Raw genomic sequence first — 72,089 nt, 5'->3', positions numbered from 1 at the left:
TGCGTATGTTTTGAACCATTCCTGTGACACTAGTTATAGAATCCGATGCTTCACTTCAGGTTCACTATATCCCTCTGACCTTCTGATTGACGATGAAACACTGAAATTGCATCGGAATTAAATACAAAAGGCACAATGCCGACTTAAGTACAAGAAAACTGATCTTCTTACTGTGTATGTTTTGTACCATTCCTGTGAAACTAGTTATAGAATGCGATGCTTCACTTCAGGTTCACTATATCCCTCTGACCTTCTTATTGACGATGAGTCACTGAAATTGCATCGGAATTAAATACAAAAGGCACAATGCCGACTTAAGTACAAGAAAACTGACTTTTCTTTCTGTCTATGTTTTGAACCATACCTGTGACACTAGTTATAGATTCCGATGCTTCACTGTAGGTTTACTGTATCCCTCTGACCTTCTAATAGACGATGAAACACAGAAATTGAATCGGAATTAAATACAAAAACCACAATGCCGACTTAAGTACAAGAAAACTGACTCTTCTTACTACCTATGTTTTGAACAATGCTGTGACACTAGTTATAGATTCCGATGCTTCACTTCAGGTTTACCGTATCCCTCCGACCTTCTTATTGACGATGAAACACAGAAATTGCATCGGTTTAAATACAAAGGCACAATGCCGACTAAAGAACAAGAAAACTGATCTTCTTACTGTCTATGATTTGAACCATTCCTGTGACACTAGTTATAGATTTCGATGCTTCACTTCAGGTTTACTGTATGCCTCTGACTTTCTTATTGACGATGAAACACAGAAATTGCATCGGAATAAAATACAAAAGGCACAATGCCTTCTTAAGTACAAGAAAACTGACTCTTCATGTTGTCTATGTTTTGAACCACTCCTGTGGCAATAGTTATAGACTCCGATGCTTCACTTCAGGTTTACTGTATCCCTCTGACATTCTTATTGACGATGAAACACAAAAATTGCGTCGGAATTAAATACAAAAGGCACAATGCCGACTTAAGTACAAGAAAACTGACTCTTCTTACTGTGTATGTTTTGAACCATTCCTGTGACACTAGTTATAGATTCCGATGCTTCACTTCAGGTTTACTGTATGCCTCTGACTTTCTTATTGACGATGAAACACAGAAATTGCATCGGAATAAAATACAAAAGGCACAATGCCTTCTTAAGTACAAGAAAACTGACTCTTCATGCTGTCTATGTTTTGAACCATTCCTGTGACAATAGTTATAGATTCCGTGGCTTCACTTCAGGTTTACTGTATCCCTCTGACTTTCTTATTGACGATGAAACACAAAAATTGCGTCGGAATTAAATACAAAAGGCACAATGCCGACTTAAGTACAAGAAAACTGACTCTTCTTACTGTGTATGTTTTGAACCATTCTTGTGACACTAGTTATAGAATCCGATGCTTCACTTCAGGTTCACTATATCCCTCTGACCTTCTTATTGACGATTAATCACTGAAACTGCATCGGAATTAAATACAAAAGGCACAATGCCGACTTAAGTACAAGAAAACTGATCTTCTTACTGTCTATGTTTTGAACCATCCCTGTGACACTATGTATAGATTCCGATGCTTCACTTCAGGTTTACTGTATGCTTCTGACCACCTTATTGACGACAAAACACAGAAATTGCATCGGAATTAAATACAAAAGGCACAATGCCGACTTAAGTACAAGAAAACAGACTCTTCATACTGTGTATGTTTTGAACCATTCCTGTGACACTAGTTATATATTCCGATGCTTTACTTCAGGTTTACTGTATCCCACTGACCTTCTTATTGACGATGAAACACAGAAATTGCATCGGTTTAAATACAAAAGGCACAATGCCGACTTAAGTACAAGAAAACTGATCTTCTTACTGTCTATGTTTTGAACCACTCCTGTGAAACTAGTTATATAGACCGATGCTTCACTTCAGGTTCACTATATCCCTCTGACCTTCTTATTGACGATGAAACACTGAAATTGCATCGGAATTAAATACAAAAGGCACAATGCCGACTTAAGTACAAGAAACTGACTCTTCTTACTGTCTATGTTTTGAACCATACCTGCGACACTAGTTATAGATTCCGATGCTTCACTGTAGGTTAACTGTATCCCTCTGACCTTCTTATTGACGATGAAACACAGAAATTGAATCGGAATTAAATACAAAAGGCACAATGCCGACTTAAGTACAAGAAAACTGACTCCTCTTACTATCTATGTTTTGAACAATGCTGTGACACTAGTTATAGATTCCGATGCTTCACTTCAGGTTTACCGTATCCCTCCGACCTTCTTATTGACGATGAAACACAGAAATTGCATCGGTTTAAATACAAAGGCACAATGCCGACTAAAGAACAAGAAAACTGATCTTCTTACTGTCTATGATTTGAACCATTCCTGTGACACTAGTTATAGATTTCGATGCTTCACTTCAGGTTTACTGTATGCCTCTGACTTTCTTATTGACGATGAAACACAGAAATTGCATCGGAATAAAATACAAAAGGCACAATGCTTTCTTAAGTACAAGAAAACTGACTCTTCATGTTGTCTATGTTTTGAACCACACCTGTGGCAATAGTTATAGACTCCGATGCTTCACTTCAGGTTTACTGTATCCCTCTGACCTTCTTATTGACGATGAAACACAAAAATTGCGTCGGAATTAAATACAAAAGGCACAATGCCGACTTAAGTACAAGAAAACTGACTCTTCTTACTGTGTATGTTTTGAACCATTCCTGTAACACTAGTTATAGAATCCGATGCTTCACTTCTGGTTCACTATATCCCTCTGACCTTCTTATTGACGATTAATCACTGAAATTGCATCGGAATTAAATACAAAAGGCACAATGCCGACTTAAGTACAAGAAAACTGATTCTTCTTACTGTCTGTGGTTTGAACCATTCCTGTGACACTAGTTATAGATTTTGATGCTTCACTTCAGGTTTACTGTATGCCTCTCACCTTCTTATTGACGATGAAACACAGACATTGCATCGGAATTAAATACAAAAGGCACAATGCCGACTTAAGTACAAGAAAACTGACTCTTCATACTGTGTATGTTTTGAACCATTCCTGTGACACTAGTTATATATTCCGATGCTTAACTTCAGGTTTACTGTATCCCACTGACCTTCTTATTGACGATGAAACACAGATATTGCATCGGATTAAATACAAAAGGCACAATGCCGACTTAAGTACAAGAAAACTGATCTTCTTACTGTCTATGTTTTGAACCATTCCTGTGACACTAGTTATAGAATCCGATGCTTCACTTCAGGTTCACTATATCCCTCTGACCTTCTTATTGACGATGAAACACTGAAATTGCATCGGAATTAAATACAAAAGGCACAATGCCGACTTAAGTACAAGAAAACTGATCTTCTTACTGTCTATGTTTGGAGCCATTCCTGTGACACTAGTTATAGAATCCGATGCTTCACTTCAGGTTCACTATACCCCTCTGACCATCTTATTGACGATGAGTCACTGAAATTGCATCGGAATTAAATAGAAAAGGCACAATGCCGACTTAAGTACAAGAAAACTGACTCTTCTTACTACCTATGTTTTGAACAATGCTGTGGCACTAGTTATAGATTCCGATGCTTCACTTCAGGTTTACCGTATCCCTCCGACCTTCTTATTGACGATGAAACACAGAAATTGCATCGGATTAAATACAAAGGCACAATGCCGACTTAAGTACAAGAAAACTGATCTTCTTACTGTCTATGCTTTGAACCATTCCTGTGACACTAGTTATGGATTCCGATGCTTCACTTCAGGTTTACTGTATGCCTCTGACTTTCTTATTGACGATGAAACACAGAAATTGCATCGGAATAAAATACAAAAGGCACAATGCCTTCTTAAGTACAAGAAAACTGACTCTTCATGTTGGCTATGTTTTGAACCACTCCTTTGGCAATAGTTATAGATTCCGATGCTTCACTTCAGGTTTACTGTATCCCTCTGACCTTCTTATTGACGATGTAACACAAAAATTGCGTCGGAATTAAATACAAAAGGCACAATGCCGACTTAAGTACAAGAAAACTGACCCTTCTTACTGTGTAAGTTTTGAACCATTCCTGTGACACTAGTTATAGAATCCGATGCTTCACTTCAGGTTCACTATATCCCTCTGACCTTCTTATTGACGATTAATCACTGAAATTGCATCGGAATTAAATACAAAAGGCACAATGCCGACTTAAGTACAAGAAAACTGATTCTTCTTACTGTCTGTGGTTTGAACCATTCCTGTGACACTAGTTATAGATTTTGATGCTTCACTTCAGGTTTACTGTATGCCTCTCACCTTCTTATTGACGATGAAACACAGACATTGCATCGGAATTAAATACAAAAGGCACAATGCCGACTTAAGTACAAGAAAACTGACTCTTCATACTGTGTATGTTTTGAACCATTCCTGTGACACTAGTTATATATTCCGATGCTTAACTTCAGGTTTACTGTATCCCACTGACCTTCTTATTGACGATGAAACACAGATATTGCATCGGATTAAATACAAAAGGCACAATGCCGACTTAAGTACAAGAAAACTGATCTTCTTACTGTCTATGTTTTTAACCATTCCTGTGACACTAGTTATAGAATCCGATGCTTCACTTCAGGTTCACTATATCCCTCTGACCTTCTTATTGACGATGAAACACTGAAATTGCATCGGAATTAACTAGAAAAGGCACAATGCCGACTTAAGTACAAGAAAACTGACTCTTCTTACTACCTATGTTTTGAACAATGCTGTGACACTAGTTATAGATTCCGATGCTTCACTTCAGGTTTACCGTATCCCTCCGACCTTCTTATTGACGATGAAACACAGAAATTGCATCGGATTAAATACAAAGGCACAATGCCGACTTAAGTACAAGAAAACTGATCTTCTTACTGTCTATGCTTTGAACCATTCCTGTGACACTAGTTATGGATTCCGATGCTTCACTTCAGGTTTACTGTATGCCTCTGACTTTCTTATTGACGATGAAACACAGAAATTGCATCGGAATAAAATACAAAAGGCACAATGCCTTCTTAAGTACAAGAAAACTGCCTCTTCATGCTGTCTATGTTTTGAACCATTCCTGTGACAATAGTTATAGATTCCGATGCTTCAATTCAGGTTTACTGTATCCCTCTGACCTTCTTATTGCGATGAAACACAAAAATTGCGTCGGAATTAAATACAAAAGGCACAATGCCGACTTAAGTACAAGAAAACTGACTCTTCTTACTGTGTATGTTTTGAACCATTCCTGTGACACTAGTTATAGAATCCGATGCTTCAATCCAGGTTCACTAAATCCCTCTGACCTTCTTATTGACGATTAATCACTGAAATTGCATCGGAATTAAATACAAAAGGCACAATGCCGACTTAAGTACAAGAAAACTGATTATTATTACTGTCTATGGTTTGAACCATTCCTGTGACACTAGTTATAGATTTTGATGCTTCACTTCAGGTTTACTGTATGCCTCTGAACTTCTTATTGACGATGAAACACAGACATTGCATCGGAATTAAAGACAAAAGGCACAATGCCGACTTAAGTACAAGAAAACTGACTCTTCAAATTGTCTATGTTTTGAACCAATCCTGTGACACAAGTTATAGATTCCGATGCATCACTTCAGGTTTACTGTATCCCTCTGACCATCTTATTGACGATGAAACACAGAAATTGCTTCGGAATTAAATACAAAAGGCACAATGCCGACTTAAGTACAAGAAAACTGACTCTTCTTACTGTGTATGTTTTGAACCATTCCTGTGACACTAGTTATAGAATCCGATGCTTCACTTCAGGTTCACTATATCCCTCTGACCTTCTTATTGACGATTAATCACTGAAATTGCATCGGAATTAAATACAAAAGGCACAATGCCGACTTAAGTACAAGAAAACTGATTCTTCTTACTGTCTATGGTTTGAACCATTCCTGTGACACTAGATATAGATTACGATGCTTTACTTCAGGTTTACTGTATCCCTCTGACCCTCTTCTTGACAATGAAACTCATAAATTGCTTCTGAATTAAATACAAAAGGCACCTTGCCGACGTAAGTAAAGATAACTGACTTTACTTACTGTCTGTGTTTTGAACCATTCCTGTGACACTAGTTATAGATTCCGATGCTTCACTTCAGGTTTACTGTATCCCTCTGAACATCTTATTGACGATGAAACACAAAAATTGCATCGGAATTAAATACAAAAGGCACAATGCCGACTTAAGTACAAGAAAACTGACTCTTCTTACTGTCTATGTTTTGAACCATTCATGTGACACTCGTTATAGATTCCGATGCTTTACATCAGGTTTACTGTATCCCTCTGACCTTCTTATTGACGATGAAACACAGAAATTGCATCGGAATTAATTACAAAAGGCACAATGCCGACTTAAGTACAAGAAAACTGACTCTTCTTGCTGTCTATGCTTTGAACCATACCTGTGACACTAGTTACAGATTGCGATGCTTCACTGTAGGTTTACTGCATCCCTCTGACCTTCTTATTGGCGATGAAACACAGAAATTGAATCGGAATTAATTACCAAAGGCACAATGCTGACTTAAGTACAAAGAAAACTGACTCTCCTTACTGTCTATGTTTTGAACCATTCCTGTGACACTAGTTATAGATTACGATGCTTTACTTCAGGTTTACTGTATCCCTCTGACCCTCTTCTTGACGATGAAACTCATAAATTGCTTCGGAATTAAATACAAAAGGCACAATGCCGACTTAAGTACAAGAAAACTGATCTTCTTACTGTCTATGCTTTGAACCCTTCCTGTGACACTAGTTATAGAATCCGATGCTTCACTTCAGGTTCACTATATCCCTCTGACCTTCTTATTGACGATGAGTCACTGCAATTGCATCGGAATTAAATACAAAAGGCACAATGCTGACTTAAGTACAAGAAAACTGACTCTTCTTACTGTCTATGTTTTGAACCATACCTGTGACACTAGTTATAGATTCCCATGATTCTCTGTAGGTTTACTGTATCCCTCTGACCTTCTTATTGACGATGAAACACAGAAATTGAATCGGAAATAAATACAAAAGGCACAATGCTGACTTAAGTACAAGAAAACTGACTCTTCATACTGTGTATGTTTTGAACCATTCCTGTGACACTAGTTATATATTCCGATGCTTTACTTCAGGTTTACTGTATCCCACTGACCTTCTTATTGACGATGAAACACAGAAATTACATCGGATTAAATACAAAAGGCACAATGCCGACTTAAGTACAAGAAAACTGATCTTCTTACTGTCTATGATATGAACCATTCCTGTGACACTAGTTATAGAATACGATGCTTCACTTCAGGTTCACTATATCCCTCTGACCTTCTTATCGACGATGAAACACTGAAATTGCATCGGAATTAAATACAAAAGGCACAATGCCGACTTAAGTACAAGAAAAGTGACTCTTCTTACTGTCTATGTTTTGAACCATTCCTGTGACACTAGATATAGATTACGATGCTTTACTTCAGGTTTACTGTATCCCTCTGACCCTCTTCTTGACGATGAAACTCATAAATTGCTTCGGAATTAAATACAAAAGGCACAATGCCGACGTAAGTACAAGATAACTGACTTTACTTACTGTCTGTGTTTTGAACCATTCCTGTGACACTAGTTATAGATTCCGATGCTTCACTTCAGGTTTACTGTATCCCTCTGAACATCTTATTGACGATGAAACACAAAAATTGCATCGGAATTAAATACAAAAGGCACAATGCCGACTTAAGTACAAGATAACTGACTCATCTTACTGTCAATGTTTTGAACCATTCATGTGACACTCGTTATAGATTCCGATGCTTTATATCAGGTTTACTGTATCCCTTTGACCTTCTTATTGACGATGAAACACAGAAATTGCATCAGAATTAAATACAAAAGGCAAAATGCCGACTTAAGTACAAGATAACTGACTCTTCTTACTGTCTATGTTTTGAACCATTCCTTTGACACTAGTTATAGATTCCGATGCTTCACTTCAGGTTTACTGTATCCCTCTGACCTTCTTATTGACGATGAAACATAGAAATTGCATCCGAATTAATTACAAAAGGCACAATGCTGACTTAAGTACAAGAAAACTGACTGTCCTTACTGTCTATGTTTTGAACAATGCCTATGACACTAGTTATAGATTCCGATGCTTCACTTCAGGTTTACCGTATCCCTCCGACCTTCTTATTGACGATGAAACACAGAAATTGCATCGGATTAAATACAAAAGGCACAATGCCGACTTAAGTACAAGAAAACTGATCTTCTTACTGTCTGTGTTTTGAACCATTCCTGTGACACTAGTTATGGAATCCGATGCTTGACTTCAGGTTCACTATATCCCTCTGACCTTCTTATTGACGATGAGTCACTGAAATTGCATCGGAATTAAATACAAAAGGCACGATGCCGACATAAGTACAAGAAAACTTACTGTTCTTACTGTCTATGTTTTGAACCATCCCTGTGACAGTATGTATAGATTCCGATACTTCACTTCAGGTTTACTGTATGCTTCTGACCATCTTATTGACGATAAAACACAGAAATTGCATCGGAATTAAATACAAAAGGCACAATGCCTACTTAAGTACAAGAAAACTGACTCTTCATACTGTGTATGTTTTGAACCATTCCTGTGACACTAGTTATATATTCCGATGCTTTACTTCAGGTTTACTGTATCCCAGTGACCTTCTTATTGACGATGAAACACAGAAATTGCATCGGATTAAATACAAAAGGCACAATGCCGACTTAAGTACAAGAAAACTGATCTTCTTACTGCCTATGTTTTGAACCATTCCTGTGACACTAGTTATAGAATCCGATGCTTCACTTCAGGTTCACTATATCCCTCTGACCTTCTTATTGACGATGAAACACTGAAATTGCATCGGAATTAAATACAAAAGGCACAATGCCGACATAAGTACAAGAAAACTTATCTTCTTACTGTCTATGTTTTGAACCATTCCTGTGTCACTAGTTATAGAATCCGATGCTTCACTTCAGGTTCACTATATCCCTCTGACCTTCTTATTGACGATGAGTCACTGAAATTGCATCGGAATTAAATACAAAAGGCACAATGCCGACTTAAGTACAAGAAAACTGACTCTTCTTACTGTCTATGTTTTGAACCATACCTGTGACACTAGTTATAGATTCCGATGCTTCACTGTAGGTTTCCTGTATCCCTCTGACATTCTTATTGACGATGAAACACAGAAATTGAATCGGAATTAAATACCAAAGGCCCAATGCCGACTTAAGTACAAGAAAACTGACTCTCCTTACTGTCTATGTTTTGAACAATGCCTGTGACACTAGTTATAGATTCCGATGCTTCACTTCAGGTTTACCGTACCCCTCCGACCTTCTTATTGACGATGAAACACAGAAATTGCATCGGATTAAATACAAAAGGCACAATGCCGACTTAAGTACAAGAAAACTGATCTTCTTACTGTCTATGTTTTGAACCATTCCTGTGACACTAGTTATAGAATCCGATGCTTGACTTCAGGTTCACTATATCCCTCTGACCTTCTTATTGACGATGAGTCACTGAAATTGCATCGGAATTAAATACAAAAGGCACAATGCCGACTTAAGTACAAGAAAACTGATCTTCTTACTGTCTATGTTTTGAACCATACCTGTGACACTAGTTACAGATTGCGATGCTTCACTGTAGGGTTACTGTATCCCTCTGACCTTCTTATTGACGATGAAACACAGAAATTGAATCGGAATTAAATACAAAAGGCACAATGCTGACTTAAGTACAAGAAAACTGACTCTCCTTACTGTCTATGTTTTGAACAAAGCCTGTGACACTAGTAATAGAATCCGATGCTTCACTTCAGGTTCACTATATCCCTCTGACCTTCTTATTGACGATGAAACACTGAAATTGCATCGGAATTAAATACAAAAGGCACAATGCCGACTTAAGTACAAGAAAACTGATCTTCTTACTGTCTATGTTTTGAACCATTCCTGTGACACTAGTTATAGAATCCGATGCTTCACTTCAGGTTCACTATATCCCTCTGACCTTCTTATTGACGATGAGTCACTGCAATTGCATCGGAATTAAATACAAAAGGCACAATGCCGACTTAAGTACAAGAAAACTGACTCTTCTTACTGTCTATGTTTTGAACCATACCTGTGACACTAGTTATAGATTCCGATGCTTCTCTGTAGGTTTACTGTATCCCTCTGACCTTCTTATTGACGATGAAACACAGAAATTGAATCGGAATTAAATACAAAAGGCACAATGCCGACTTAAGTACAAGAAAACTGGCTCTTCTTACTATCTATGTTTTGAACAATGCTGTGACACTAGTTATAGATTCCGATGCCTCACTTCAGGTTTACCGTATCACTCCGACCTTCTTATTGACGATGAAACAAAGAAATTGCATCGGATTAAATACAAAGGCACAATGCCGACTTAAGTACAAGAAAACTGACTCTTCTTACTATCTACGTTTTGAACTATGCTGTGACACTAGTTATAGATTCCGATGCTTCAGTTCAGGTTTACCGTATCCCTCTGACCATCTTATTGACGATGAAACACAGAAATTGCTTCGGAATTAAATACAAAAGGCACAATGCCGATTTAAGTACAAGAAAAGTGACTCTTCTTACTGTCTATGTTTAGAACCATTCCTGTGACACTAGATATAGATTACGATGCCTTACTTCAGGTTTACTGTATCCCTCTGACCCTCTTCTTGACGATGAAACTCAGCAATTGCTTCGGAATTAAATACAAAAGGCACAATGCCGACGTAAGTACAAGATAACTGACTTTACTCACTGTCTGTGTTTTGAACCATTCCTGTGACACTAGTTATAGATTCCGATGCTTCACTTCAGGTTTACTGTATCCCTCTGAATATCTTATTGACGATGAAACACAAAAATTGCATCGGAATTAAATACAAAAGGCACAATGCCGACTTAAGTACAAGAAAACTGACTCTTCTTACTGTCTATGTTTTGAACCATTCATGTGACACTCGTTATAGATTCCGATGCTTTACATCAGGTTTACTGTATCCCTTTGACCTTCTTATTGACGATGAAACACAGAAATTGCATCGGAATTAAATACAACAGGCAAAATGCCGACTTAAGTACAAGATAACTGACTCTTCTTACTGTCTATGTTTTGAACCATTCCTGTGACACTAGTTATAGATTCCGATGCTTCACTTCAGGTTTACTGTATCCCTCTGACCTTCTTATTGACGATGAAACACAGTAATTGCATCGGAATTAATTACAAAAGGCACAATGCCGACTTAAGTACAAGAAAACTGACTCTTCTTACTGTCTATGTTTTGAACCATACCTGTGACACTAGTTACAGATTCCGATGCTTCACTGTAGGTTTACTGTATCCCTCTGACCTTTTTATTGACGATGAAACACAGAAATTGAATCGGAATTAAATACCAAGGGCACAATGCCGACTTAAGTACAAGAAAACTGACTCTGCTTACTGTCTATGTTTTGAACAATGCCTGTGACACTAGTTATAGATTCCGATGCTTCACTTCATGTTTACCGTATCCCTCCGACCTTCTTATTGACGATGAAACACAGAAATTGCATCGGATTAAATACAAAAGGCACATTGCCGACTTAAGTACAAGAAAACTGATCTTCTTACTGTCTATGTTATGAACCATTCCTGTGGCACTAGTTATAGAATCCGATGCTGCACTTCAGGTTCACTATATCCCTCTGACCTTCTTAACGACGATGAAACACTGAAATTGCATCGGAATTAAATACAAAAGGCACAATGCCGACTTAAGTACAAGAAAACTGATCTTCTTACTGTCTATGTTTTGAACCATTCCTGTGACACTAGTTATAGAATCCGATGCTGGCCTTCAGGTTCACTATATCACTCTGACCTTCTTATTAACGATGAGTCACTGAAATTGCATCGGAATTAAATACAAAAGGCACAATGCCGACTTAAGTACAAGAAAACTGACTCTTCATACTGTGTATGTTTTGAACCATTCCTGTGACACTAGTTATATATTCCGATGCTTTACTTCAGGTTTACTGTATCCCACTGACCTTCTTATTGACGATGAAACACAGAAATTGCATCGGATTAAATACAAAAGGCACAATGCCGACTTAAGTACAAGAAAACTGATCTTCTTACTGTCTATGATATGAACCATTCCTGTGACACTAGTTATAGAATACGATGCTTCACTTCAGGTTCAATATATCCCTCTGACCTTCTTATCGACGATGAAACACTGAAATTGCATCGGAATTAAATACAAAAGGCACAATGCCGACTTATGTACAAGAAAAGTGACTCTTCTTACTGTCTATGTTTTGAACCATTCCTGTGACACTTGATATAGATTACGATGCTTTACTTCAGGTTTACTGTATCCCTCTGACCCTCTTCTTGACGATGAAACTCATAAATTGCTTCGGAATTAAATACAAAAGGCACAATGCCGACGTAAGTACAATATAACTGACTTTACTTACTGTCTGTGTTTTGAACCATTCCTGTGACACTAGTTATAGATTCCGATGCTTCACTTCAGGTTTACTGTATCCCTCTGAACATCTTATTGACGATGAAACACAAAAATTGCATCGGAATTAAATACAAAAGGCACAATGCCGACTTAAGTACAAGAAAACTGACTCTTCATACTGTGTACGTTTTGAACCATTCCTGTGACACTAGTTATATATTCCGATGCTTTACTTCAGGTTTACTGTATCCCACTGACCTTGATGACGATGAAACACAGAAATTGCATCGGATTAAATACAAAAGGCACAATGCCGACTTAAGTACAAGAAAACTGATCTTCTTACTGCCTATGTTTGAACCATTCCTGTGACACTAGTTATAGAATCCGATGCTTCACTTCAGGTTCGCTATATCCCTCTGACCTTCATATTGACGATGAAACACTGAAATTGCATCCGAATTAAATACAAAAGGCACAATGCCGACTTAAGTACAAGAAAAGTGATCTTCTTACTGTCTATGTTTTGAACCATTCCTGTGACACTAGTTATAGAATCCGATGCTTCACTTCAGGTTCACTATATCCCTCTGACCTTCTTATTGACGATGAGTCACTGAAATTGCATCGGAATTAAATACAAAAGGCACAATGCCGACATAAGTACAAGAAAACTGACTCATCTTACTGTCTATGTTTTGAACCATACCCGTGACACTAGTTATAGATTCCGATGCTTCACTTCAGGTTTACCGTATACCTCTGACCTTCTTATTGACGATGAAACACAGAAATTGCTCGGAAATAAATACAAAAGGCACAATGCCGACTTAAGTACAAGGAAACTGACTCTTCTTACTGTCTATGATTTGAACCATTCATGTGACACTAGTTATAGATTCCGATTCTTCACTTCAGGTTTACCGTATCCCTCCGACCTTTTTATTTACGATGAAACACAGAAATTGCATCGGATTAAATACAAAAGGCACAATGCCGATTTAAGTACAAGAAAAGTGACTCTTCCTACTGTCTATGTTTTGAACCAATCCTGTGACACTAGATATAGATTACGATGCCTTACTTCAGGTTTACTGTATCCCTCTGACCCTCTTCTTGACGATGAAACTCAGAAATTGCTTCGGAATTAAATACAAAAGGCACAATGCCGACGTAAGTACAAGATAACTGACTTTACTTACTGTCTGTGTTTTGAACCATTCCTGTGACACTAGTTATAGATTCCGATGCTTCACTTCAGGTTCACTGTATCCCTCTGAACATCTTATTGACGATGAAACACAAAAATTGCATCGGAATTAAATACAAAAGTCACAATGCCGACTTAAGTACAAGAAAACTGACTCTTCTTACTGTCTATGTCTTGAACCATTCATGTAACACTCGTTATAGATTACGATGCTTTACATCAGATTTACTGTATCCCTTTGACCTTCTTATTGACGATGAAACACAGAAATTGCATCGGAATTAAATACAAAAGGCCAAATACCGACTTAAGTACAAGATAACTGACTCTTCTTACTGTCTATGTTTTGAACCATTCCTGTGACACTAGTTATAGATTCCGATGCTTCACTTCTGGTTAACTGTATCCCTCTGACCTTCTTATTGACGACGAAACACAGAAATTGCATCGGAATTAATTACAAAAGGCACAATGCCGACTTAAAAACATGAAAACCGACTCTTCTTACTGTCTATGCTTTGAACCATACCTGTGACACTAGTTACAGATTCCGATGCTTCACTGTAGGTTTACTGTATCCCTCTGACCTTTTTATTGACGATGAAACACAGAAATTTTATCGGAATTAAATACCAAAGGCACAATGCCGACTTAAGTACAAGAAAACTGACTCCCCTTACTGTCTATGTTTTGAACAATGCCTGTGACACTAGTTATAGATTCCGATGCTTCACTTCAGGTTTACCGTATCCCGCCGACCTTCTTATTGACAATGAAACAAAGAAATTGCATCGGATTAAATACAAAAGGCACAATGCCGACTTAAGTACAAGAAAACTGACTCTTCTTACTGTCTATGTTTTGAACCATACCTGTGACACTAGTTATAGATTCCGATGCTTCTCTGTAGGTTTACTGTATCCCTCTGACCTTCTTATTGACGATGAAACACAGAAATTGCATCGGAATTAAATACAAAAGGCACAATGCCGACTTAAGTACAAGAAAACTGATTCTTCTTACTGTCTATGGTTTGAACCATTCCTGTGACACTAGTTATAGATTTTGATGCTTCACTTCAGGTTTACTGTATGACTCTGACCTTCTTATTGACGATGAAACACAGAAATTGCATCGGAATTAAATACAAAAGGCACAATGCCGACTTAAGTACAAGAAAACTGACTCTTCATACTGTGTATGTTTTGAACCATTCCTGTGACACTAGTTATATATTCCGATGCTTTACTTCAGGTTTACTGTATCCCACTGACCTTCTTATTGACGATGAAACACAGAAATTGCATCGGATTAAATACAAAAGGCACAATGCCGACTTAAGTACAAGAAAACTGATCTTCTTACTGTCTATGTTTTGAACCATTCCTGTGACACTAGTTATAGAATCCGATGCTTCACTTCAGGTTCACTATATCCCTCTGACCTTCTTATTCACGATGAAACACTGAAATTGCATCGGAATTAAATACAAAATGCACAATGCCGACTTAAGTACAAGAAAACTGATCTTCTTACTGTCTATGTTTTGTACCATTCCTGTGACACTAGTTATAGAATCCGATGCTTCACTTCAGGTTCACTATATCCCTCTGACCTTCTTATTGACGATGAGTCACTGAAATTGCATCGGAATTAAATACAAAAGGCACAATGCCGACTTAAGTACAAGAAAACTGACTCTTCTTACTGTCTATATTTTGAACCATTCCTGTGACACTAGTTATAGATTACGATGCTTCACTTCAGGTTTACTGTATCCCTCTGACCTTCTTATTGATGATGAAACACAGAAATTGCATCGGAATTAAATACAAAAGGCACAATGCCGACTTCAAGAAAACTGAGTCTTCTTACTGTCTATGTTTTGAACCATTCCTATGACACTAAATAGAGATTCCGATGCTTCACTTCATGTTTACTGTATCACTCTGACCTTCTAATTGACGATGAAACACAGAAATTGCATCGAAATTAAATAGAAAAGGCACAATGCCGACTTAAGAAGAAGAAAACTGACTATTCTTACCGTCTATGTTTTGAACCATTCCTGTGACACTAGTTATAGATTCCGATGCTTCACTTCAGGTTTACTGTATCCCTCTGACCTACTTATTGACGATGAAACACAGAAATTGCATCGGAATTAAATACAAAAGGCACAATGCCGACTTAAGTACAAGAAAACTGACTCTTCTTACTGTCTATGTTTTGAACCATATCTGTGACACTAATTATAGATTCCGCTACTTCACTTCAGGTTTACTGTATACCTCTGACCTTCTTATTGACGATGAAACTCAGAAATTGCATCAGAATTAAATACAAAAGGAACAATGCCGACGTAAGTACAAGAAAACTGACTCTTCTTACTGTCTATGTTTTGAACCATTCATGTGACACTAGTTATAGATTCCGATGCTTCACTGAAGGTTTACTGCATCCCTCTCACCTTCTTATTGACGATGAAACACAGAAATTGAATCGGAAATAAATACAAAAGGCACAATGCCGACTTAAGTACAAGAAAACTGACTCTTCTTACTGTCTATGTTTTGAACAATTCCTGTGGCACTAGTTACAGATTCCGATGCTTCACTTCAGGTTTACCGTATCCCTCCGACCTTCTTATTGACGATGAAACACAGAAATTAAATTGGATTAAATACAAAAGGCACAATGATGACTTAAGTACAAGAAAACTGATCTTCTTACTGTCTATGTTTTGAATCCATTCCTGTGACACTAGTTATAGAATCCGATGCTTCACTTCAGGTTCACTATATCCCTCTGACCTACTTATTGACGATGAAACACAGAAATTGCATCGGTTTAAATACAAAAGGCACAATGCCGACTTAAGTACAAGAAAACTGATCTTCTTACTGTCTATGTTTTGAACCATTCCTGTGAAACTTGTTATAGAATCCGATGCTTCACTTCAGGTTCACTATATCCCTCTGACCTTCTTATTGACGATGAAACACTGAAATTGCATCGGAATTAAATACAAAAGGCACAATGCCGACTTAAGTACAAGAAAACTAACTCTTCTTACTGTCTATGTTTTGAACCATACCTGTGACACTAGTTATAGATTCCGATGCTTCACTGTAGGTTTACTGTATCCCTCCGACCTTCTTATTGACGATGAAACACAGAAATTGAATCGGAATTAAGTACAAAAGGCACAATGCCGACTTAAGTACAAGAAAACTGACTCTTCTTACTATCTATGTTTTGAACAATGCTGTGACACTAGTTATAGATTCCGATGCTTCATTTCAGGTTTACTGTATCCCTCTGACCTTCTTATTGACGATGAAACACAATAATTGCGTCGGAATTAAATACAAAAGGCACAATGCCGTCTTAATTACAAGAAAACTGACTCTTCTTACTGTGTATGATTTGAACCATTCCTGTGACACTAGTTATAGAATCCGATGCTTCACTTCAGGTTCACTATATCCCTCTGACCTTCTTATTGACGATTAATCACTGAAATTGCATCGGAATTAAATACAAAAGGCACAATGCCGACTTAAGTACAAGAAAACTGATTCTTCTTACTGTCTATGGTTTGAACCATTCCTGTGACACTAGTTATAGATTTTGATGCTTCACTTAAGGTTTACTGTATGCCTCTGACCTTCTTATTGACGATGAGACACAGACATTGCATCGGAATTAAATACAAAAGGCACAATGCCGACTTAAGTACAAGAAAACTGACTCTTAATACTGTGTATAATTTGAACCATTCCTGTGACACTAGTTATATATTCCGATGCTTTACTTCAGGTTTACTGTATCCCACTGACCTTCTAATTGACGATGAAACACAGAAATAGCATCGGATTAAATACAAAAGGCACAATGCCGACTTAAGTACAAGAAAACTGATCTTCTTACTGTCTATGTTTTGAACCATTCCTGTGACACTAGTTATAGAATCCGATGCTTCACCTCAGGTTCACTATATCCCTCTGACCTTCTTATTGACGATGAAACACTGAAATTGCATCGGAATTAAATACAAAAGGCACAATGCCGACTTAAGTACAAGAAAACTGATATTCTTACTGTCTATGTTTTGTACCATTCCTGTGACACTAGTTATAGAATCCGATGCTTCACTTCAGGTTCACTATATCCCTCTGACCTTCTTATTGACGATGAGTCACTGAAATTGCATCGGAATTAAATACAAAAGGCACAATGCCGACTTAAGTACAAGAAAACTGACTCTTCTTACTGTCTATGTTTTGAACCATACCTGTGACACTAGTTATAGATTCCGATGCTTCACTGTAGGTTTACTGTATCCCTCTGACCTTCTAATTGACGATGAAACACAGAAATTGAATTGGAATTAAATACAAAAAGCACAATGCCGACTTAAGTACAAGAAAACTGGCTCTTCTTACTACCTATGTTTTGAACAATGCTGTGACACTAGTTATAGATTCCGATGCTTCACTTCAGGTTTACCGTATCCCTCCGACCTTCTTATTGACGATGAAACACAGAAATTGCTTCGGATTAAATACAAAGGCACAATGCCGACTTAAGTACAAGAAAACTGATCTTCTTACTGTCTATGCTTTGAACCATTCCTGTGACACTAGTTATAGATTCCGATGCTTCACTTCAGGTTTACTGTATGCCTCTGACTTTCTTATTGACGATGAAACACAGAAATTGCATCGGAATAAAGTACAAAAGGCACAATGCCTTCTTAAGTACAAGAAAACTGACTCTTCATGCTGTCTATGTTTTGAACCATTCCTGTGACAATAGTTATAGATTCCGATGCTTCACTTCAGGTTTACTGTATCCCTCAGACCTTCTTATTGACGATGAAACATAAAAATTGCGTCGGAATTAAATACAATAGGCACAACGCCGACTTAAGTACAAGAAAACTGACTCTTCTTACTGTGTATGTTTTGAACCATTCCTGTGACACTAGTTATAGAATCCGATGCTTCACTTCAGGTTCACTATATCCCTCTGACCTTCTTATTGACGATTAATCACTGAAATTGCATCGGAATTAAATACAAAAGGCACAATGGCGACTTAAGTACAAGAAAACTGACTCTTCTTACTGTCTATGTTTTGAACCATCCCTGTGACTCTATGTATAGATTCCGATGCTTCACTTCAGGTTTACTGTATGCTTCTGACCACCTTATTGACGATAAAACACAGAAATTGCATCGGAATTAAATACAAAAGGCACAATGCCGACTTAAGTACAAGATAACTGACTCTTCTTACTGTCTATGTTTTGAACCATACCTGTGACACTAGTTATAGATTCCGATGCTTCACTGTAGTTTTACTGTATCCCTCTGACCTTCTTATTGACGATGAAACACAGAAATTGAATCGGAATTAAATACAAAAGGCACAATGCCGACTTAAGTACAAGAAAACTGACTCTTCTTACTATCTATGTTTTGAACAACGCTGTGACACTAGTTATAGATTCCGATGCTTCACTTCAGGTTTACCGTATCCCTCCGTCCTTCTTATTGACGATGAAACACAGAAATTGCATCGGATTAAATACAAAGGCACAATGCCGACTTAAGTACAAGAAAACTGATCTTCTTACTGTCTATGCTTTGAACCATTCCTGTGACACTAGTTATAGATTCCGATGCTTCACTTCAGGTTTACTGTATGCCTCTGACTTTCTTATTGACGATGAAACACAGAAATTGCATCGGAATAAAATACAAAAGGCACAATGCCTTCTTAAGTACAAGAAAACTGACTCTTCATGCTGTCTATGTTTTGAACCATTCCTGTGACAATAGTTATAGATTCCGATGCTTCACTTCAGGTTTACTGTATCCCTCTGACCTTCTTATTGACGATGAAACACAAAAATTGCGTCGGAATTAAATACAAAAGGCACAATGCCGACTTAATGACAAGAAAACTGACTCTTCTTACCGTGTATGTTTTGAACCATTCCTGTGACACTAGTTATAGAATCCGATGCTTCACTTCAGGTTCACTATATCCCTCTGACCTTCTTAATGACGATTAATCACTGAAATTGCATCGGAATTAAATACAAAGGGCAGAATGCCGACTTAAGTACAAGAAAACTGATTCTTCTTACTGTCTATGGTTTGAACAATTCCTGTGACACTAGTTATAGATTTTGATGCTTCACTTCAGGTTTACTGTATGCCTCTGACCTTCTTATTGACGATGAAACACAGACATTGCATCGGAATTAAATACAAAAGGCACAATGCCGACTTAAGTACAAGAAAACTGACTCTTCATACTGTGTATGTCTTGAACCATTCCTGTGACACTAGTTATATATTCCGATGCTTAACTTCAGGTTTACTGTATCCCACTGACCTTCTTATTGACGATGAAACACAGATATTGCATCGGATTAAATACAAAAGGCACAATGCCGACTTAAGTACAAGAAAACTGATCTTCTTACTGTCTATGTTTTGAACCATTCCTGTGACACTAGTTATAGAATTCGATGCTTCACTTCAGGTTCACTATATCCCTCTGACCTTCTTATTGACGATGAAACACTGAAATTGCATCGGAATTAAATACAAAAGGCACAATGCCGACTTAAGTACAAGAAAACTGATCTTCTTACTGTCTATGTTTGGAACCATTCCTGTGACACTAGTTATAGAATCCGATGCTTCACTTCAGGTTCACTATACCCCTCTGACCTTCTTATTGACGATGAGTCACTGAAATTGCATCGGAATTAAATAGAAAAGGCACAATGCCGACTTAAGTACAAGAAAACTGTCTCTTCTTACTGTCTATGTTTTGAACCATACCTGTGACACTAGTTATAGATTCCGATGCTTCACTGTAGGTTTACTGTATCCCTCTGACCTTTTTATTGACGATGAAACACAGAAATTGAATCGGAATTAAATACAAAAAGCACAATTCCGACTTAAGTACAAGAAAACTGACTCTTCTTACTACCAATGTTTTGAACAATGCTGTGACACTAGTTATAGATTCCGATGCTTCACTTCAGGTTTACCGTATCCCTCCGACCTTCTTATTGACGATGAAACACAGAAATTGCGTCGGATTAAATACAAAGGCACAATGCCGACTTAAGTACAAGAAAACTGATCTTCTTACTGTCTATGCTTTGAACCATTCCTGTGACACTAGTTATAGATTCCGATGCTTCACTTCAGGTTTACTGTATGCCTCTGACGTTCTTATTGACGATGAAACACAGAAATTGCATCGGAATAAAATACAAAAGGCACAATGCCTTCTTAAGTACAAGAAAACTGACTCTTCATGCTGTCTATGTATTGAACCATTCCTGTGACAATAGTTATAGATTCCGATGCTTCACTTCAGGTTTACTGTATCCCTCTGACCTTCTTATTGCGATGAGACACAAAAATTGCGTCGGAATTAAATACAAAAGGCACAATGCAGACTTAAGTACAAGAAAACTGACTCTTCTTACTGTGTATGTTTTGAACCATTCCTGTGACACTAGTTATAGAATCCGATGCTTCAATCCAGGTTCACTATATCCCTCTGACCTTCTTATTGACGATTAATCACTGAAATTGCATCGGAATTAAATACAAAAGGCACAATGCCGACTTAAGTACAAGAAAACTGATTCTTCTTACTGTCTATGGTTTGAACCATTCCTGTGACACTAGTTATAGATTTTGATGCTTCACTTCAGGTTTACTGTATGCCTCTGAACTTCTTATTGACGATGAAACACAGACATTGCATCGGAATTAAAGACAAAAGGCACAATGCCGACTTAAGTACAAGAAAACTGACTCTTCAAACTATCTATGTTTTGAACCAATCCTGTGACACTAGTTATAGATTCCGATGCATCACTTCAGGTTTACTGTATCCCTCTGACCATCTTATTGACGATGAAACACAGAAATTGCTTCGGAATTAAATACAAAAGGCACAATGCCGACTTAAGTACAAGAAAACTGACTCTTCTTACTGTGTATGTTTTGAACCATTCCTGTGACACTAGTTACAGAATCCGATGCTTCACTTCAGGTTCACTATATCCCTCTGACCTTCTTATTGACGATTAATCACTGAAATTGCATCGGAATTAAATACAAAAGGCACAATGCCGACTTAAGTACAAGAAAACTGATTCTTCTTACTGTCTATGGTTTGAACTATTCCTGTGACACTAGATATAGATTACGATGCTTTACTTCAGGTTTACTGTATCCCTCTGACCCTCTTCTTGACGATGAAACTCATAAATTGCTTCGGAATTAAATACAAAAGGCACAATGCCGACGTAAGTACAAGATAACTGACTTTACTTACTGTCTGTGTTTTGAACCATTCCTGTGACACTAGTTATAGATTCCGATGCTTCACTTCAGGTTTACTGTATCCCTCTGAACATCTTATTGACGATGAAACACAAAAATTGCATCGGAATTAAATACAAAAGGCACAATGCCGACTTAAGTACAAGAAAACTGACTCTTCTTACTGTCTATGTTTTGAACCATTCATGTGACACTCGTTATAGATTCCGATGCTTTACATCAGGTTTACTGTATCCCTTTGACCTTCTTATTGACGATGAAACACAGAAATTGCATTAGAATTAAATACAAAAGGCAAAATGCCGACTTAAGTCCAAGATAACTGACTCTTCTTACTGTTTATGTTTTGAACCATTCCTGTGACACTAGTTATAGATTCCGATGCTTCACTTCAGGTTTACTGTATCCCTCTGACCTTCTTATTGACGATGAAACACAGAAATTGCATCGGAATTAATTACAAAAGGCACAATGCCGACTTAAGGACAAGAAAACTGACTCTTCTTGCTGTCTATGTTTTGAACCATACCTGTGACACTAGTTACAGATTGCGAAGCTTCACTGTTGGTTTACTGCATCACTCTGACCTTCTTATTGACGATGAAACACAGAAATTGAATCGGAATTAATTACCAAAGGCACAATGCTGACTTAAGTACAAAGAAAACTGACTCTCCTTAATGTCTATGTTTTGAACAATGCCTGTGACACTAGTTATAGAATCCGATGCTTCACTTTAGGTTCACTATATCCCTCTGACCTTCTTATTGACGATGAAACACTGTAATTGCATCGGAATTAAATACAAAAGGCACAATGCCGACTTAAGTACAAGAAAACTGATCTTCTTACTGTCTATGTTTTGAACCATTCCTGTGACACTAGTTATAGAATCCGATGCTTCACTTCAGGTTCACTATATCCCTCTGACCTTCTTATTGACGATGAGTCACTGCATTGCATCGGAATTAAATACAAAAGGCACAATGCCGACTTAAGTACAAGAAAACTGACTCTTCATACTGTGTATGTTTTGAACCATTCCTGTGACACTAGTTATATATTCCGATGCTTTACTTCAGGTTTACTGTATCCCACTGACCTTCTTATTGACGATGAAACACAGAAATTACATCGGATTAAATACAAAAGGCACAATGCCGACTTAAGTACAAGAAAACTGATCTTCTTACTGTCTATGATATGAACCATTCCTGTGACACTAGTTATAGAATACGATGCTTCACTTCAGGTTCACTATATCCCTCTGACCTTCTTATCGACGATGAAACACTGAAATTGCATCGGAATTAAATACAAAAGGCACAATGCCGACTTAAGTACAAGAAAAGTGACTCTTCTTACCGTCTATGTTTTGATCCATTCCTGTGACACTAGATATAGATTACGATGCTTTACTTCAGGTTTACTGTATCCCTCTGACCCTCTTCTTGACGATGAAACTCATAAATTGCTTCGGAATTAAATACAAAAGGCACAATGCCGACGTAAGTACAAGATAACTGACTTTACTTACTGTCTGTGTTTTGAACCATTCCTGTGACACTAGTTATAGATTCCGATGCTTCACTTCAGGTTTACTGTATCCCTCTGAACATCTTATTGACGATGAAACACAAAAATTGCATCCAAATTAAATACAAAAGGCACAATGCCGACTTAAGTACAAGAAAACTGACTCATCTTACTGTCTATGTTTTGAACCATTCATGTGACACTCGTTATAGATTCCGATGCTTTATATCAGGTTTACTGTATCCCTTTGACCTTCTTATTGACGATGAAACACAGAAATTGCATCAGAATTAAATACAAAAGGCACAATGCCGACATAAGTACAAGAAAACTTACTCTACTTACTGTCTATGTTTTGAACCATCCCTGTGACAGTATGTATAGATTCCGATACTTCACTTCAGGTTTACTGTATGCTTCTGACCATCTTATTGACGATAAAACACAGAAATTGCATCGGAATTAAATACAAAAGGCACAATGCCTACTTAAGTACAAGAAAACTGACTCTTCATACTGTGTATGTTTTGAACCATTCCTGTGAGACTAGTTACATATTCCGATGCTTTACTTCAGGTTTACTGTATCCCAGTGACCTTCTTATTGACGATGAAACACAGAAATTGCATCGGATTAAATACAAAAGGCACAATGCCGACTTAAGTACAAGAAAACTGATCTTCTTACTGCCTATGTTTTGAACCATTCCTGTGACACTAGTTATAGAATCCGATGCTTCACTTCAGGTTCACTATATCCCTCTGACCTTCTTATTGACGATGAAACACTGAAATTGCATCGAAATTAAATACAAAAGGCACAATGCCGACTTAAGTACAAGAAAACTGATCTTCTTACTGTCTATGTTTTGAACCATTCCTGTGACACTAGTTATAGAATCCGATGCTTCACTTCAGGTTCACTATATCCCTCTGACCTTCTTATTGACGATGAGTCACTGAAATTGCATCGGAATTAAATACAAAAGGCACAATGCCGACTTAAGTACAAGAAAACTGACTCTTCTTACTGTCTATGTTTTGAACCATACCTGTGACACTAGTTATAGATTCCGATGCTTCACTGTAGGTTTACTGTATCCCTCTGACCTTCTTATTGACGATGAAACACAGAAATTGAATCGGAATTAAATACCAAAGGCCCAATGCCGACTTAAGTACAAGAAAACTGACTCTCCTTACTGTCTATGTTTTGAACAATGCCTGTGACACTAGTTATAGATTCCGATGCTTCACTTCAGGTTTACCGTATCCCTCCGACCTTCTTATTGACGATGAAACACAGAAATTGCATCGGATTAAATACAAAAGGCACAATGCCGACTTAAGTACAAGAAAACTGATCTTCTTACTGTCTATGTTTTGAACCATTCCTGTGACACTAGTTATAGAATCCGATGCTTGACTTCAGGTTCACTATATCCCTCTGACCTTCTTATTGACGATGAGTCACTGAAATTGCATCGGAATTAAATACAAAAGGCACAATGCCGACTTAAGTACAAGAAAACTGATCTTCTTACTGTCTATGTTTTGAACCATACCTGTGACACTAGTTACAGATTGCGATGCTTCACTGTAGGGTTACTGTATCCCTCTGACCTTCTTATTGACGATGAAACACAGAAATTGAATCGGAATTAAATACCAAAGGCACAATGCTGACTTAAGTACAAGAAAACTGACTCTCCTTACTGTCTATGTTTTGAACAATGCCTGTGACACTAGTTATAGAATCCGATGCTTCACTTCAGGTTCACTATATCCCTCTGACCTTCTTATTGACGATGAAACACTGAAATTGCATCGGAATTAAATACAAAAGGCACAATGCCGACTTAAGTACAAGAAAACTGATCTTCTTACTGTCTATGTTTTGAACCATTCCTGTGACACTAGTTATAGAATCCGATGCTTCACTTCAGGTTCACTATATCCCTCTGACCTTCTTATTGACGATGAGTCACAGCAATTGCATCGGAATTAAATACAAAAGGCACAATGCCGACTTAAGTACAAGAAAACTGACTCGTCTTACTGTCTATGTTTTGAACCATACCTGTGACACTAGTTATAGATTCCGATGCTTCTCTGTAGGTTTACTGTATCCCTCTGACCTTCTTATTGACGATGAAACACAGAAATTGAATCGGAATTAAATACAAAAGGCACAATGCCGACTTAAGTACAAGAAAACTGGCTCTTCTTACTATCTATGTTTTGAACAATGCTGTGACACTAGTTATAGATTCCGATGCTTCACTTCAGGTATACTGTATCCCTCCGACCTTCTTATTGACGATGAAACAAAGAAATTGCATCGGATTAAATACAAAGGCACAATGCCGACTTAAGTACAAGAAAACTGACTCTTCTTACTATCTATGTTTTGAACTATGCTGTGACACTAGTTATAGATTCCGATGCTTCAGTTCAGGTTTACCGTATCCCTCTGACCATCTTATTGACGATGAAACACAGAAATTGCTTCGGAATTAAATACAAAAGGCACAATGCCGATTTAAGTACAAGAAAAGTGACTCTTCTTACTGTCTATGTTTTGAACCATTCCTGTGACACTAGATATACATTACGATGCCTTACTTCAGGTTTACTGTATCCCTCTGACCCTCTTCTTGACGATGAAACTCAGCAATTGCTTCGGAATTAAATACAAAAGGCACAATGCCGACGTAAGTACAAGATAACTGACTTTACTCACTGTCTGTGTTTTGAACCATTCCTGTGACACTAGTTATAGATTCCGATGCTTCACTTCAGGTTTACTGTATCCCTCTGAATATCTTATTGACGATGAAACACAAAAATTGCATCGGAATTAAATACAAAAGGCACAATGCCGACTTAAGTACAAGAAAACTGACTCTTCTTACTGTCTATGTTTTGAACCATTCATGTGACACTCGTTATAGATTCCGATGCTTTACATCAGGTTTACTGTATCCCTTTGACCTTCTTATTGACGATGAAACACAGAAATTGCATCGGAATTAAATACAACAGGCAAAATGCCGACTTAAGTACAAGATAACTGACTCTTCTTACTGTCTATGTTTTGAACCATTCCTGTGACACTAGTTATAGATTCCGATGCTTCACTTCAGGTTTACTGTATCCCTTTGACCTTCTTATTGACGATGAAACACAGAAATTGCATCGGAATTAATTACAAAAGGCACAATGCCGACTTAAGTACAAGAAAACTGACTCTCCTTACTGTCTATGTTTTGAACAATGCCTGTGACACTAGTTATAGATTCCGATGCTTCACTTCATGTTTACCGTATCCCTCCGACCTTCTTATTGACGATGAAACACAGAAATTGCATCGGATTAAATACAAAAGGCACAATGCCGACTTAAGTACAAGAAAACTGATCTTCTTACTGTCTATGTTATGAACCATACCAGTGACACTAGTTATAGAATCCGATGCTTCACTTCAGGTTCACTATATCCCTCTGACCTTCTTATCGACGATGAAACACTGAAATTGCATCGGAATTAAATACAAAAGGCACAATGCCGACTTAAGTACAAGAAAACTGATCTTCTTACTGTCTATGTTTTGAACCATTCCTGTGACACTAGTTATAGAATCCGATGCTGGACTTCAGGTTCACTATATCCCTCTGACCTTCTTATTGACGATGAGTCACTGAAATTGCATCGGAATTAAATACAAAAGGCACAATGCCGACTTAAGTACAAGAAAACTGACTCTTCATACTGTGTATAATTTGAACCATTCCTGTGACACTAGTTATATATTCCGATGCTTTACTTCAGGTTTACTGTATCCCACTGACCTTCTTATTGACGATGAAACACAGAAATTGCATCGGATTAAATACAAAAGGCACAATGCCGACTTAAGTACAAGAAAACTGATCTTCTTACTGTCTATGATATGAACCATTCCTGTGACACTAGTTATAGAATACGATGCTTCACTTCAGGTTCACTATATCCCTCTGACCTTCTTATCGACGATGAAACACTGAAATTGCATCGGAATTAAATACAAAAGGCACAATGCCGACTTAAGTACAAGAAAAGTGACTCTTCTTACTGTTTATGTTTTGAACCATTCCTGTGACACTAGATATAGATTACGATGCTTTACTTCAGGTTTACTGTATCCCTCTGACCCTCTTCTTGACGATGAAACTCATAAATTGCTTCGGAATTAAATACAAAAGGCACAATGCCGACGTAAGTACAAGATAACTGACTTTACTTACTGTCTGTGTTTTGAACCATTCCTGTGACACTAGTTATAGATTCCGATGCTTCACTTCAGGTTTACTGTATCCCTCTGAACATCTTATTGACGATGAAACACAAAAATTGCATCGGAATTAAATACAAAAGGCACAGTGCCGACTTAAGTACAAGAAAACTGACTCTTCTTACTGTCTATGTTTTGAACCATTCATGTGACACTCGTTATAGATTCCGATGCTTTATATCAGGTTTACTGTATCCCTTTGACCTTCTTATTGACGATGAAACACAGAAATTGCATCAGAATTAAATACAAAAGGCAAAATGCCGACTTAAGTACAAGATAACTGACTCTTCTTACTGTCTATGTTTTGAACCATTCCTTTGACACTAGTTATAGATTCCGATGCTTCACTTCAGGTTTACTGTATCCCTCTGACCTTCTTATTGACGATGAAACACAGAAATTGCATCCGAATTAATTACAAAAGGCACAATGCCGACTTAAGTACAAGAAAACTGACTCTTCTTGCTGTCTATGTTTTGAACCATACCTGTGACACTAGTTACAGATTCCGATGCTTCACTGTAGGTTTACTGTATCCCTCTGACCTTCTTATTGACGATGAAACACAGAAATTGAATCGGAATTAAATACCAAAGGCACAATGCTGACTTAAGTACAAGAAAACTGACTCTCCTTACTGTCTATGTTTTGAACAATGCCTATGACACTAGTTATAGATTCCGATGCTTCACTTCACGTTTACCGTATCCCTCCGACCATCTTATTGACGATGAAACACAGAAATTGCATCGGATTAAATACAAAAGGCACAATGCCGACTTAAGTACAAGATAACTGATCTTCTTACTGTCTATGTTTTGAACCATTCCTGTGACACTAGTTATAGAATCCGATGCTTGACTTCAGGTTCACTATATCCCTCTGACCTTCTTATTGACGATGAGTCACTGAAATTGCATCGGAATTAAATACAAAAGGCACAATGCCGACTTAAGTACAAGAAAACTGACTCTTCTTACTGTCTATGTTTTGAACCATCCCTGTGACAGTATGTATAGATTCCGATACTTCACTTCAGGTTTACTGTATGCTTCTGACCATCTTATTGACGATAAAACACAGAAATTGCATCGGAATTAAATACAAAAGGCACAATGCCGACTTAAGTACAAGAAAACTGCCTCTTCTTACTGTCTATGTTTTGAACCATCCCTGTGACAGTATGTATAGATTCCGATATATCACTTCAGGTTTACTGTATGCTTCTGACCATCTTATTGACGATAAAACACAGAAATTGCATCGGAATTAAATACAAAAGGCACAATGCCGACTTAAGTACAAGAAAACTGACTCTTCATACTGTGTATGTTTTGAACCATTCCTGTGACACTAGTTATATATTCCGATGCTTTACTTCAGGTTTACTGTATCCCACTGACCTTATTGACGATGAAACACAGAAATTGCATCGGATTAAATACAAAAGGCACAATGCCGACTTAAGTACAAGAAAACTGATCTTCTTACTGCCTATGTTTGAACCATTCCTGTGATACTAGTTATAGAATCCGATGCTTCACTTCAGGTTCGCTATATCCCTCTGACCTTCTTATTGACGATGAAACACTGAAATTGCATCGGAATTAAATACAAAAAGCACAATGCCGACTTAAGTACAAGAAAAGTGATCTTCTTACTGTCTATGTTTTGAACCATTCCTGTGACACTAGTTATAGAATCCGATGCTTCACTTCAGGTTCACTATATCCCTCTGACCTTCTTATTGACGATGAGTCACTGAAATTGCATCAGAATTAAATACAAAAGGCACAATGCCGACTTAAGTACAAGAAAACTGACTCATCTTACTGTCTATGTTTTGAACCATACCCGTGACACTAGTTATAGATTCCGATGCTTCACTTCAGGTTTACTGTATACCTCTGACCTTCTTATTGACGATGAAACACAGAAATTGCTCGGAAATAAATACAAAAGGCACAATGCCGACTTAAGTACAAGGAAACCGACTCTTCTTACTGTCTATGATTTGAACCATTCATGTGACACTAGTTATAGATTCCGATTCTTCAATGCAGGTTTACTGTATCCCTCTGACCTTCTTATTGACGATGAAACAAAGAATTCGCATCGGAATTAAATGCAAAAGGCACAATGCCGACTTAAGTACAAAAAAACTGACTCTTCTTACTGTCTATGTATTGAACAATTCCTGTGACACTAGTTATAGATTCCGATGCTTCACTTCAGGTTTACCGTATCCCTCCGACCTTCTTATTTACGATGAAACACAGAAATTGCATCGGATTAAATACAAAAGGCACAATGCCGATTTAAGTACAAGAAAACTGACTCTTCTTACTATCTATGTTTTGAACAATGCTGTGACACTAGTTATAGATTCCGATGCTTCACTTCAGGTTTACCGTATCTCTCCGAGCTTCTTATTGACGATGAAACACAGAAATTGCATCGGATTAAATACAAAGGCACAATGCCGACTTAAGTACAAGAAAACTGATCTTCTTACTGTCTATGCTTTGAACCATTCCTGTGACACTAGTTATGGATTCCGATGCTTCACTTCAGGTTTACTGTATGCCTCTGACTTTCTTATTGACGATGAAACACAGAAATTGCATCGGAATAAAATACAAAAGCCACAATGCCTTCTTAAGTACAAGAAAACTGACTCTTCATGCTGTCTATGTTTTGAACCATTCCTGTGACAATAGTTATAGATTCCGATGCTTCACTTCAGGTTTACTGTATCCCTCTGACCTTCTTATTGACGATGAAACACAGAAATTGCATCGGAATTATATATAAAAGGCACAATGCCGACATAAGTACAAGAAAACTGACTCTTCTTACTGTCTATGTTTTGAACCATTCCTGTGACACTAGTTATAGATTCCGATGCTTCACTTCAGGTTTACTGTATCCCTCTGACCTTCTTATTGTCGATGAAACGCAGAAATTGCATCGGAACTAAATACTAAAAAGCACAATGCCGACTTAAGTACAAGAAAACTGACTCATCTTACTGTCTATGTTTTGAACCATACCTGTGACACTAGTCACAGATTCCGATGCTTCACTTCAGGTTTACTGTATGCTTCTGACCTTCTTATTGACGATGAAACACAGAAATTGCATCGGAATTAAATACAAAAGGCACAATGCCGACTTAAGTACAAGAAAACTGACTCTTCATACTGTCTATGTTTTGAACCATTCCTGTGACACTAGTTACAGATTCCGATGCTACAATTCAGTTTTACTGTATGCTTCTGACCTTCTTATTGACGACGAAACACAGAAATTGCATTGGAATTAAATACAAAAGGCAAAATGCCGACTTAAGTACAAGAAAACTGACTCTTCATGCTGTCTATGCTTTGAACCATTACTGTGACACTAGTTATAGATTCTGATGCTTTACTTCAGGTTTACTGTATCCCTCTGACCTTCTTATTGACGATGAAACACAGAAATTGCATCGGATTAAATACTAAAGGCACAATGCCGACTTAAGTACAAGAAAACTGATCTTCTTACTGTCTATGTTTTGAACCATTCCTGTGACACTAGTTATAGAATCCGATGCTTCACTTCAGGTTCACTACATCCCTCTGACCTTCTTATTGACGATGAAACACTGAAATTGCATCGGAATAAAATAGAAAAGGCAAAATGCCGACTTAAGTACAAGAAAACTGACTCTTCTTACTGTCTATGTTTTGAACCATTCCTGTGACACTTGTTATAGATTCCGATGCTTCACTTCAGGTTTACTGTATGCCTCTGACTTTCTTATTGACGATGAAACACAGAAATTGCATCGGAATTAAATACAAAAGGCACAATGCCGACTTAAGTACAAGAAAACTGACTCTTCATGCTGTCTATGTTTTGAACAATTCTTGTGACACTAGTTATAGATTCCGATGCTTCACTTCAGGTTTACTGTATCCCTCTGACCTTATTATTGACGATGAAACACAGAAATTGCATCAGAATTATATATAAAAAGCACAATGTGCGACTTAAGTACAAGAAAACTGACTCTTCTTACTGTCTATGTTTTGAACCATTCCTGTGACACTAGTTTTAGTTTCCGATGCTTCACTTCAGGTTTTCTGTATCCCTCTGACCTACTTATTGACGATGAAACACAGAAATTGCTTCGGAATTAAATTCAAAAGGCACAATGCCGACTTAAGTACAAAAACTGACTCTTCTTACTGTCTATGTTTTGAACCATTCCTGTGACACTAGTTATAGATTCCGATGCTTCACTTCAGGTTTACTGTATCCCTCTGACCTTCTTATTGACGATGAAACACAGAAATTGCATCGGAATTAAATACAAAAAAGCACAATGCCGACTTAAGTACAAGAAAACTGACTCATCTTACTGTCTATGTTTTGAACCATACCCGTGACACTAGTTATAGATTCCGAAGCTTCACTTCAGGTTTACTGTATACCTCTGACCTTCTTATTGACGATGAAACACAGAAATTGCTCGGAAATAAATACAAAAGGCACAATGCCGACTTAAGTACAAGGATACTGACTCTTCTTACTGTCTATGATTTGAACCATTCATGTGACACTAGTTATAGATTCCGATTCTTCACTGCAGGTTTACTGTATCCCTCTGACCTTCTTATTGACGATGAAACACAGAAATCGCATCGGAATTAAATACAAAAGGCACAACGCCGACTTAAGTACAAGAAAACTGACTCTTCTTACTGTCTATGTATTGAACAATTCCTGTGACACTAGTTATAGATTCCGATGCTTCACTTCAGGTTTACCGTATCCCTCCGACCTTCTTATTTTCGATGAAACACAGAAATTGCATCGGATTAAATACAAAAGGCACAATGCCGATTTAAGTACAAGAAAAGTGACTCTTCTTACTGTCTATGTTTTGAACCATTCCTGTGACACTAGATGTAGATTACGATGCCTTACTTCAGGTTTACTGTATCCCTCTGACCCTCTTCTTGACGATGAAACTCAGAAATTGCTTCGGAATTAAATACAAAAGGCACAATGCCGACGTAAGTACAAGAAAGCTGACTTTACTTACTGTCTGTGCTTTGAACCATTCCTGTGACACTAATTATAGATTCCGATGCTTTACTTCAGGTTTACTGTATCCCACGGACCTTCTTATTGACGATGAAACACAGAAATTGCATCGGATTAAATACAAAAGGCACAATGCCGACTTAAGTACAAGAAAACTGATCTTCTTACTGTCTATGTTATGAACCATTCCTGTGACACTAGTTAGAGAATCCGATGCTTCACTTCAGGTTCACTATATCCCTCTGACCTTCTTATCGACGATGAAACACTGAAATTGCATCGGAATTAAATACAAAAGGCACAATGCCGACTTCAGTACAAGAAAACTGATCTTCTTACTGTCTATGTTTGAACCATTCCTGTGACACTAGTTATAGAATCCGATGCTTCACTTCAGGTTCACTATATCCCTCTGACCTTCTTATTGACGATGAGTCACTGAAATTGATTCGGAAATAAATACAAAAGGCACAATGCCGACTTAAGTACAAGAAAACTGACTCTTCTTACTGTCTATGTTTTGAACCATACCTGTGACACTAGTTATAGATTCCGATGCTTCACTGTAGGTTTACTGTATCCCTCTGACCTTCTTATTGACGATGAAACACAGAAATTGAATCGGAATTAAATACAAAAGGCACAATGCAAACTTAAGTACAAGAAAACTGACTCTTCTTACTATCTATGTTTTGAACAATGCTGTGACACTAGTTATAGATTCCGATGCTTCACTTCAGGTTTACCGTATCCCTCCGAGCTTCTTATTGACGATGAAACACAGAAATTGCTCGGAAATAAATACAAAAGGCACAATGCCGACTTAAGTACAAGGATACTGACTCTTCTTACTGTCTATGATTTGAACCATTCATGTGACACTAGTTATAGATTCCGATTCTTCACTGCAGGTTTACTGTATCCCTCTGACCTTCTTATTGACGATGAAACACAGAAATCGCATCGGAATTAAATACAAAAGGCACAACGCCGACTTAAGTACAAGAAAACTGACTCTTCTTACTGTCTATGTATTGAACAATTCCTGTGACACTAGTTATAGATTCCGATGCTTCACTTCAGGTTTACCGTATCCCTCCGACCTTCTTATTTTCGATGAAACACAGAAATTGCATCGGATTAAATACAAAAGGCACAATGCCGATTTAAGTACAAGAAAAGTGACTCTTCTTACTGTCTATGTTTTGAACCATTCCTGTGACACTAGATGTAGATTACGATGCCTTACTTCAGGTTTACTGTATCCCTCTGACCCTCTTCTTGACGATGAAACTCAGAAATTGCTTCGGAATTAAATACAAAAGGCACAATGCCGACGTAAGTACAAGAAAGCTGACTTTACTTACTGTCTGTGCTTTGAACCATTCCTGTGACACTAATTATAGATTCCGATGCTTTACTTCAGGTTTACTGTATCCCACGGACCTTCTTATTGACGATGAAACACAGAAATTGCATCGGATTAAATACAAAAGGCACAATGCCGACTTAAGTACAAGAAAACTGATCTTCTTACTGTCTATGTTATGAACCATTCCTGTGACACTAGTTAGAGAATCCGATGCTTCACTTCAGGTTCACTATATCCCTCTGACCTTCTTATCGACGATGAAACACTGAAATTGCATCGGAATTAAATACAAAAGGCACAATGCCGACTTCAGTACAAGAAAACTGATCTTCTTACTGTCTATGTTTGAACCATTCCTGTGACACTAGTTATAGAATCCGATGCTTCACTTCAGGTTCACTATATCCCTCTGACCTTCTTATTGACGATGAGTCACTGAAATTGATTCGGAAATAAATACAAAAGGCACAATGCCGACTTAAGTACAAGAAAACTGATCTTCTTACTGTCTATGCTTTAAACCATTCCTGTGACACTAGGTATGGATTCCGATGCTTCACTTCAGGTTTACTGTATGCCTCTGACTTTCTTATTGACGATGATACACAGAAATTGCATCGGAATAAAATACAAAAGCCACAATGCCTTCTTAGGTACAAGAAAACTGACTCTTCATGCTGTCTATGTTTTGAACCATTCCTGTGACAATAGTTATAGATTCCGATGCTTCACTTCAGGTTTACTGTATCCCTCTGACCTTCTTATTGACGATGAAACACAGAAATTGCATCGGAATTAAATACAAAAGGCACAATGCCGACTTAAGTACAAGAAAACTGACTCTTCTTACTGTCTATGTTTTGAACCATTCCTGTGACACTAGTTATAGATTCCGATGCTTCACTTCCGGTTTACTGTATCCCTCTGACCTTTTTATTGACGATGAAACACAGAAATTGCATCGGAATTAAATACAAAAGGCACAATGCCGACTTAAGTACAAGAAAACTGACTCTTCATACTGTCTATGTTTTGAACCATTCCTGTGACACTAGTTACAGATTCCGATGCTTCACTTCAGTTTTACTGTATGCTTCTGACCTTCTTATTGACGACGAAACACAGAAATTGCATTGGAATTAAATACAAAAGGCAAAATGCCGACTTAAGTACAAGAAAACTGACTCTTCATGCTGTCTATGTTTTGAACCATTACTGTGACACTAGTTATAGATTCTGATGCTTTACTTCAAGTTTACTGTATACCTCTGACCTTCTTATTGACGATGAAACACAGAAATTGCATCGGATTAAATACAAAAGGCACAATGCCGACTTAAGTACAAGAAAACTGATCTACTTACTGTCTATGTTTTGAACCATTCCTGTGACACTAGTTATAGAATCCGATGCTTCACTTCAGGTTCACTACATCCCTATGACCTTCTTATTGACGATGAAACACTGAAATTGCATCGGAATTAAATTGAAAAGGCAAATTGCCGACTTAAGTACAAGAAAACTGACTCTTCTTACTGTCTATGTTTTGAACCATTCCTGTGACACTTGTTATAGATTCCGATGCTTCACTTCAGGTTTACTGTATGCCTCTGACTTTCTTATTGACGATGAAACACAGAAATTGCATCGGAATTAAATACAAAAGGCACAATGCCGACTTAAGTACAAGAAAACTGACTCTTCATGCTGTCTATGTTTTGAACAATTCCTGTGACACTAGTTATAGATTCCGATGCTTTACATCAGGTTTACTGTATCCCTCTGACCTTATTATTGACGATGAAACACAGAAATTGCATCAGAATTATATATAAAAAGCACAATGCCGACTTAAGTACAAGAAAACTGACTCTTCTTACTGTCTATGTTTTGAATCATTCCTGTGACACTAGTTTTAGTTTCCGATGCTTCACTTCAGGTTTACTGTATCCCTCTGACCTACTTATTGACGATGAAACATAGAAATTGCTTCGGAATTAAATACAAAAGGCACAATGCCGACTTAAGTACAAGAAAACTGACTCTTCTTACTGTCTATGTTTTGAACCATTCCTGTGACACTAGTTATAGATTCCGTAGCTTCACTTCAGGTTTACTGTATCCCTCTGACCTTCTTATTGACGATGAAACACAGAAATTGCATCGGAATTAAATACAAAAAAGCACAATGCCGACTTAAGTACAAGAAAACTGACTCATCTTACTGTCTATGTTTTGAACCATACCCGTGACACTAGTTATAGATTCCGATGCTTCACTTCAGGTTTACTGTATACCTCTGACCTTCTTATTGACGATGAAACACAGAAATTGCTCGGAAGTAAATACAAAAGGCACAATGCCGACTTAAGTACAAGGATACTGACTCTTCTTACTGTCTATGATTTGAACCATTCATGTGACACTAGTTATAGATTCCGATTCTTCACTGCAGGTTTACTGTATCCCTCTGACCTTCTTATTGACGATGAAACACAGAAATCGCATCGGAATTAAATACAAAAAGCACAACGGTGACTTAAGTACAAGAAAACTGTCTCTTCTTACTGTCTATGTATTGAACAATTCCTGTGACACTAGTTATAGATTCCGATGCTTCACTTCAGGTTTACCGTATCCCTCCGACCTTCCTATTTACGATGAAACACAGAAATTGCATCGGATTAAATACAAAAGGCACAATGCCGATTTAAGTACAAGAAAAGTGACTCTTCTTACTGTCTATGTTTTGAACCATTCCTGTGACACTAGATATAGATTACGATGCCTTACTTCAGGTTTACTGTGTCCCTCTGACCCTCTTCTTGAAGATGAAACTCAGAAATTGCTTCGGAATTAAATAGAAAAGGCACAATGCCGACGTAAGTACAAGATAACTGACTTTACTTACTGTCTGTGTTTTGAACCATTCCTTTGACACTAGTTATAGATTCCGATGCTTTACATCAGGTTTTCTGTATCCCTTTGACCTTCTTATTGGCGATGAAACACAGAAATTGCATCGGAATTAAATACAAAAGGCAAAATGCCGACTTAAGTACAAGATAACTGACTCTTCTTACTGTCTATGGTTTGAACCATTCCTGTGACACTAGTTATAGATTCCGATTTTTCACTTCAGGTTTACTGTATCCCTCTGACCTTCTTATTGACGATGAAACACAGAAATTGCATCGGAATTAATTACAAAAGGCACAATGACGACTTAAGTACAAGAAAACTGACTCTTCTTACCGTCTATGTTTTGAACCATTCATGTGACACTCGTTATGGATTCCGATGCTTTACATCAGGTTTACTGTATCCCTTTGACCTTCTTATTGACGATGAAACACCGAAATTGCATCGGAATTAAATACAAAAGGCAAAATGCCGACTTAAGTACAAGATAACTGACTCTTCTTACTGTCTATGGTTTGAACCATTCCTGTGACACTAGTTATAGATTCCGATTTTTCACTTCAGGTTTACTGTATCCCTCTGACCTTCTTATTGACGATGAAACACAGAAATTGCATCGGAATTAATTACAAAAGGCACAATGCCGACTTAAGTACAAGAAAACTGACACTTCTTACTGTCTATGTTTTGAACCATACCTGTGACACTAGTTACAGCTTCTGATGCTTCACTGTAGGTTTACTGTATCCCTCTGACCTTTTTATTGACGATGAAACACAGAAATTGAATCGGAATTAAATACCAAAGGCACAATACCGACTTAAGTACAAGAAAACTGACTCTCCTTACTGTCTATGTTTTGAACAATGCCTGTGACACTAGTTATAGATTCCGATTTTTCACTTCAGGTTTACCGTATCCCTCCGACCTTCTTATTGACGATGAAACAGAGAAATTGCATCGGATTAAATACAAAAGGCACAATGCCGACTTAAGTACAAGAAAACTGATCTTCTTACTGTCTATGTTATGAACCATTCCTGTGACACTAATTATAGAATCCGATGCTTCACTTCAGGTTCACTATATCCCTCTGACCTTCTTATCGACGATGAAACACTGAAATTGCATCGGAATTAAATACAAAAGGCACAATGCCGACTTAAGTACAAGAAAACTGATCTTCTTACTGTCTATGTTTTGAACCATTCCTGTGACACTAGTTATAGAATCCGATGCTTCACTTCAGGTTCACTAAATCCCTCTGACCTTCTTATTGACGATGAGTCACTGAAATTGCTTCGGAATTAAATACAAAAGGCACAATGCCGACTTAAGTACAAGAAAACTGACTCTTCCTATTGTCTATGTTTTGAACCATTCCTGTGACACTAGTTATAGATTCCGATGCTTCACTTTAGGTTTACTGTATCCCTCAGACCTTCTTATTGACAATGAAGCACAGAAATTGCATCGGAATGAAATACAAAGGGCACAATGCCGACTTAAGTACAAGAAAACTGACTCTTCTTACTGTCTATGTTATGAACCATTCCTGTGACACTAGTTATGGATTCCGATGCTTCACTTCAGGTTTACTGTATCCCTCTGAGGTACTTATTGACGATGAAACACAGAAATTGCATCGGAATTATATACAAAAGGCACAATGCCGACTTAAGTACAAGAAGACTGACTCTTCCTATTGTCTATGTTTTGAACCATTCCTGTGACACTAGTTATAGATTCTGATGCTTCACTTCTGGTTTACTGTATCCCTCTGACCTTATTGTTGACGTTGAAACACAGAAATGGCATCTTAATTAAATACAAAAGGCACAATGCCGACTTCAGTACAAGAACACTGAATCTTCTTACTGTCTATGGTTTGAGCCATTCCTGTGACACTACTTATAGATTCCGATGCTTCACTTCAGGTTTACTGTATCCCTCTGACCTTCTTATTGACGATCAAGCACAGAAAATTCATCGCTATTAAATACAAAAGGCACAATGCCGACTTAAGTACAAGAAGACTGGCTCTTCTTACTGTCTATGTTTTGAACCATTCCTGTGACACTAGTTATAGATCCGATGCTTCACTTCAGGTTTACTGTATCCAGCTGACCGTCTTATTGACGATGAAACACAGAAATTGCATCGGAATTAAATACATAAGGCACAATGCCGACTTAAGTACAAGAAAACTAACTCTTCTTACTGTCTATGTTTTGAACCATTCCTGTGACACTAGTAATAGATTCCGATGCTTCACTTTAGGTTTACTGTATCCCTCTGACCTTTTTATTGATGATCAAACACAGAAAATTCATGGCAATTAAATACAAAAGGCACAATGCCGACTCAAGTACAAGAAGACTGGCTCTTCTTACTGTCTATGTTTTGAACCATTCCTGTGACACTAGTTATAGATTCCGATGCTTCACTTCAGGTTTACTGTAACCAGCTGACCTTCTTATTGACTATGAAGCACAGAAATTGCATCGGAATTAAATACAAAAGGCACATTGTCGACTTAAGTACAAGAAGACTGACTCTTCTTACTATGTTTTGAACCATTCCTGTGACACTAGTTATAGATTCCGATGCTTCACTTCAGGTTTACTGTATCCCTATGAGCTACTTATTGACGATGAAACACAGAAATATCATCGGAATTATATACAAAATGCACAATGCCGACTTAAGTACAAGAAGAGTGACTCTTCTTACTGTCTATGTTTTGAACAATTTCTGTGACACTAGTTATAGATTCCGATGCTTCACTTCACGTTTACTGTATCCATCTGACCTTCTCATTGACGATGAAGCACATAAATTGCATCGGAATTAAATACAAAAGGCACAATGCCGACTAAAGTACAAGAAGACTGACTCTACTTACTGTTAATGTTTTGAACCATTCCTGTGACACTAGTTATATATTCCGATGCTTCACTTCAGGTATACTGTATCCAGCTGACCGTCTTATTGACGATGAAACACAGAAATTGCATCGGAATTAAATAGAAAAGGCACAATGCCGACTTAAGTACAAGAAAACGGGCTATTCTTACTGTCTATGTTTTGAACCATTCTTGTGACACTAGTTATAGATTCCGATGCTTCACTTCAGGTTTACTGTATCCCTCTGTCCTTCCTATTGTCGATGAAACACAGAAATTGCATCGGAATTAAATACTGAAAAGCACAATGTCGACTTAAGTACAAGAAAACTGACTCATCTTACTGTCTATGTTTTGAACCATACCTGTGACACTAGTTATAGATTCCGATGCTTCACTTCAGGTTTACTGTATGCTTCTAGCCTTCTTATTGACGATGAAACACAGAAATTGCATCGGAATTAAATACAAAAGGCACAATGCCGACTTAAGTACAAGAAAACTGACTCTTCATACTGTCTATGTTTTGAACCATTCCTGTGACACTAGTTACAGATTCCGATGCTTCACTTCAGTTTTACTGTATGCTTCTGACCTTCTTATTGACGACGAAACACAGAAATTGCATTGGAATTAAATACAAAAGGCAAAATGCCGACTTAAGTACAAGAAAACTGACTCTTCATGCTGTCTATGTTTTGAACCATTACTGTGACACTAGTTATAGATTCTGATGCTTTACTTCAAGTTTACTGTATACCTCTGACCTTCTTATTGACGATGAAACACAGAAATTGCATCGGATTAAATACAAAAGGCACAATGCCGACTTAAGTACAAGATAACTGATCTACTTACTGTCTATGTTTTGAACCATTCCTGTGACACAAGTTATAGAATCCGATGCTTCACTTCAGGTTCACTACATCCCTATGACCTTCTTATTGACGATGAAACACTGAAATTGCATCGGAATTAAATTGAAAAGGCAAATTGCCGACTTAAGTACAAGAAAACTGACTCTTCTTACTGTCTATGTTTTGAACCAATCCTGTGACACTTGTTATAGATTCCGATGCTTCACTTCAGGTTTACTGTATGCCTCTGACTTTCTTATTGACGATGAAACACAGAAATTGCATCGGAATTAAATACAAAAGGCACAATGCCGACTTAAGTACAAGAAAACTGACTCTTCATGCTGTCTATGTTTTGAACAATTCCTGTGACACTAGTTATAGATTCCGATGCTTTACATCAGGTTTACTGTATCCCTCTGACCTTATTATTGACGATGAAACACAGAAATTGCATCAGAATTATATATAAAAAGCACAATGCCGACTTAAGTACAAGAAAACTGACTCTTCTTACTGTCTATGTTTTGAATCATTCCTGTGACACTAGTTTTAGTTTCCGATGCTTCACTTCAGGTTTACTGTATCCCTCTGACCTACTTATTGACGATGAAACATAGAAATTGCTTCGGAATTAAATACAAAAGGCACAATGCCGACTTAAGTACAAGAAAACTGACTCTTCTTACTGTCTATGTTTTGAACCATTCCTGTGACACTAGTTATAGATTCCGTAGCTTCACTTCAGGTTTACTGTATCCCTCTGACCTTCTTATTGACGATGAAACACAGAAATTGCATCGGAATTAAATACAAAAAAGCACAATGCCGACTTAAGTACAAGAAAACTGACTCATCTTACTGTCTATGTTTTGAACCATACCCGTGACACTAGTTATAGATTCCGATGCTTCACTTCAGGTTTACTGTATACCTCTGACCTTCTTATTGACGATGAAACACAGAAATTGCTCGGAAGTAAATACAAAAGGCACAATGCCGACTTAAGTACAAGGATACTGACTCTTCTTACTGTCTATGATTTGAACCATTCATGTGACACTAGTTATAGATTCCGATTCTTCACTGCAGGTTTACTGTATCCCTCTGTCCTTCTTATTGACGATGAAACACAGAAATCGCATCGGAATTAAATACAAAAAGCACAACGGTGACTTAAGTACAAGAAAACTGTCTCTTCTTACTGTCTATGTATTGAACAATTCCTGTGACACTAGTTATAGATTCCGATGCTTCACTTCAGGTTTACCGTATCCCTCCGACCTTCCTATTTACGATGAAACACAGAAATTGCATCGGATTAAATACAAAAGGCACAATGCCGATTTAAGTACAAGAAAAGTGACTCTTCTTACTGTCTATGTTTTGAACCATTCCTGTGACACTAGATATAGATTACGATGCCTTACTTCAGGTTTACTGTGTCCCTCTGACCCTCTTCTTGAAGATGAAACTCAGAAATTGCTTCGGAATTAAATAGAAAAGGCACAATGCCGACGTAAGTACAAGATAACTGACTTTACTTACTGTCTGTGTTTTGAACCATTCCTTTGACACTAGTTATAGATTCCGATGCTTTACATCAGGTTTTCTGTATCCCTTTGACCTTCTTATTGGCGATGAAACACAGAAATTGCATCGGAATTAAATACAAAAGGCAAAATGCCGACTTAAGTACAAGATAACTGACTCTTCTTACTGTCTATGGTTTGAACCATTCCTGTGACACTAGTTATAGATTCCGATTTTTCACTTCAGGTTTACTGTATCCCTCTGACCTTCTTATTGACGATGAAACACAGAAATTGCATCGGAATTAATTACAAAAGGCACAATGCCGACTTAAGTACAAGAAAACTGACTCTTCTTACCGTCTATGTTTTGAACCATTCATGTGACACTCGTTATAGATTCCGATGCTTTACATCAGGTTTACTGTATCCCTTTGACCTTCTTATTGACGATGAAACACCGAAATTGCATCGGAATTAAATACAAAAGGCAAAATGCCGACTTAAGTACAAGATAACTGACTCTTCTTACTGTCTATGGTTTGAACCATTCCTGTGACACTAGTTATAGATTCCGATTTTTCACTTCAGGTTTACTGTATCCCTCTGACCTTCTTATTGACGATGAAACACAGAAATTGCATCGGAATTAATTACAAAAGGCACAATGCCGACTTAAGTACAAGAAAACTGACACTTCTTACTGTCTATGTTTTGAACCATACCTGTGACACTAGTTACAGCTTCTGATGCTTCACTGTAGGTTTACTGTATCCCTCTGACCTTTTTATTGACGATGAAACACAGAAATTGAATCGGAATTAAATACCAAAGGCACAATACCGACTTAAGTACAAGAAAACTGACTCTCCTTACTGTCTATGTTTTGAACAATGCCTGTGACACTAGTTATAGATTCCGATTTTTCACTTCAGGTTTACCGTATCCCTCCGACCTTCTTATTGACGATGAAACAGAGAAATTGCATCGGATTAAATACAAAAGGCACAATGCCGACTTAAGTACAAGAAAACTGATCTTCTTACTGTCTATGTTATGAACCATTCCTGTGACACTAGTTATAGAATCCGATGCTTCACTTCAGGTTCACTATATCCCTCTGACCTTCTTATCGACGATGAAACACTGAAATTGCATCGGAATTAAATACAAAAGGCACAATGCCGACTTAAGTACAAGAAAACTGATCTTCTTACTGTCTATGTTTTGAACCATTCCTGTGACACTAGTTATAGAATCCGATGCTTCACTTCAGGTTCACTAAATCCCTCTGACCTTCTTATTGACGATGAGTCACTGAAATTGCTTCGGAATTAAATACAAAAGGCACAATGCCGACTTAAGTACAAGAAAACTGACTCTTCCTATTGTCTATGTTTTGAACCATTCCTGTGACACTAGTTATAGATTCCGATGCTTCACTTTAGGTTTACTGTATCCCTCAGACCTTCTTATTGACAATGAAGCACAGAAATTGCATCGGAATGAAATACAAAGGGCACAATGCCGACTTAAGTACAAGAAAACTTACTCTTCTTACTGTCTATGTTATGAACCATTCCTGTGACACTAGTTATGGATTCCGATGCTTCACTTCAGGTTTACTGTATCCCTCTGAGGTACTTATTGACGATGAAACACAGAAATTGCATCGGAATTATATACAAAAGGCACAATGCCGACTTAAGTACAAGAAGACTGACTCTTCCTATTGTCTATGTTTTGAACCATTCCTGTGACACTAGTTATAGATTCTGATGCTTCACTTCTGGTTTACTGTATCCCTCTGACCTTATTGTTGACGTTGAAACACAGAAATGGCATCTTAATTAAATACAAAAGGCACAATGCCGACTTCAGTACAAGAACACTGAATCTTCTTACTGTCTATGGTTTGAGCCATTCCTGTGACACTACTTATAGATTCCGATGCTTCACTTCAGGTTTACTGTATCCCTCTGACCTTCTTATTGACGATCAAGCACAGAAAATTCATCGCTATTAAATACAAAAGGCACAATGCCGACTTAAGTACAAGAAGACTGGCTCTTCTTACTGTCTATGTTTTGAACCATTCCTGTGACACTAGTTATAGATTCCGATGCTTCACTTCAGGTTTACTGTAACCAGCTGACCTTCTTATTGACTATGAAGCACAGAAATTGCATCGGAATTAAATACAAAAGGCACATTGTCGACTTAAGTACAAGAAGACTGACTCTTCTTACTATGTTTTGAACCATTCCTGTGACACTAGTTATAGATTCCGATGCTTCACTTCAGGTTTACTGTATCCCTATGAGCTACTTATTGACGATGAAACACAGAAATATCATCGGAATTATATACAAAATGCACAATGCCGACTTAAGTACAAGAAGAGTGACTCTTCTTACTGTCTATGTTTTGAACAATTTCTGTGACACTAGTTATAGATTCCGATGCTTCACTTCACGTTTACTGTATCCATCTGACCTTCTCATTGACGATGAAGCACATAAATTGCATCGGAATTAAATACAAAAGGCACAATGCCGACTAAAGTACAAGAAGACTGACTCTACTTACTGTTAATGTTTTGAACCATTCCTGTGACACTAGTTATATATTCCGATGCTTCACTTCAGGTATACTGTATCCAGCTGACCGTCTTATTGACGATGAAACACAGAAATTGCATCGGAATTAAATAGAAAAGGCACAATGCCGACTTAAGTACAAGAAAACGGGCTATTCTTACTGTCTATGTTTTGAACCATTCTTGTGACACTAGTTATAGATTCCGATGCTTCACTTCAGGTTTACTGTATCCCTCTGTCCTTCCTATTGTCGATGAAACACAGAAATTGCATCGGAATTAAATACTGAAAAGCACAATGTCGACTTAAGTACAAGAAAACTGACTCATCTTACTGTCTATGTTTTGAACCATACCTGTGACACTAGTTATAGATTCCGATGCTTCACTTCAGGTTTACTGTATGCTTCTAGCCTTCTTATTGACGATGAAACACAGAAATTGCATCGGAATTAAATACAAAAGGCACAATGCCGACTTAAGTACAAGAAAACTGACTCTTCATACTGTCTATGTTTTGAACCATTCCTGTGACACTAGTTACAGATTCCGATGCTTCACTTCAGTTTTACTGTATGCTTCTGACCTTCTTATTGACGACGAAACACAGAAATTGCATTGGAATTAAATACAAAAGGCAAAATGCCGACTTAAGTACAAGAAAACTGACTCTTCATGCTGTCTATGTTTTGAACCATTACTGTGACACTAGTTATAGATTCTGATGCTTTACTTCAAGTTTACTGTATACCTCTGACCTTCTTATTGACGATGAAACACAGAAATTGCATCGGATTAAATACAAAAGGCACAATGCCGACTTAAGTACAAGATAACTGATCTACTTACTGTCTATGTTTTGAACCATTCCTGTGACACAAGTTATAGAATCCGATGCTTCACTTCAGGTTCACTACATCCCTATGACCTTCTTATTGACGATGAAACACTGAAATTGCATCGGAATTAAATTGAAAAGGCAAATTGCCGACTTAAGTACAAGAAAACTGACTCTTCTTACTGTCTATGTTTTGAACCAATCCTGTGACACTTGTTATAGATTCCGATGCTTCACTTCAGGTTTACTGTATGCCTCTGACTTTCTTATTGACGATGAAACACAGAAATTGCATCGGAATTAAATACAAAAGGCACAATGCCGACTTAAGTACAAGAAAACTGACTCTTCATGCTGTCTATGTTTTGAACAATTCCTGTGACACTAGTTATAGATTCCGATGCTTTACATCAGGTTTACTGTATCCCTCTGACCTTATTATTGACGATGAAACACAGAAATTGCATCAGAATTATATATAAAAAGCACAATGCCGACTTAAGTACAAGAAAACTGACTCTTCTTACTGTCTATGTTTTGAATCATTCCTGTGACACTAGTTTTAGTTTCCGATGCTTCACTTCAGGTTTACTGTATCCCTCTGACCTACTTATTGACGATGAAACATAGAAATTGCTTCGGAATTAAATACAAAAGGCACAATGCCGACTTAAGTACAAGAAAACTGACTCTTCTTACTGTCTATGTTTTGAACCATTCCTGTGACACTAGTTATAGATTCCGTAGCTTCACTTCAGGTTTACTGTATCCCTCTGACCTTCTTATTGACGATGAAACACAGAAATTGCATCGGAATTAAATACAAAAAAGCACAATGCCGACTTAAGTACAAGAAAACTGACTCATCTTACTGTCTATGTTTTGAACCATACCCGTGACACTAGTTATAGATTCCGATGCTTCACTTCAGGTTTACTGTATACCTCTGACCTTCTTATTGACGATGAAACACAGAAATTGCTCGGAAGTAAATACAAAAGGCACAATGCCGACTTAAGTACAAGGATACTGACTCTTCTTACTGTCTATGATTTGAACCATTCATGTGACACTAGTTATAGATTCCGATTCTTCACTGCAGGTTTACTGTATCCCTCTGTCCTTCTTATTGACGATGAAACACAGAAATCGCATCGGAATTAAATACAAAAAGCACAACGGTGACTTAAGTACAAGAAAACTGTCTCTTCTTACTGTCTATGTATTGAACAATTCCTGTGACACTAGTTATAGATTCCGATGCTTCACTTCAGGTTTACCGTATCCCTCCGACCTTCCTATTTACGATGAAACACAGAAATTGCATCGGATTAAATACAAAAGGCACAATGCCGATTTAAGTACAAGAAAAGTGACTCTTCTTACTGTCTATGTTTTGAACCATTCCTGTGACACTAGATATAGATTACGATGCCTTACTTCAGGTTTACTGTGTCCCTCTGACCCTCTTCTTGAAGATGAAACTCAGAAATTGCTTCGGAATTAAATAGAAAAGGCACAATGCCGACGTAAGTACAAGATAACTGACTTTACTTACTGTCTGTGTTTTGAACCATTCCTTTGACACTAGTTATAGATTCCGATGCTTTACATCAGGTTTTCTGTATCCCTTTGACCTTCTTATTGGCGATGAAACACAGAAATTGCATCGGAATTAAATACAAAAGGCAAAATGCCGACTTAAGTACAAGATAACTGACTCTTCTTACTGTCTATGGTTTGAACCATTCCTGTGACACTAGTTATAGATTCCGATTTTTCACTTCAGGTTTACTGTATCCCTCTGACCTTCTTATTGACGATGAAACACAGAAATTGCATCGGAATTAATTACAAAAGGCACAATGCCGACTTAAGTACAAGAAAACTGACTCTTCTTACCGTCTATGTTTTGAACCATTCATGTGACACTCGTTATAGATTCCGATGCTTTACATCAGGTTTACTGTATCCCTTTGACCTTCTTATTGACGATGAAACACCGAAATTGCATCGGAATTAAATACAAAAGGCAAAATGCCGACTTAAGTACAAGATAACTGACTCTTCTTACTGTCTATGGTTTGAACCATTCCTGTGACACTAGTTATAGATTCCGATTTTTCACTTCAGGTTTACTGTATCCCTCTGACCTTCTTATTGACGATGAAACACAGAAATTGCATCGGAATTAATTACAAAAGGCACAATGCCGACTTAAGTACAAGAAAACTGACACTTCTTACTGTCTATGTTTTGAACCATACCTGTGACACTAGTTACAGCTTCTGATGCTTCACTGTAGGTTTACTGTATCCCTCTGACCTTTTTATTGACGATGAAACACAGAAATTGAATCGGAATTAAATACCAAAGGCACAATACCGACTTAAGTACAAGAAAACTGACTCTCCTTACTGTCTATGTTTTGAACAATGCCTGTGACACTAGTTATAGATTCCGATTTTTCACTTCAGGTTTACCGTATCCCTCCGACCTTCTTATTGACGATGAAACAGAGAAATTGCATCGGATTAAATACAAAAGGCACAATGCCGACTTAAGTACAAGAAAACTGATCTTCTTACTGTCTATGTTATGAACCATTCCTGTGACACTAGTTATAGAATCCGATGCTTCACTTCAGGTTCACTATATCCCTCTGACCTTCTTATCGACGATGAAACACTGAAATTGCATCGGAATTAAATACAAAAGGCACAATGCCGACTTAAGTACAAGAAAACTGATCTTCTTACTGTCTATGTTTTGAACCATTCCTGTGACACTAGTTATAGAATCCGATGCTTCACTTCAGGTTCACTAAATCCCTCTGACCTTCTTATTGACGATGAGTCACTGAAATTGCTTCGGAATTAAATACAAAAGGCACAATGCCGACTTAAGTACAAGAAAACTGACTCTTCCTATTGTCTATGTTTTGAACCATTCCTGTGACACTAGTTATAGATTCCGATGCTTCACTTTAGGTTTACTGTATCCCTCAGACCTTCTTATTGACAATGAAGCACAGAAATTGCATCGGAATGAAATACAAAGGGCACAATGCCGACTTAAGTACAAGAAAACTGACTCTTCTTACTGTCTATGTTATGAACCATTCCTGTGACACTAGTTATGGATTCCGATGCTTCACTTCAGGTTTACTGTATCCCTCTGAGGTACTTATTGACGATGAAACACAGAAATTGCATCGGAATTATATACAAAAGGCACAATGCCGACTTAAGTACAAGAAGACTGACTCTTCCTATTGTCTATGTTTTGAACCATTCCTGTGACACTAGTTATAGATTCTGATGCTTCACTTCTGGTTTACTGTATCCCTCTGACCTTATTGTTGACGTTGAAACACAGAAATGGCATCTTAATTAAATACAAAAGGCACAATGCCGACTTCAGTACAAGAACACTGAATCTTCTTACTGTCTATGGTTTGAGCCATTCCTGTGACACTACTTATAGATTCCGATGCTTCACTTCAGGTTTACTGTATCCCTCTGACCTTCTTATTGACGATCAAGCACAGAAAATTCATCGCTATTAAATACAAAAGGCACAATGCCGACTTAAGTACAAGAAGACTGGCTCTTCTTACTGTCTATGTTTTGAACCATTCCTGTGACACTAGTTATAGATCCGATGCTTCACTTCAGGTTTACTGTATCCAGCTGACCGTCTTATTGACGATGAAACACAGAAATTGCATCGGAATTAAATACATAAGGCACAATGCCGACTTAAGTACAAGAAAACTGACTCTTCTTACTGTCTATGTTTTGAACCATTCCTGTGACACTAGTAATAGATTCCGATGCTTCACTTTAGGTTTACTGTATCCCTCTGACCTTTTTATTGATGATCAAACACAGAAAATTCATGGCAATTAAATACAAAAGGCACAATGCCGACTCAAGTACAAGAAGACTGGCTCTTCTTACTGTCTATGTTTTGAACCATTCCTGTGACACTAGTTATAGATTCCGATGCTTCACTTCAGGTTTACTGTAACCAGCTGACCTTCTTATTGACTATGAAGCACAGAAATTGCATCGGAATTAAATACAAAAGGCACATTGTCGACTTAAGTACAAGAAGACTGACTCTTCTTACTATGTTTTGAACCATTCCTGTGACACTAGTTATAGATTCCGATGCTTCACTTCAGGTTTACTGTATCCCTATGAGCTACTTATTGACGATGAAACACAGAAATATCATCGGAATTATATACAAAATGCACAATGCCGACTTAAGTACAAGAAGAGTGACTCTTCTTACTGTCTATGTTTTGAACAATTTCTGTGACACTAGTTATAGATTCCGATGCTTCACTTCACGTTTACTGTATCCATCTGACCTTCTCATTGACGATGAAGCACATAAATTGCATCGGAATTAAATACAAAAGGCACAATGCCGACTTAAGTACAAGAAAACTGACTCTTCTTACTGTCTATGTTTTGAACCATTCCTGTTACACTAGTAATAGATTCCGATGCTTCACTTCAGGTTTACTGTATCCCTCTGACCTTCTTATTGATGATCAAACACAGAAAATTCATCGCAATTAAATACAAAAGGCACAATGCCGACTCAAGTACAAGAAGACTGGCTCTTCTTACTGTCTATGTTTTGAACCATTCCTGTGACACTAGTTATAGATTCCAATGCTTCACTTCTGGTTTACTGTAACCAGCTGACCTTCTTATTGACGATGAAACACAGACAGTGCATCGGAATTAAATAGAAAAGGCACAATGCCGACTCAAGTACAAGAAGACTGGCTCTTCTTACTGTCTATGTTTTGAACCATTCCTGTGACACTAGTTATAGATTCCGATGCTTCACTTCAGGTTTACTGCATCCCTCTGATCGTCTTATTGACGATAAAACACAGAAATTGCATCGGAATTAAATATAAAAGGCGCAATGCATTCTTAAGTACAAAAAGACTGACTCTTCTTACTCTCTATGTTCTGAACCATTCCTGTGACACTAGTTGTAGATTCAGATGCTTCACTTTAGGTTTACTGTATCCCTTTGACATTCTTATTGACGATGAAACACAGAAATTGCATCGGAATGAAATACAAAGGGCACAATACCGACTTAAGTACAAGAAAACTGACTCTTCTTATTGTCTATGTTTTGAACCACTCCTGTGACACTAGTTATAGATTCCGATGCTTCACTTTAGGTTTACTGTATCCCTCTGACCTTCATATTGACGATGAAACACAGAAATTGCATCGGTATGAAATACAAAGGGCACAATACCGACTTAAGTACAAGAAAACTGACTCTTCTTACTGTCTATGATTTGACCCATTCCTGTGACACTAGTTATAGATTCCGATGCTTCACTTCAGGTTTACTGTAACCAGCTGACCTTCTTATTGACTATGAAGCACGGAAATTGCAACGGAATTAAATACAAAAGGCACAATGCCGACTTAAGTACATGAAGACTGACTCTTTTTACTGTCTATGTATTGAACCATTCCTGTGACTCTAGTTATAGAATCCGATGCTTCAATTCAGGTTTACTGTATCCCTCTGATCATCCTATTGACGATGAAACACAGAAATTGCATTGGACTTAAATATAAAAGGCACAATGCCGACTTAAGTACAAGAAAACTGACTCTTCTTACTGTCTATGCTTTGAACCATTCCTGTGACACTAGTAATAGATTCGATGCTTCACTTCAGGTTTACTGTATCCCTCTGACCTTCTTATTGATGATCAAACACAGCAAATTCATGGCAATTAAATACAAAAGGCACAATGACGACTCAAGTACAAGAAGACTGGCTCTTCTTACTGTCTATGTTTTGAACCATTCCTGTGACACTAGTTATAGATTCCGATGCTTCACTTCAGATTTACTGTAACCAGCTGATCTTCTTATTGACTATGAAGCACAGAAATTGCATCGGAATTAAATACAAAAGGCACATTGTCGACTTAAGTACAAGAAGACTGACTCTTCTTACTATGTTTTGAACCATTCCTGTGACACTAGTTAACGATTCCGATGCTTCACTTCAGGTTTACTGTATCCCTATAAGCTACTTATTGACGATGAAGTACAGGAATTGCATCGGAATTATATACAAAATGCACAATGCCGACTTAAGTACAAGAAGAGTGACTCTTCTTACTGTCTATGTTTTGAACCATTTCTGTGACACTAGTTATAGATTCCGATGCTTCACTTCAGGTTTACTGTATCCATCTGACCTTCTCACTGACGATGAAGCACATAAATTGCATCGGAATTAAATACAAAAGGCACAATGCCGACTAAATTACAAGAAGACTGACTCTACTTACTGTTAATGTTTCGAACCATTCCTGTGACACTAGTTATAGATTCCGATGCTTCACTTCAGGTTTACTGTATCCCTTTGACCTTCTTATTGACGATGAAACACAGAAATTGCATCGGAATGAAATACAAAGGGCACAATACCGACTTAAGTACAAGAAAACTGACTCTTCTTACTGTCTATGTTTTGAACCATTCCTGTGACACTAGTTATAGATTCCGATGCTTCACTTTAGGTTTACTGTATCCCTCTGACCTTCTTATTGACGATGAAACACAGAAATTGCATCGGTATGAAATACAAAGGGCACAATACCGACTTAAGTACAAGAAAACTGACTCTTCTTACTGTCTATGATTTGACCCATTCCTGTGACGCTAGTTATAGATTCCGATGCTCCACTTCAGGTTTACTGTAACCAGCTGACCTTCTTATTGACTATGAAGCACAGAAATTGCATCCGAATTAAATGCAAAAGGCACAATGCCCACTTAAGTACAAAAAGACTAACTCTTCTTACTCTCTAAGTTTTGAACCATTCCTGTGACACTAGTTATAGATTCCGATGCTTCACTTTAGGTTTACTGTATCCCTCTGACCTTCTTATTGGCAATGAAACACAGAAATTGCATCGGAATGAAATACAAAGGGCAGAATGCCGACTTAAGTACAAGAAAACTGACTCTTCTTACTGTCTATGATTTGAACCATTCCTGTGACACTAGTTATAGATTCCGACGCTTTACTTCAGTTTTACTGTATCCCTCTGACCTTCTTATTGACGATGAAACACAGACAGTGCATCGGAATTAAATACAAAAGGCACAATGCCGACTTAAGTACAAGAAGACTGATCCATCTTACTGTCTATGTTTTGAACCATTCCTGTGACACTAGTTATAGATTCCGATGCTCCACTTCAGGTTTACTGTATCCCTTTGACCTTCGTATTGACGGTGAAACACAGAAATTGCATCGGAATTAAATACAAAAGGCACAATGCCGAGTTAGGTACAATAAGACTGACTCTTCTTACTGTATATGATTTGAACCATTCCTGTGACACTAGTTATTGATACCGATGCTTCACTTCAGGTTTACTGTATACCTCTGACCTTCTTATTGACGATGAAACACAGAAATTGCATCGGAATTAAATACAAAAGGCACAATGCCGACTTAAGTACAAGAAAACTGACTCTTCTTACTGTCTGTGTTTTGAACCATTCCTGTGACACTAGTTATAGATTCCGATGCTTCACTTCAGGTTTACTGTATCCCTCTGAGGTACTTATTGACGATGAAACACAGAAATTGCATCGGAATTATATACAAAAGGCACAATGCCGACTTAAGTACAAGAAGACTGACTCTTCCTATTGTCTATGTTTTGAACCATTCCTGTGACACTAGTTATAGATTCCGATGCTTCACTTCAGGTTTACTGTATCCCTTTCACCTTCATATTGACGATAAAACACAGAAATTGCTTCTTAATTAAATACAAAAGGCACAATGCCGACTAAAGTACAAGAAGAGTGACTCTTCTTGACGTCTATGTTTAGAACCATTCCTGTGACACTAGTTATAGATTCCGATGCTTCACTTCAGGTTTACTGTATCCCTCTGAGGTACTTATTGACGATGAAACACAGAAATTGCATCGGAATTATATACAAAAGGCACAATGCCGACTTAAGTACAAGAAGACTGACTCTTCCTATTGTCTATGTTTTGAACCATTCCTGTGACACTAGTTATAGATTCCGATGCTTCACTTCAGGTTTACTGTATCCCTTTCACCTTCATATTGACGATAAAACACAGAAATTGCTTCTTAATTAAATACAAAAGGCACAATGCCGACTAAAGTACAAGAAGAGTGACTCTTCTTGACGTCTATGTTTAGAACCATTCCTGTGACACTAGTTATAGATTCCGATGCTTCACTTCAGGTTTACTGTATCCCTCTGACCTTATCGTTGACGTTGAAACACAGAAATTGCATCGGAATTAAATACAAAAGGCACATTGTCAACTTAAGTACAAGAAGATTGACTCTTCTTACTATGTTTTGAACCATTCCTGTGACACTAGTTATAGATTCCGATGCTTCACTTCAGGTTTACTGTATCCCTCTGACCGTCTTATTAACGATGAAAACACAGAAATTGCATCTTAATTAAATACAAAAGGCACAATGCCGACTTCAGTACAAGAACACTGACTCTTCTAACTGTCAATTGTTAGAACCTTTCCTGTGCCACTAGTTATAGATTACGATGCTTCACTTCAGGTTTACTGTATCCCTCTGACCTTATTGACAATGAAACACAGAAATTGCATCGGAATGAAATACAAAGGGCACAATGCCGACTTAAGTACATGAAAACTGACTCTTCTTACTGTCTATGTTTTGAACCATTCCTGTGACACTAGTTATAGATTCCGATGCTTTACTTCAGTTTTACTGTATCCCTCTGACCTTCTTATTGACGATGAAACACAGACACTGCATCGGAATTAAATACAAAAGGCACAATGCCGACTTAAGTACAAGAAGACTGATCCTTCTTACTGTCTATGTTTTGAACCGTTCCTGTGACACTAGTTATAGATTCCGATGATCCACTTCAGGTTTACTGTATCCCTCTGACCTTCGTATTGACGAGGAAATACAGACATTGCATCGGACTTAAATACAAAAGGCACAATGCCGAGTTAAGTACAATAAGACTGACTGTTCTTACTGTATATGATTTGAACCATTCCTGTGACACTAGTTATTGATTCCGATGCTTCACTTCAGGTTTACTGTATACCTCTGACCATCTTATTTACGATGAATCACAGAAATTGCATCGGAATTAAATACAAAAGGCACAATGCCGACTTAAGTACAAGAAAACTGACTCTTCTTACTGTCTATGTTTTGAACCATTCCTGTGACACTAGTTATAGATTCCGATGCTTCACTTCAGGTTTACTGTATCCAACTGAGCTACTTATTGACGATGAAACACAGAAATTGCATCGGAATTATATACAAAAGGCACAATGCCGACTTAAGTACAAGGAGACTGACTCTTCCTATTGCCTATGTTTTGAACCATTCCTGTGACAGTAGTTATAGATTCCGATGATTCACTTCAGGTTTACTGTATCCCTTTCACCTTCTTATTGACGATAAAACACAGAAATTGCTTCTTAATTAAATACAAAAGGCACAATGACGACTTAAGTACATGAAGCGTGACTCTTCTTACTGTCTATGTTTTGAACCATTCCTGTGACACTAGTTATAGATCCCGATGCTTCACTTCAGGTTTACTGTTTCCCTCTGTCCTTATTGTTGACGTTGAAACACAGAAATGGCATCTTAATTAAATACAAAAGGCACAATGGCGACTTAAGTACAAGAAGACTGTCTCTTCTTACTGTCTATATTTTGAACCATTCCAGTGACACTAGTTATAGATTCCGATGTTTCACTTGAGGTTAACTCTATCCCTTGAACCTTCTTTTGTCGGTGAAACAAAGAAATTGCATCGGAAGTAAATACAAATGGCACAATGCCGACTTAAGTACAAGAAGACTGACTCTTCTTACTGTCTATGTTCTGAACCATTCCTGTGACACTAGTTATAGATTCCGATGCTTCGCTCCAGGTTTACAGTATCCCTTGGACCTTCTTATTGACAATGAAACACAGAAATTGCATCGGAATTAAATACAAAAGGCAAAATGCCGACTTAATACAAGAAGACTGACTCTTCTAACTGTCTATGTTTTGAACCATTCCTGTGACACTAGTTATTGATTCAGATGCTTCGCTCCAGGTTTACTGTATCCCTTGGACCTTCTTATAGACGTTGAAACACAGTAATTGCATCGGAAGTAAATACAAAAAGCACAATGCCGACTTAAGAACAAGAAGACTGACTCTTCTTACTGACTATGTTTGAACCATTCCTGTGACACTAGCTATAGATTCCGATGCTTCACTTCAGGTTTACTGTATCCCTCTGACGTTCTTGTTGACGATGAAACACAGAAATTGCATCGGAATTAGGTACAATAGGCACAATGTCGACTTAAGTACAAGAAGACTGACTCTTCTTACTAACTATTTTTGAACCATTCCATTGACACTAGTTATAGATTCCGATGCTTCACTCCAGGTTTACTGTATCCCTTGGACCTTGTTATTATCGATGAAACACAGAAATTGCATCGGAATTAAATACAAAATGCACAATGCCGACTTAAGAACAAGAAGACTGACTCTTCTTACTGTCTTTGTTTTGAACCATTAGTGTGACACTAGTTATAGATTCCGATGCTTCACTTCAGGTTTACTGTATCCCTTGGACCTTCTTATTGACGATGAAACACAGAAATTGCATCGGAATTTAATACAAAAGGCACAATGCCAACTTAAGTACAAGAAGACTGACTCTTCCTACTGTCTATGTTTTGAACCATTCCTGTGACGCTAGTTATAGATTCCGATGCTTCACTTCAGGTTTACTGTATCCCTTGGACCTTCTTAATGACGATGAAACACAGAAATTGCATCGGAATTAAATACAAAAGGCACAATGCCGACATAAGTACATGAAGACCGACTCTTCCTACTGACTATGTTTTGAACCATTCCTGTGACACTAGTTTTTGATTCAGATGCTTCGCTCCAGGTTTACTGTATCCCTTGTACTTTATTGACGTTGAAACACAGAAATTGCTTCGGAAGTAAATACAAGAAGCACAATGCCGAATTAAGAACAAGAAGACTGACTCTTCTTACTGACTATGTTTGAACCATTCCTGTGACACTAGATAAAAATTCCGATGCTTCACTTCAGGTTTACTGTATCCCTCTGACGTTCTTGTTGACGATGAAACACAGAAATTGCATCTGAATTAAGTACAATAGGAACAATGTCGATTTAAGTACAAGAAGACTGACTCTTCTTACTGACTATTTTTGAACCATTCCATTGACACTAGTTATAGATTCCGATGCTTCACTCCAGGTTTTCTGTATCCCTTGGACCTTGTTATTGTCGATGAAACACAGAAATTGCATCGGAATTAACTACAAAATGCACAATGCCGACTTAAGAACAAGAAGACTGACTCTTCTTACTGACTTTGTTTTGAACCATTAGTGTGACACTAGTTTTAGATTCCGATGCTTCTTTTCAGGTTTACTGTATCCCTTGGACCTTCTTATTGACGATGAAACACAGAAATAGCATCGGAATTAAATACAAAAGGCACAATGCCAACTTAAGTACAAGAAGACTGACTCTTCCTACTGTCTATGTTTTGAACCATTCCTGTGACACTAGTTATAGATTCCGATGCTTCACTTCAGGTTTACTGTGTCCCTTGGACCTTCTTAATGACGATGAAACACGGAAATTGCATCGGAATTAAAAACAAAAGGCACAATGCCGACATAAGTACATGAAGACCGACTCTTCCTACTGATTATGTTTTGAACCATTCCTGTGACACTAGGTATAGATTCTGATGCTTCACTTGAGGCTTACTGTATCCCTTGGAACTTCTTATTGGCGATGAAACACAGAAATTGCATGGGAAGTAAATACAAAAGGCACAATGCCGACTTAAGTACAAGAAGACTGACTCTTCTTACTGTCTATGTTTTGAACCATTCCTGTGACACTACTTATAGATTCCGATGCTTCACTCCAGGTTTACTGTATCCCTTGGACATTCTTATTGACGATGAAACACAGAAATTGCATCGGAATTAAATACAAAAGGCACAATGCCGACTTAACTACAAGAAGACTGTCTCTTCTTACTGACTATGTTTTGAACCATTCCTGTGACACTAGTTTTAGATTCCGATGCTTCACTTCTGGTTTACTGTATCCCTCTGACTTTCTTATTGACGATGAAACACAGAAATGGCAACGGAATTAAACACAAAAGGCACAATGCCGACTTAAGTACTAGAAGACTGACTCTTCTTACTGACTATGTTTGAACCATTCCTGTGACACTAGCGATAGATTCCGTTGCTTCACTTCAGGTTTACTGTATCCCTCTGACCTTCTTGTTAACGATGAAACACAGAAATTGCATCGGAATTAAATACAATAGGCACAATGCCGACTTAAGTACAAGAAGAGTGACTCTTCTTATTGTCGATGTTTTGAACATTCCATTGACACTAGTTATGGATTCCGATGCTTCACTCCACGTTTACTGTATCCCTTGGACCTTCTTATTGACGATGAAACACAGAAATTGCATCGGAATTAAATACAAAAGGCACAATGCCGACTTAAGTACAAGAAGACTGTCTCTTCTTACTGACTATGTTTTGAACCATTCCTGTGACACTAGCTTTAGATTCCGATGTTTCACTTTAGGTTTACTGTATCCCTCTGACTTTCTTATTGACGATGAAACACAGAAATGTCATCGTAATTAAATACAAAAGGCACAATGCCGACTTAAGTACAAGAAGACTGACTCTACGTACTGTCTATGCTTTGAACCATTCCTGTGACACTAGTTATAGATTCCGATGCTTCACTTCAGGTTTACTGTTTCCCTTGGACCTTCTTATTAACAATGAAACACAAAAATTGCATCGGAATTAAATACAAAAGGCAAAATGCCGACATAAGTACACGAACCCTGAGTCTTCTTACTGTCTATGTTTTGAACCATTTCTGTGACACTAGTTATAGAATCCGATGCTTCACTTCAGGTTTACTGTATCCTTTGGACCTTCTTATTGACGATGAATCACAGAAATTGCATCGGAATTAAATACAAAAGGCACAATGCCGACTTAACTACAAGAAGACTGACTCTTCTTACTGTCTATATTTTGAACCATTCCAGTGACACTAGTTATAGATTCCGATGTTTCACTTGAGGTTAACTCTATCCCTTGGACCTTCTTATTGACGGTGAAACACAGAAATTGCATCGGAAGTAATTACAAAAGGCACAATGCCGACTTAAGTACAAGAAGACTGACTCTTCTTACTGTCTATGTTTTGTACCATTCCTGTGACACTAGTTATAGATTCCGATGCTTCGCTCCAGGTTTACAGTATCCCTTGGACCTTCTTATTGACAATGAAACACAGAAATTGCATCGGAATTAAATACAAAAGGCAAAATGCCGACATAAGTACACGATGACTGACTCTTCTTCCTGTCTATGTTTTGAACAATTTCTGTGACACTAGTTATAGAATCCGATGCTTCACTTCAGGTTTACTGTATCCTTTGGACCTTCTTATTGACGAAGAATCACAGAAATTGCATCGGAATTAAATACAAAAGGCAAAATGCCGACTTAGGTACAAGTTGACTGACTCTTCGTACTGTCTATGCTTTGAACCATTCCTGTGACACTAGTTGTAGATTCCGATGCTTCACTTCAGGTTTACTGTATCACTTGGACCTTCTTATTGACGATGAAACACAGAAATTGCATCGGAATTAAATACAAAAGGCACAATGCCGACTTAAGTACAAGAATACTGACTCTTCCTACTGTCTATGTTTGAACCATTCCTGTGACACTAGTTTTAGATTCCGATGCTTCTCTTCAGCTTTACTGTATCCCTTGTATCTTCTTATTGACGATGAAACACAGAAAGTGCATCGGAATTAAATACAAAAGGCACAATGGCGACTTAAGTACATGAAGGCCGACTCTTCTTATTGACAATGATTTGAACCATTCCTGTGACACTAGTTATAGATTCCGATGCTTCACTTCAGGTTTACTGTATCCCTTGGACCTTCTTATTGACGATGAAACACAGAAAGTGCATCGGAATTAAATACAAAAGGCACAATGGCGACTTAAGTACATGAAGGCCGACTCTTCTTATTGACAATGATTTGAACCATTCCTGTGACACTAGTTATAGATTCCGATGCTTCACTTCAGGTTTACTGTATCCCTTGGACCTTCTTATTGACGATGAAACACAGAAATTGCATCGGAATTGAATACAAAAGCACAATGCCGACTTAAGTACAAGAAGACTGACTCTTCTTACTGACTATGTGTTGAACCATTCCTGTGACACTAGTTATAGATTCCGATGCTTCACTTCAGGTTTACTGTATCCCTTGGACCTTCTTATTGACAATGAAACACAGAAATTGCATCGGAATTAAATTCAAAAGGCAAAATGCCGACTTAAGTACAAGAAGAGTGACTCTTCGTTCTGTCTATGCTTTGAACCATTCCTGTAACACTAGTTATAGATTCCGATGCTTCACTTCAGGTTTACTGTTTCCCTTGGACCTTCTTATTGACAATGAAACACAGAAATTCCATCGGAAGTAAATACAAAAGGCACAATGCCGACTTAAGTACAAGAAGACTGACTCATCTTACTATGTTTTGAACCATTCCTGTGACACTAGTTATAGATTCCGATGCTTCGTTCCTGGTTTACAGTATCCCTTGGACCTTCCTATTGACAACGAAACACAGAAATTGCATCGGAATTAAATACAAAAGGCAAAATGCCGACATAAGTACACGAAGACTGACTCTTCTTACTGTCTATGTTTTGAACTATTTCTGTGACACTAGTTATAGAATCCGATGCTTCACTTCAGGTTTACTGTATCCTTTGGACCTTCTGATTGACGATGAATCACAGAAATTGCATCGGAATTAAATACAAAAGGCACAATGCCGACTTAACTACAAGAAGACTGACTCTTCTTACTGTCTATATTTTGAACCATTCCTGTGACACTAGTTTTAGATTCCGATTCTTCACTTCAGGTTTACTGTATCCCTCTGACTTTCTTATTGACGATGAAACACAGAAATGGCATAGGAATTAAACACAAAAGGCACAATGCCGACTTAAGTACAAGAAGACAGTCTCTTCTTACTGACTATGCTTTGAACCATTCCTGTGACACTAGTTATAGATTCCGATGCTTCTCTTCAGGTTTACAGTATCCCTATGACCTTCTTATTGACAATGAAACACAGAAAATGCATGGGAATTAAATACAAAAGGCACAATGCCGACTGAACTACAAGAAGACTGACTCTTGTTACGGTCTATATTTTGAACCATTCCAGTGACACTAGTTATAGATTCCGATGTTTCACTTGAGGTTAACTGTATCCCTTCAACCTTCTTATTGACGATGCAACACTGAAATTGCATCGGAAGTAAATACAAAAGGCACAATGCCGACTTAAGTACAAGAAGACTGACTCTTCCTACTGTCTATGTTTTGAACCATTCCTGTGACACTAGTTATAGATTCCGATGCTTCGCTCCAGGTTTACTGTATCCCTTGGACCTTCTTGTTGACAATGAAACACAGATATTGCATCGGAATTAAATGCAAAAAGCACAATTCCGACTTAAGAACAAGAAGACTGACTCTTCTTACTGACTTTGTTTGAACCATTCCTGTGACACTAGCGATAGATTCCGATGCTTCACTTCAGGTATACTGTATCCCTCTGACCTTCTAGTTGAAGATGAAACACAGAAATTGCATCGGAATTAAATACAATACGCACAATGCCGACTTCAGTATAAGAAGACTAACTCTTCGTACTGTCTATGCTTTGAACCATTCCTGAGACACTAGTTGTAGATTCCGATGCATCACTTCAGGTTTACTGTATCCCTTGGTGCTTCTTATTGACGATGAATCACAGAAAGTGCATCGGAATTAAATACAAAAGGCACAATGCCGACGTAAGTACATGAAGACCGACTCTTCTTATTGACAATGATTTGAACCATTCCTGTGACACTAGTAACAGTTTCCGATGCTTGACTTCAGGTTTACTGTATCCCTTGGTCATTCTTATTGACGATGAAACACAGAAATTGCATCGGAATTAAATACAAAAGCACAATGCCGACTTAAGTACAAGAAGACTGACTCTTCTTACTGACTATGGTTTGAACCATTCCTGTGACACTAGTTATAGATTCCGATGCTTCACTTCAGGTTTACTGTATCCCTTGGACCTTCTTATTGACGATGAAACACAGAAATTGCATCGGAATTAAATGCAAAAGGCAAAATGCCGACTTAAGTACAAGAAGACTGACTCTTCTTACTGACTATGCTTTGAACCATTCCTGTGACACTAGTTATAGATTCCGATGCTTCTCTTCAGGTTTACAGTATCCCTATGACCTTCTTATTGACAATGAAACACAGAAAATGCATGGGAATTAAATACAAAAGGCACAACGCCGACTTAAGTACAAGAATACTGACTCTTCCTACTGTCAATGTTTGAACCATTCCTGTGACACTAGTTTTAGATTCCGATGCTTCTCTTCAGCTTTACTGTATCCCTTGTATCTTCTTATTGACGATGAAACACAGAAAGTGCATCGGAATTAAATACAAAAGGCACAATGGCGACTTAAGTACATGAAGGCCGACTCTTCCTATTGACAATGATTTGAACCATTCCTGTGACACTAGTTATAGATTCCGATGCTTCACTTCAGGTTTACTGTATCCCTTGGACCTTCTTATTGACGATGAAACACAGAAAGTGCATCGGAATTAAATACAAAAGGCACAATGGCGACTTAAGTACATGAAGGCCGACTCTTCTTATTGACAATGATTTGAACCATTCCTGTGACACTAGTTATAGATTCCGATGCTTCACTTCAGGTTTACTGTATCACTTGGACCTTCTTATTGACGATGAAACACAGAAATTGCATCGGAATTAAATACAAAAGGCACAATGCCGACTTAAGTATAAGAATACTGACTCTTCCTACTGTCTATGTTTGAACCATTCCTGTGACACTAGTTTTAGATTCCGATGCTTCTCTTCAGCTTTACTGTATCCCTTGTATCTTCTTATTGACGATGAAACACAGAAAGTGCATCGGAATTAAATACAAAAGGCACAATGGCGACTTAAGTACATGAAGGCCGACTCTTCTTATTGACAATGATTTGAACCATTCCTGTGACACTAGTTATAGATTCCGATGCTTCACTTCAGGTTTACTGTATCCCTTGGACCTTCTTATTGACGATGAAACACAGAAAGTGCATCGGAATTAAATACAAAAGGCACAATGGCGACTTAAGTACATGAAGGCCGACTCTTCTTATTGACAATGATTTGAACCATTCCTGTGACACTAGTTATAGATTCCGATGCTTCACTTCAGGTTTACTGTATCCCTTGGACCTTCTTATTGACGATGAAACACAGAAATTGCATCGGAATTGAATACAAAAGCACAATGCCGACTTAAGTACAAGAAGACTGACTCTTCTTACTGACTATGTGTTGAACCATTCCTGTGACACTAGTTATAGATTCCGATGCTTCACTTCAGGTTTACTGTATCCCTTGGACCTTCTTATTGACAATGAAACACAGAAATTGCATCGGAATTAAATTCAAAAGGCAAAATGCCGACTTAAGTACAAGAAGAGTGACTCTTCGTTCTGTCTATGCTTTGAACCATTCCTGTGACACTAGTTATAGATTCCGATGCTTCACTTCAGGTTTACTGTTTCCCTTGGACCTTCTTATTGACAATGAAACACAGAAATTGCATCGGAAGTAAATACAAAAGGCACAATGCCGACTTAAGTACAAGAAGACTGACTCATCTTACTATGTTTTGAACCATTCCTGTGACACTAGTTATAGATTCCGATGCTTCGCTCCTGGTTTACAGTATCCCTTGGACCTTCCTATTGACAATGAAACACAGAAATTGCATCGGAATTAAATACAAAAGGCAAAATGCCGACATAAGTACACGAAGACTGACTCTTCTTACTGTCTATGTTTTGAACCATTTCTGTGACACTAGTTATAGAATCCGATGCTTCACTTCAGGTTTACTGTATCCTTTGGACCTTCTGATTGACGATGAATCACAGAAATTGCATCGGAATTAAATACAAAAGGCACAATGCCGACTTAACTACAAGAAGACTGACTCTTCTTACTGTCTATATTTTGAACCATTCCTGTGACACTAGTTTTAGATTCCGATTCTTCACTTCAGGTTTACTGTATCCCTCTGACTTTCTTATTGACGATGAAACACAGAAATGGCATAGGAATTAAACACAAAAGGCACAATGCCGACTTAAGTACAAGAAGACAGTCTCTTCTTACTGACTATGCTTTGAACCATTCCTGTGACACTAGTTATAGATTCCGATGCTTCTCTTCAGGTTTACAGTATCCCTATGACCTTCTTATTGACAATGAAACACAGAAAATGCATGGGAATTAAATACAAAAGGCACAATGCCGACTGAACTACAAGAAGACTGACTCTTGTTACGGTCTATATTTTGAACCATTCCAGTGACACTAGTTATAGATTCCGATGTTTCACTTGAGGTTAACTGTATCCCTTGAACCTTCTTATTGACGATGCAACACTGAAATTGCATCGGAAGTAAATACAAAAGGCACAATGCCGACTTAAGTACAAGAAGACTGACTCTTCCTACTGTCTATGTTTTGAACCATTCCTGTGACACTAGTTATAGATTCCGATGCTTCGCTCCAGGTTTACTGTATCCCTTGGACCTTCTTGTTGACAATGAAACACAGATATTGCATCGGAATTAAATGCAAAAAGCACAATTCCGACTTAAGAACAAGAAGACTGACTCTTCTTACTGACTTTGTTTGAACCATTCCTGTGACACTAGCGATAGATTCCGATGCATCACTTCAGCTTTACTGTATCCCTTGGTCATTCTTATTGACGATGAAACACAGAAATTGCATCGGAATTAAATACAAAAGCACAATGCCGACTTAAGTACAAGAAGACTGACTCTTCTTACTGACTATGGTTTGAACCATTCCTGTGACACTAGTTATAGATTCCGATGCTTCACTTCAGGTTTACTGTATCCCTTGGACCTTCTTATTGACGATGAAACACAGAAATTGCATCGGAATTAAATGCAAAAGGCAAAATGCCGACTTAAGTACAAGAAGACTGACTCTTCGTACTGTCTATGCTTTGAAACATTCCTGTGACACTACTTATGGATTCCGATGCTTCACTCCATGTTTACTGTATCCCTTGGACCTTCTTATTGAAGATGAAACACAGAAATTGCATCGGACTTAAATACAAAAGGCACAATGCCGACTTAAGTACAAAAAGACTGTCTCTTCTTACTGACTATGTTTTGAACCATTCCTGTGACACTAGCTTTAGATTCCGATGCTTCACTTTAGGTTTACTGTATCCCTCTGACTTTCTTATTGACGATGAAACACAGAAATGGCATCGGAATTAAATACAAAAGGCACAATGCCGACCTAAGTACAAGAAGACTGTCTCTTCGTACTGTCTATGCTTTGAACCATTCCTGTGACACTAGTTATAGATTCCGATGCTTCACTTCAGGTTTACTGTTTCCCTTGGACCTTCTTATTGACAATGAAACACAGAAATTGCATCGGAATTAAATACAAAAAGCACAATGCCGACTTAAGTACAAGAAGACTGACTCCTCTTACTTACTATGTTTGAACCATTCCTGTGACACTAGCGATAGATTCCGATGCTTCACTTCAGGTTTACTGTATCCCTCTGACCTTCTTGTTGACGATGAAACACAGAAATTGCATCGGAATTAAATACAATAGGCACAATGCCGACTTAAGTACCAGAAGACTGACTCTTCTTACTGTCTATGTTTTGAACCATTCCATTGACACTAGTTATAGATTCCGATGTTTCACTCCAGGTTTACTGTATCCCTTGCACCTTGTTATTGTCGATGAAACACTGAAATTGCATCGGAATTATATACAAAAGGCACAATGCCGACTTAAGAACAAGAAGACTGACTCTTCTTACTGACTTTGATTTGAACCATTAGTATGACACTAGTTATCGATTCCGATGCTTCACTTCAGGTTTACTGTATCCCTTAGACCTTCTTATTGACGATGAAACACAGAAATTGCATCGGAAATAAATAGAAAAGGCACAATGCCAACTTAAGTACAAGAAGACTAACTCTTCATACTGTCTATGTTTTGAACCATTCCTGTGACACTAGTTATAGATTCTGATGCTTCACTTCAGGTTTACTGTATACTTTGGACCTTCTTGTTGACGATGAAACACAGAAATTGCATCGGAATTAAATACAAAAGGCAAAATGTCGACTTAAGTACAAGAACACTGACTCTTCCTTCTGTCTATGTTTTGAACCATTCCTGTGACACTAGTTATAGATTCCGATGCTTCTCTTCAGCTTTACTGTATCCATTGTACCTTCTTATTGACGATGAAACACAGAAAGTGCATCGGAATTAAATACAAAAATCAAAATGCCGACTTAAGTACATGAAGATCGACTCTTCTTATTGACAATGATTTGAACCATTCCTGTGACACTAGTTATAGATTCCGATGCTTCACTTCAGGTTTACTGTATCCCTTGGTCATTCTTATTGACGATGAAACACAGAAATTGCATCGGAATTAAATACAAAAGTACAATGCCGACTTAAGTACAAGAAGACTGACTCTTCTTACTGACTATGTTTTGAACCATTCCTGTGACACTAGTTATAGATTCCGATGCTTCACTTCAGGTTTACTGTATCCCTTGGACCTTCTTAATGACGATGAAACACAGAAATTGCATCGGAATTAAATACAAAGGGCAAAATGCCGACTTAAGAACACGAAGACTGGCTCTTCTTACGGTCTATGTTTTGAACCATTCCTGTGACACTAGTTTTAGATTCCGATGCTACACTCCAGGTTTACTGTATCCCTTGGACCTTCTTATTGACGATGAAACACAGAAATTGCATCGGAATTAATTACAAAAGGCACAATGCCGATTTAAGGATAAGAAGGCTGACTCTTCTTACTGACTTTGTTTTGAACCATTAGTGTGACACTAGTTATAGATTCCGATGCTTCACTTCAGGTTTACTGTATCCCTTGGACCTTCTTATTGACGATGAAACACAGAAATCGCATCGGAATTAAATAGAAAAGGCACAATGCCGACTTAAGTACATGAGGACTGACTCTTCTTACTGACTATGTTTTGAACCATACCTGTGACACTAGTTATAGATTCCGATGCTTCACTTCAGGTTTACTGTATCCCTTGGACCTTCTTATTGACGATGAAACACAGAAATTGCGTCGAAATTAAATACTAAAGGCAAAATGCCGACTTAAGTACAAGAAGACTGACTCTTCTTACTGACTATGTTTTGAACCATTCCTGTGACACTAGTTATAGATTCCGATGCTTCACTTCAGGTTTGCTATATACCTTGGACCCTCTTATTGACGATGAAACACAGAAATTGCATGGGAAGTAAATACAAAAGGCACAATGCCGACTTAAGTACAAGAACACTGACTCTTCCAACTGTCTATGCTTTGAACCATTCCTGTGACACTAGTTATAGATTCCGATGCTTGACTTCAGGTTTACTGTGTCCCTTGGACCTTCTTATTGACGATGAAACACAGAAATTGCATCGGAATTAAATACATAAGGCACCGGGCCGACTTAAGTACAAGAAGACTGACTCTTCCTACTGTCTATGTTTTGAACCATTCCTGTGATACTAGTTATAGATTCCGATGCATCACTTCAGGTTTACTGTATCCCTCTGATCTTATTGCCGATGAAACACAGAAATTGCATCGGAATTAAATCCAAAAGGCACAATGCCGGTTTAAGGACAAGAAGACTGACTCTTCTTGCTGACTTTGTTTTGAACCATTAGTGTGAAACTAGTTATATATTCCGATGCTTCACTTCGGGTTTACTGTATCACTTGGACCTTCTTATTGACGGTGAAGCACAGAAATTGCATCGGAATTAAATACGAAAAGCAAAATGCCGACTTAAGTACAAGAAGACTGACTCTTCTTACTCACTATGTTTTGAAACAATCCTGTGACACTAGTTATAGATTCCAATGCTTCACTTCAGGTTTACTTTATCCCTCTGACCTTCTTAGTGACGATGAAACTCAGAAATTGCATAGGAATTAAATACAAAAGGCACAATGCCGACTTAAGTACAAGAACACTGACACTTCCAACTGTCTATGCTTTGAACCATTCCTGTGACACTAGTTATAGATTCCGACGCTTCACTTCAGGTTTACTGTATCCAATTGTACCTTCTTATTGACGATGAAACACAGAAATAGCATCGGAATTAAATACAAAAGGCACAATGCCGACTTAAGTACATAAAGACCGACTCTTCTTATTGTCAATCATTTGAACCATTCCTGTGATACTAGTTATAGATTCCGATGCGTCACTTCAGGTTTACTGTATCCCTTGGACCTTCTTATTACTGATGAAACACAGAAATTGCATCGGAATCAAATACAAAAGGCACAATGCCGACTTAAGTACAAGAAGACTGACTCTTCTTACTGTCTATGTTTTGAACCATTGCTGTGACACTACGTATGGTTCCGATGCTTCACTCCAGGTTTACTATATCCCTTGGACTTTCTTATTGACGATGAAACACAGAAATTGCATCGGAATTAAATACAAAAGGCACAATGCAGACTTAAGGACAAGAAGACTGACTCTTCTTACTGACTATGTTTTGAACCATTCCTTTGACACTAGTTATAGATTCCGATGCTTAACTTCAGGTTTACTGTATCGCTTGGACCTTCTTATTGACGATGAAACACAGAAATTGCATCGGAATTAAATACAAAAGGCAAAATGCCGACATCAGAACACGAAGACTGACAATTCTTAAGGTCTATGTTTTGAACCATTCCTGTGACACTAGTTGTAGATCCCAATGCTACACTCCAGGTTTACTGTATCCCTTGGACCTTCTTATTGACGATGAAACACAGAAATTGCATCGGAATTACATACAAAAGGCACAATGCCGACTTAAGACAAGAAGACTGACTCTTCTTACTGACTTTGTTTTCAACCATCAGTGTGACACTAGTTATAGATTCCGATGCTTCACTTCAGGTTTACTGTATCCCTTGGACCTTCTTATTGACGATGAAACACAGAAATTGCATCGGAAATAAATAGAAAAGCCACATTGCCGACATAAGTACAAGAAGACTGACCCTTCTTACTGACTATGTTTTGAAACATTCCTGTGACACTAGTTATAGATTCCGATGCTTCACTTCAGGTTTACTGTATCCCTTGGACCTTCATATTGACGATGAAACACAGAAATTGCGTCGGAATTAAATACAAAAGGCAAAATTCCGACTTAACTACACGAAGAATGACTCTTCTTACTGTCTTTGTTTTGAACCATTCCTGTGACACTAGTTATAGATTAAGATGCTTCACTTCAGGTTTATTGTATCCCTCTGACCTTCTTATTGACGATGAAACACAGAAATTGCATCGGAATTAAATAGAAAAGCCACAATGTCGACTTAAGTACAAGAAGACTGACTGTTCTTACTGCCTATGTTTTGAACCATTCCTGTGACACTAGTGATAGATTCCGCTGCTTCACTCCAGGTTTACTGTATCCCTTGGACCTTCTTATTGACGATGAAACACTGAAATTGCATCGGAATTAAATACAAAAGGCACAATGCCGACTTAAGTACAAGAAGACCGAATCTTCATATTGTCTATGTTTTGAACCATCACTGTGACTCTAGTTATAGAATCCGGTGCTTCCCTCCAGGTTTACTGAATCCCTTGGACCTAGTTATTGACGATGAAACACAGAAATTGCATCGGAATTAAATACAAAAGGCACAATGCCGACTTAAGTACAAGAAGATTGACTCTTTTCACTGTATATGTTTGAACCATTCCTGTGACACTAGTTATAGATTCCGATGCTTCACTTCAGGTTTACTGTATCCCTCTGACCTTCTTAGTGGCGATGAAACACAGAAATTGCATCGGAATTAAATAGAAAAGGCACAATGCCGACTTAAGTACATGAAGGCTGACTCTTCTTACCGTCTATGTTTTGAACCAATCCTGTGACACTAGTTGTAGATTCCGATGCTTCACTTCAGGTGTACTGTATCCCTTGGACCTTCTTATTGACGATGAAACACAGAAATTGCATCGGAATTAAATACAAAAGGCACAATGCCGACTTAAGTACAAGAAGACTGACTCTTCTTACTGTCTATGTTTTGAACCATTCCTGTGACACTAGTTGTAGTTTCCGATGCTTCACTCCAGGTTTACTATATCACTTGGACCTTCTAATTGACGATGAAACACAGAAATTGCATCGGAATTTAATACAAAAGGAACAATGGCGACTTAAGGACAAGAAAACTGACTCTTCTTACTGACTATATTTTGAACCATTCCTGTGACACTAGTTATAGGTTCCGATGCTTCACTTCAGGTTTACTGTATCCCTCTGACCTTCCTATTGACGATGAAACTCAGAAATAGCATCAGAATTAAATACAAAAGGCACAATGCCGACTTAAGTACAAGAAGACTGACTCTTCTTACTGTCTATGTTTTGAACCATTCCATTGACACTAGTTACAGATTCCAATGCTTCACTACAGGTTTACTGTATCCCTTGGACCTTCTTATTGACGATGAAACACAGAAATTGCATCGGAATTAAATACAAATGGCAAAATGCCGACATAAGTACACGGAGACTGAATCTTCTTACTGTCTATGTTTTGAATCATTCCTGTGACACCAGTTATAGATTCCGATGCTTTACTCCTGGTTTACTATATCACTTGGACCTTCTAATTGACGATGAAACACAGAAATTGCATCGGAATTTAATACAAAAGGAACAATGCCGACTTAAGGACAAGAAAACTGACTCTTCTTTCTGACTATGTTATGAACCATTCCTGTGACACTAGTTATAGATTCCGATGCTTCACTTCAGGTTTACTGTATACTTTCGACCTTCTTATTGACGATGAAACACATAAATTGCATCGGAATTAAATACAAAAGGCACAATGGCGACATAAGTACAAGAAGACTGACTCTTCTTACTGTCTATATTTTGAACCATTCCAGTGACACTAGTTATAGATTCCGATGCTTCACTTCAGGTATACTGTATCCCTTGGACCTTATTATTGGCGATGAAAATCTGAAATTGCATCGGAACTATATACAAAAGGCACAATGCCGACTTAAGTACAAGAAGACCGAGTCTTCATATTGTCTATGTTTTGAACCATTACTGTGACTCTAGTTATAGATTCCGGTGCTTCACTCCAGGTTTACTGTATCCCTTGGACCTACTTATTGACGATGAAACACAGAAATTGCATCGGAATTAAATACAAAAGGCACAATGCCGACTTAAGTACAAGAAGACTGACTCTTCTTACTGTCTATGTTTTGAACCATTCCTGTGACACTAGTTATAGATTCCGATGCTTCACTCCAGGTTT

Source organism: Schistocerca serialis, unplaced genomic scaffold, assembly GCF_023864345.2.
Source record: "Schistocerca serialis cubense isolate TAMUIC-IGC-003099 unplaced genomic scaffold, iqSchSeri2.2 HiC_scaffold_1393, whole genome shotgun sequence".
Lineage (NCBI taxonomy): Eukaryota > Metazoa > Arthropoda > Insecta > Orthoptera > Acrididae > Schistocerca > Schistocerca serialis.
The sequence above is the reverse complement of the archived record's forward strand: the minus strand, read 5'-3'. Positions refer to the sequence as shown.